At 49.1% G+C, this 62,927-nt stretch overlaps 1 protein-coding gene across 2 annotated transcripts; it reads right to left on the bottom strand.

The window, feature by feature from the left end:
- Positions 1 to 2,203: 2,203 nt before the first annotated feature.
- On the bottom strand, positions 2,204 to 50,537 carry CTNNBL1 (catenin beta like 1). 2 transcript variants are annotated; one of them, XM_017822765.1, is made up of 17 exons: positions 50,430 to 50,488; positions 42,741 to 42,929; positions 40,402 to 40,508; positions 39,406 to 39,545; positions 35,626 to 35,723; positions 33,440 to 33,533; positions 32,628 to 32,719; positions 29,964 to 30,036; positions 29,634 to 29,692; positions 28,812 to 28,960; positions 23,997 to 24,178; positions 15,661 to 15,758; positions 14,524 to 14,604; positions 8,257 to 8,394; positions 7,558 to 7,630; positions 2,388 to 2,491; positions 2,204 to 2,350 (listed from the first exon to the last, which is right to left on the bottom strand). In XM_017822765.1, exons 1-16 carry the CDS (start codon positions 50,457 to 50,459, stop codon positions 2,403 to 2,405), a joined length of 1,692 nt encoding a protein of 563 aa, XP_017678254.1. In that variant the 5' UTR covers positions 50,460 to 50,488; the 3' UTR covers positions 2,204 to 2,350; positions 2,388 to 2,402. The 2 variants fall into 2 exon arrangements, with proteins under 2 accessions (XP_017678254.1, XP_017678253.1); XM_017822764.1 differs by having other exon boundaries at positions 2,204 to 2,491; positions 50,430 to 50,537.
- Positions 50,538 to 62,927: the final 12,390 nt, after the last annotated feature.

Below are 62,927 nucleotides of genomic sequence, written 5' to 3'. Positions count from 1 at the left end.
CCTTTGTAGCAGTGGGGTTCCTCCCTCTGAATGAGTTTGGAAATTAGGAGAAGGGAATAATTCATCATCAGTCTTGTAAAAAACCCTGACTTGCAGGAACTGGCCCTGCACGAATTCCTTGGCAACATCTGGAGCATCGTCAACAGTGGCTGGGCAGGATGGGCATGCTGCCATTCCCTAATTCCATAATACCTCCTTTGGCTTGGGAAGACTAAAATAACTGAAAACACTCTGCACAAGGTGTTCCTGCTCCCCAGGTGCAGTACCACAGCCATGGGAGTCACAAGGGACAGTGCAGGGGTGGCACCACAGCCCCAGCCCCACAGAGGGAACATCAGCTCACAGGATGATGCTGAGCCCCATCAACTTCACTCCATCACCCACTGTCCCCATTCCAGGTGGGAAATTGTGACCCTTCCCCTGAGCCAGGACAGCACTGACTGCTGGCACCTGGAGCAGTGCTGGGACCCTTCCCTGCTCCCCTGGAAGTCTAGGAAACCCACATGCCACAGCACCACATTTTTGGTTCCTCCAGCCCCTGTCCCTTGCAGTGAGTGCTTCCAACAGAGTTCTCTGGCACAACCCATTGTGGCAGTGACTGAGATTTCACTCCCAGAAGATGCTGCTGGAGGATTTCCCCACCTGAGAGGAGCCAACTTGGAGCAGTGATCATGCACTGCACACCCACACCAGGGCACCAGACATGCAGGGAAACGATCACATGTACACACACACACACACGTGTGGCAAACACAGAGAATCAGGTTAAATATTTAGATTTATAAACTTACCTTGCCCTCAGGCAGTTTATTGCACTATTCTCAAGACCTTCCCTGCCCTTTTCTCCCACAGATACGTGGCCCCACTTCTCAGCCACAGCTGTTTCATGCTCACTAAGTCCCCTTCCTGCTCTGCCTCAAACCCTCCATCTCGCATCCCTCCCTTTCTCCTCAGCTCTTCCAACACAAGCACAGTGTAAGGGAACAGCCAGTCACCTTCCAGGGGGAACCAGAGACCAGCTCTGGCCATGGCGTGGAAAGGGAAGGATTCCCAGGCTCAAGTAAAAACCTAAACACATCTGAAAGCTAAAGGAAAAAACACCTTTAACAGAAGAAAGAAATGCAGAATTCAAACAAGTTCTGCACCAAAAACATACTTTTGCAGGTTTTTGTGGCTGCTGAAGCCACGACTTCCCGTGCTGATCCCCTCAACACCAGGTTCGATAGTGCCAGGCCAGCAGTGCCTGCACAGTCAGGATTGAAGGAAGACTTTAAGCTTCCCTGACAATGCATTTTTCTTGGAGATAAAAAATGAATGCTGCCAGCATGCAAATCTCTCTAAATTAGGCACAGCCCAGCTTGCGGGAGCCGCGATGGTTTGTGATGACAGTCATTAACTTTAGCAGCAGCAAAGAGGATGCAGGAAAATATTCTCAGCTACTTCCTATCCCAGCTGGGAGTCCCGGCTCAGGGAAGCGTCTGGGACAGTGACACCCAAAATCACAGTGTGGTGCAGAGGGTGACAGGAAAGAGCTGTGGCCCCTTCCCCTGGGGCAGGCAGGCAGCTGCTGATGCCCTCAGCCTCCCTGCAGCCCCACAGCTCTGGGTGAGCAGGGCTCTCCCTCTGCTCTCGGGGATTTGCTGCTGCTATAGGAGCCCTGCTCCCAGTGCAGGAACCAGAACTGACTGCGAAAGGAAGGTGATGGAACTTGGGCATGTCATTGCTTACCTCCCCTCCCTCCTAGCCTGGTTAAAACCCTGACAGACTCACTCCCATGTGCCCTTCAGGAGGGGACACAGTGACCCACCTGTGTCAGAACCTGCCTTTGATTCTGACCTGCCTGTGGGAAGATTTAACAGGAATGGCTGTGATTTGGCCAATCCCTGGATTCCCTGTGCCACTGAAGAAGAGCTGAACTGGACACACGCCATTGCCCCAGCTTCCCTGGTTCCTGTCAGAGCAGGGGTTGTACATTTTCATTAATGGATCAGGCTGGAATAACTGGCAGACAGTCTCTTGAGTCATCCAGGCTTCCTCTCTGCCCTCCTTCCAAAGCAAACACTCATATTGTTTCACACTGATCCCCGCAGACTGACTTAGGGGGAAAAAGGGACAAAAAAGGGAAACCTTGTGATGATCTGGTGGGAGACACACGGCTCCAGTTCTGCTCACAGCACACTGCTTAAATAACAAACCAGGAGCTAAAAAAAAAAGGAAACTATCTTTAATATCTCCCAAATCCCATTTAGAAGCAGTTTCACAGAAACATCACTTTCATCGTGCAATCAAGGCTGGAGGAGGGGCAGGAGGAGGGAGAACTGGCGCCGTGTCCTCCTGGGCAGACACAGAGGGAGAACCGGCATCGCATCCTCGTGGCTGACACAGAGTTCAGCTCCTGGTCCTCAGAAATTCTCCAACAGATCCAGGATTCGCTTCTGCTCACTCTCCCGAAACTCCTGGTTCTTCCCATCCCCGATGTTCTCTGCATACTCTGCAGGGAGAGAGCAGACGGACACGCTTTGAGTGCTACAGGAATGAAAGACGGGCAGCAGCTCCTGCAGACACCACGGCAGGAGCCCACATCCACATCCAGTGCAAACAGCCGAATGGGAATTAATGCAAGGAGCATTGATGGTTTTCCTGCCCGTCCCCAGGGTTAAAGCTTTGCATAACAAACACCCCCTGACCCTCATTAAAGCTTTTGTGGCTGACAGAGGGAAGAGAATGCCCCGCCTCAGGCAGACACCAGCACCCAGGAGCACCAATCATGGCATTATTCCCAAGAAATACAAACAGTGCCAGACATCACCAGCTTTCTGGGTCCCTTTGAACACCCAGTGTCACCAGAAAAGGTCAGCGACACAACTGTTAAACATTCCCAGTCCTGGGTTTAACCTGTCTGTTGTCCAAGCATCCTGAAGGGATTTTTGTCAAGGAGATCCCAATTCCCCAATCTTCAAGTGCTTTTAACCACACAGAAGAAAACCCACCAGTTCAGATTTAACTACAAACCAAACTCCTTGTTGTCAGGCAGAGGATCCCAGACCAAGATCTTGCCCATCCATGCACACAGCCAAACACCAAGGGAACCAAACATTCCCTCTGCAGCTCTCCTTCCTGACATTCATTTGGATCTTAGCAGCTCTCATCCCACACCAGCTCCCTCCTTCCTGCCACCAGAACCTGCATATTCAAAGATGGTTTAAAAAGAAAAAAATAAAAAGCAGGTTTTGAGCTGCGGAAGCAAGGAGCTGAACAAATCTGAGGAAATCAGGAGCAGGCTGCTGGTTAGACAGCGCTTCCCTGCCTCCGCCTGCTCGCATTCTTTCCCTTCTTCCAAACAAACAGAACAGCTTGTATTCAGCTCTGAATGGTAAGTTGCTGTAGAAACTTTGCTTTAATATTTATACGTTTAGCACTGCTACATGCTCTGAGCTCCATCAAAGCCTTTGTTATAAGAGCACTGAAAGCAGCGAGGACAGGGAGAAGTTAGATGATGTGGGAGTCTTCCCTCCTGCGTGCACTTTCTCTCACTCTCCACACACAAGCACAAGAGCTCTTTGCCAGGTCTCTGGGAGAAATCTTTTTAATATTTATAAACTGTTCCAGTACCTGTAACAAGAGCAGGTGGTAATGCTGAGGTTTGCTGCAGGTGAACCTCAAGTGCCCCCTGTCCTGGCGAAGGGACCAGCTCAGGGCTCCCTTCCCTCGGTGGAGGAGCCACTCTCCATCACTCTTAAGGGCAGCAGGAAGCTCCTACGAGGATGGATTCCTTGCAGGTCCCTGTGTATGGGCTGATTGCTGCGGGGCAGTGCAGCCCCAGCCCCGCTGTGCACACTTTGGCTGAGGGCTTTGCCGCTGCATCGGGGATCCAAACCTCAGGCAGGAGATGATCCCAGTGCACAGGGATGGGGTCCCCTTCCCAGCCAAGGCTGGCACTTAGCTCAGTCTCCCCTGTCCCCTCAGGCAGTACCAGAGCCTTCTGTCAGCAGCGTGCCTGGGGAGGAGTCAGCTCTGTCCCCAGCAGCCCTTTCCATGCTCCATTAGGGAAAGTGCCTCTGGAACAGCCACAGCAGCTGCAAATGCTGCTTATTGCAGCCCAAAGGCAGCACTTCCCACCTGCCACGGCCTCTCCATGCCCAGCTGAGAGAAGGCTGTGGTCTCCAACAGCTCTGCCCTTGGAGAATCCACCCAGTGGGCAGCGGGCTCGGAGCTGCTCCACTCCCAGCTTAAGGACAGAGTGCTCAGACTAAGGCTCAAGCAGAGAACTGCTGAGTGCCACTAATGACACTGCCCTTCCTTTGTCCCAGCCAGATCACCCAGACAAAAGCAAGACACAAATTCCTCTAATCTTGTCCAAAAGCTCAGCATTTCTCCTTCTAAACATTTAGGCTCTGTAAGAGACTAAAGCCCCAGTGACTGTTTACTGGGTTCTGACAGCTGCTAATGCTCATTTGAAGAGACCAGACATAACCCCCAGAACCAGGCTTAAAAAAATAAATCTCTGACCGAGAATTTACGCATTTGGTTTTTTATTTAAAATTCCAACACTTCCCTGAGACTGAAAAAAAACAAAATCAAATGTAAGCTGCGCCTGCCAACAGTTAACCAGAGCTTACACACTGCTGTAGCTACACAAAGGGAAAGGGCTCGAGATTGGTTTCTGCTTCATTAGACAAAATACAATGGTTACAGAACAGTAAAAATCAATTGGGAAATACTGAGGCTTGTAATGGATATTGGAAGCTCCAAAGCCTGCACAGACGGAGGAACCGCGAGCCAGCCTGAGCTCTGTCCTCACAGCACACTGACCCTTCCTTTGTGCTTACCTGTGCTAACAGGTTTGGGCTGGATTCCCCCTGCCCAGCTCCCAGGGTGCCTGCTCACCTGACACCACATACGTGACCAGGTGTTGTGGGGAGGGGCCTCAGCAGGGGCTGCCCGAGGGAGCCAGGACCAATGCCCAGTCCCTCTGGATCAGGGAGGAATAGGGAGCTTTGCCATTCCAGAGCCAAGTACCACTACTCAGAGAGGCCTCTGCCTCACTCCATTCCCAGTGAGAGACAGAGACCAGGCACTGCCCCAAGACACAGACACCATTCACTGTCCTGAATCCACCCTCCACCCCCAAAACATCCCCCCAGCCAGGGCACACACCATTCACTCGTTTTCTTCCAAAGCACAAACTAACTGTCCCATTACAAGAAATGTTTGATATTCAAGAAAAAGGAAGTGTGGGAGGACTGGTCAGCCTGCAGAAATGCATTAATGAGCCTCCTGTTATTTCCTGCCCACTCCTCCCCCTTGAAAGCCCTACCATAAGAAAACAGTCTTGCTTCCTTGCTTGCATCGTAAGTAATTCTGAGCCACCCCAAGGGATCCATCAGCTGTCAGGTTGCCAGAGAAACATGGAGAATATGTAGGCCATAAAAATCAAACTAAAAAACCAAGCACCTAATTAGTATGCAAAAATAGAAAATAAAAACTGAACAAGAGCAAAACACTGAATGAAAAGTAAAAATAAACCAGCCCTCATCTGTCCTGAGAGCAAGTTGGAAAGTGCCCTGGAAACATTCCAGCCAAGGCTCAAGCTCCTGATCTCTCAGTCACTTGCAGTTCTGACTCCAGTGAAGTTTCAGAAGAGCCTTGCTGGCGTCAGCCCCGTGGCAGCCCACTGCAGGGTCCACATCCAAACCTCTGCTCCAATGGGAAGTTGTGACCAACAGACTGACTCCCCCGGAGTGGCAGGTGCTTGCCCGTAGTGCCACTGCTTTTAAAAGCTGGGGAATGTAACTGCCCATGGATGTGGACACAGGTGAGTGTGACTACTGAAAAATTTGAATTTCAGAGCCCAGACAGCAGCTGAGCCCAGTGCTGCTCCTGCCTGTAGGGATCTGCTGGGCCCCACTGCGGGATTTCAAAGAGCCCATTAGGAAATTTATTGCTGAGGTCTTGACTACTGTGGTGGCAAAAGTCTCTAAAACTGGCAAGCATAAGAGCTGGGGAGAGCTGCAGTCAGAGCCCCAAACTCTGGATCCATCCCCTGTATTATTAATGAGCCAGGTGTGCCCCTTCAGGCAGGGAACACGGTGCTGCTGAGAGCACCCACCCTCAGCTCGCAGCACACGACACAACCGCAGAGGAAGTTTCACAATGCAAGTCACTGTCTGGGAAAGAAAGAATCGGATGAAATTTTAATGCAGCTGCCCTCCAATTCAGCTTGGTATGTAAATTAACAGCCAGAGCCGTGACCGTGAGGTGTGCGAATCCAGCAAGGTGTGCAGACAACCCCCTCGGGGACCCACGGCCCAGGGCAAGAGTGGGGATCTGAACGCGGAACGTGTGCCACGCTCTGCGTTGGGAACGGACAGTTTGGAGGCAGGAATTGTCAAGAATCATAATTAAAATCAGAAAAGACATCCTATCCAGCGCTCCTGCTCATCAGCAGGCATTAACTTGCACTTGGTGGCCAAGGACAAGAGCCAAAGAGATTGCCTGTAGCTGCAGGTAATCTCACACTGTCAGAAAATCACTCTTAATTTCGTCATATCAGCCACCCTTCTGATCCCTTTTTTCCTGCATATGAGAAGGGAGAAAACCAACAGGTTCTGTAAGAAAAAAAGCTGTCTGTACCTGCCAGTGTTGAAGTGGGGGAAGAAAAGGCCAGGAGAACATAATTGTTGCTCCCTAAGAAAGCAGAGACACCGAAACAACACATCCCACAGCCCAGTACCCCAGAGATGCTGCAGGCCTTCCTTTCCCTCCAGAAGAGAAACAGGCTCCTTGTCCCTCACTGAAAACAACACAGCCCCTCAGGAGAAGACACGTCCCACAAGGAGGCACCTTCCCTGGGCAGCAGGTTCCCAGCTGCTCCTGCCAAGCCTCACAGCACTGAGGGGCTGTGGGGAGAGCCCAAATCCTGCCCTCCTCTCCCCCAGTAGCACTGGCTGCTGCTGCTGCTGAAGGACAGGAGGCTGCAGAGGAGGGCCACAGATCAAATAGGCATTGCTCTAATTCAACATAAGCATTAAAAATAACAAGCAGCACTTTAAAACTGGGATTGCAAATCACAACAGCTACATTTTAAAGCTACGGAGGATACTTTAATGCTATAATCCATATTAATCTGACACTAAGAACAAGACAAATACACTGCGGGTACTAATATGGTGCAGATGGTAAAGTGCAGGGCCATGTTAATGAAAGATGAGGCTCCACTATTCTTCCCTCTAGCATTCGTGTACACTTCCCTTAAATATTTACTTCCACGTTAATGTCAGCAGCAAGTCCCAGCCAGGCTGGAGCTGATGGAAGCGTGAGGTGATGTGCCATTCCCTGACAGCAACTACAGCAAGTGCCCTAACTCGGGAGCAAAGCAAAGCATGCCACTAATCAGGGTGATTCCAGCCCTGCCAGGACCTCGGAACACTGCTCAGCTGCTGCCTGGAGATGTGCATGGAGTCAAGGAGAATTACATGTGAAGGCTCATCCTACAAAGCGATGACCAAGCTGCCCCTGGAAGCGATGAGACGCTTGCACAGGGATATCTCAACTCACCCTTCAGGATGTGTCGAACAATTTTAATGGAGCTGCCTCTCATGTTCAGGATCTGGTGGACTCTCTGACGAATCTGATGGGAGGGTAGGAAAGAGAAGAAAGTGATCTTCAGTACAACACAGCCACACAGCACTTCCATGCACAGCCCCACTTTTTCCCACTTTGAGGGATGAGCAGAGACCTGAGCACCACAAAACCCAACTCAGCCTTGCTAGTCCTCAGTCCCAGAGCACCTACTTGGGAACACCCAGGAAGGCACATGGCACAGGTACAAGTAGCCACAGACTGTATTCACAAACCCCTGTGTATTCACACCAGGAAAGATGCAGCATTTTGCACAGATCAAGAAAAGTCACCTGCTGTAGCTGTGCCTTTTGAGACCTCCTGAGAGCAGGTCCCCTTCCACTGCTCCCTCAGCAGTGGCATCAACAGGGCCTTTCCATTTCAAACCCTGACCTTGCTCTCACAGACTGTATGAACTGAGTGACAACAATCAGCTTCTGTCCTCTCTAATGCCCTCCTAGCTGCTGCAACTTAATGGAGGTGTACGGACATAAATGCAATAAGCAGGAGATTTCCTCCCATAAAGGGAATTCGAGAGACGATTATTCAACCTGGCAGCATTTCCAAGGATTTAGAGCCTTGTTTGCATCATGGATGGAAACACAGACGATCTGCCAACCTGGTACACAGCTTTACCTGGGGAATGTTGGCATTGCAGATCTCTGCCATGATGTAGCAGATGAGCTGCAGCACAAAGAGCCCGGCATCCAGGCGACGGAGATAGAATTCGTCTTCCATGTCGTCGTCTATGATCTCTCCCCGACGCACCATGTCCTGCAAAGCCACAAAAGGAAAGGTGTGAGGATTGTCTCCGAGCACTTCCCACTAGCAGTGGTAAAACGTTGGTGAAATTTGTGGTTTCTCCCAAAGCATTACCAGCCATATAGTTCTCGCCAAATAAGTACTTTTAATAGTTCATTTAAATTCAGGAAACATTTCATTCAGTTTTGAAGAAGGTTTTGCCTTTGCTGGTTGTGAAGTGTGTCCATCTGCAAGTTAAAATTTTAATTTAAACATACAAATTACATTTCTACATCAAGCGGCAAGAGAGTGTGACTATGGAACAAACGCACATATCCGTGATTTACAAGTTCTTTGTCAGAATGGAACAAAACCTGCTCTTTTACTGGCCATCTGAGGGTGCTGTTCAGCAGTGCAGAACATGACTCCAGCAGACTCACAGACTTATCAGGCTTTCAGCTTCATTATGAACTGATGGATGAGAAAACACTATGAAAATCCCCCACAAGGACAGCTTTTCCATGCCCAGCCAGGCTCTTCCGGCTGTGTTTGTGAGGGATGCTGCCAGGGCAGACCCGGGCCAGGGTTTGTTAGCCAAAGAGTGATGACTCCTCATGGGAATGCCAACTCATTGTCCATCCTTCCTCTGCCCATAAGGATTTCACCAGCGAGACCTGCCCAGAGGGAGGGCAGAGGAAGAATGCGAGAGGCGATTTGATTCCTCCATTGCATTCCATCCCTCGTGTCCAGACAGAGCATCTTCTTCAAAACACCATCAAGAGCTGCCCAGCAGTGACCTCAGAGCAGTCTCCCCCGAGTTGGGCTGGCCATGGCCATGGCATGAGCCCACCCTCCATCCTCACGGGGACCGACAGGCCCGAACAACCGCGTCACGTGTGACCTTCTGCATTTTTGGGGTTTGTTTTCTGGTTTCGTTCTCAAACAAAGGGAAGCAGCTTGCCGGGCCCCGCGAGCTCGCTGCAGCTCTGTGATTTATTCCACAGCCGTCTGGCAGGTGGGCACACACCGGCGGAGCAATATTTCCTCATTAGAGCCATCACCTGCGGGCGCTCCGTACCCGCAACGCTCCGCAGGACGCGCTTCCTCGGGCGCACGTGCTCCAGGCACACACACACACACACACACATATATGCAAGGTCACCAGCACCAAAGCTGGCTGAGCCTGCCAAATTTTGCTGTTTTGTCAAGCCAAGCCCTTGAATCTTATGGTAAGTTGAGAGATTTAGGCACAAGAAGGAAATGAACCCTGTGCACCTCTCCCTGGAGGGGTACAGTGGATGCTCCATGGACTGAAACCTGACAGAGTGACTTAGAAGGACAGCTGATTCCCACTGCCTCCAGGAAAGCTCAGGTAATGAAATACTTCTCCTTTCCTCCTAGAAATCTAGTTTCAGTGAAAGAACAAGTTAAGTTTAAAAGCAAATTCCCCGTTACTTGTGCCATGAAGTCAACTGCTTTGGCTACACTCACATGAGATGCTTTAGCATCAGATCCTGTACACTCCAGCACATGCACATCTGTCATTTACTCCAGGTTCTCAAAATCATGGGCACAGGCATGACTGGGCAAAGCCTGCATGCAAGCTCTTGCCAGTAAATAGAAAAATCCAATTTTGTGCAGCGAATGACTTCCCTCACCCTACTTCCATGCCAAATGGCAGGAATCTGATAAAATCTGGTTTCTAAAGCTAAACAATGATGAGTCTGGCTGGTGAGAGAGTGGAATACTGACTGAATTAACAAAAAACTCCATTCAAGAAAGACAAGGCACTCACTCCTGAACCACCACTCACCCTCTGCACTGCACACAGGCTCATTGGCTGCTCTGTTCAATAGTGCTAAATTCTTGAGCAGAAAAACATCCACAGGCCAGGACTCTGAATCTCCAGAGCAGGAAACAAAGGCTGGGTCTGCTCTGTATTCTGATCTGAGCACAGGGATCACAGGAGCTGGATCCAGGCAGCTGCAGTCTTGATTACACAGCGGCGGCAGCTCTAACAGCCCCTCTCAGCAGAGAAGATTATTTTGTGCCAGTAAATTAAGCAGATATGAATTAGAAGACAAGTACAGTTTTAAGGTGCCTTTTCACAGTCCTTTTTTTATTTTTTTTTTTTTAAACCACAGCCACCCTTTCAGTGCTAATCTGCCTCCAGTACAGTACCAAACAGCCCCCTTCCCACTTGGTCTCTCTTTCAAAGCTGTCAGTCGCTAACCTCCAAATGAGCGCTCAGGTGCCATTTCTAATCTGCCAGCAATATGTACTGAGATGCCCCTTGCTGATGGGAGAAGACAGCAATAAGATGGGCTTCTGTGAAGCTAAAATGAGCTTCTCTCACACTAATGAGGCAGGACTGACAGGCCTCAAGGTGTCAAGTAGAAACTCCAAACCTAAAGACGTGATGGATCTGGCAGTGCTGGTACCAAAGATCACACCCATCTCTGCTCCACTCAGGTACTGGAGTAGATTCTCTGCATCCTTCCTCACCTATCATCCACCTTCCAGCACACACAGCATAGCTGGGTAAAGCAAAAGAAATGGCACTGATCAAGAACAAACACCTCTGAGATCCTGGTTTTACATCCTCACTGGATGGGACAGCAAGGCCAGTCCAGGCTGTCAGAGACAGGAAGGCTCCTAATGGCTGTGCACAGGACAGGCAAGGGATGCAAGCTCTGCTCAGACCACAGGTTAAAAGTCAAACTCACAGCCATTGCTAAGCCCTGGGTCAAAAAGGATAAGCAGGAGACAGGCATTGACATTTGTACAGGAGAGGAGCGAGCAGAAGCCTTGGGTAAGGGTAACAGGAACTGTCCAGGACCACCCGCTCTCAGCTCACCACTATGACAGCGATGTCTCCAGAAGCCTCTTTCACTCACAGAGGCTGCAGACAACACAGTCCCTTCCACAGGCTGACCACCATGTCCCTTGAAACACGGGATGTCTGGAATGAACCTGGTCAGGCACGGGCTCCACTGCAGCCAGGAGAGCCAACAACATCCAGGTCACACCAAGGTGACCAAGAAGCTCTCAGAACCACAGAAGAAATGATCAGAGCCTTCTGCCATGGGAAAGACTTTGTTCATTTCTGCCTTACAAGCAGAAACACACTTGAATTTCTGCAAATTGAGCCTCCAGCCTGCAAGAGCCAAAAAGCTCATTGTGGCTGCTACAGAGCAGAGCAGAGAGCAAAGCAATGGCTCCTGTTCCAAGTTCAACGTCAGCAGCAAGAAATGGAGCCTGTGTCAGGGCAGTCATCTGAAAACACCCACCAGCCTCTGCAAGAACATTCAAGACTTACTTGGGCTTGCTGGCCACGTGCTGGGAAAGCTTGATAGTGCAAACCCAGCGGTGCCCTGGAACACCAGGGTGTTCCTGTCCCTTGCACACCGAGCCCCTGCCAGGATGCCCTGTCCTGCCCTCATCACAGCTCCAGGCAATCCAGTCTTTCTACACTGAACTGAAAGGACAGGTTGACACAAATCCCTACCTGTTATCCCCACCTGTGGACACCACACTCATGTTAGGAGTTCCACCTCTCCCTTTCAAGGATGGAGTGGCTGAACTGTAGCACAATTAGCATGTAATTTGTAAGTCATTATAGCGCAAAGTGTCTGGTGAGAATATTTTATCCAATAAACCTGCTGAGCATAATTTTCTGTAGAAATATAAAAATATTAAACCATCTCTTGTCGTTTCCTGCTGTCTTTAGAGATCGCCAAGGCTATTGCTGCCACCCATAATTACACCTCATTTTAGAGGGAAGTAAAAGCCACAGGATTTTGCACCATTTCCTACAGAAATAATTAAAGAATATGCGAGGAGAACAAGATATTTTCATTACCTTAAAACTCTAAGAAAAGTGCTAAGACAGGCATCAGGTGTTGGAAATAATGCTCTCATGGACTTTGCTCCTGGGTTTCACATGGCAATTAGGATAATCACCCAGTTATCACCTCTGATCCTTTCTGAACAGATTTTATCAAAGCAAATAAAGGGGTAACACTGAGAAAGGGTTCAGCGACCTCGTTCTGTTTTACAGTCCAGATTAAGGATGAAGTTTGACTACAAGTTTTCCTCCCCAAAACAGCTGGCTTCAGAAATCCCTCCCCTCCCTTCTACCCTCAACTATTCCCCCACCATCACTGCCATGGGCTGAAAAACAGGGCTATAAACCAGATCACTAAAATAAGCCAAGCTAAAAGAAATAAAAAGGAGGAGAACTGCAAGAGCAGGAGCTTCTTATGCCAGCTGCTCTACTAAAGATAAAGCACTCAGTCATTCCTTGTGTAATCAGCTTTTCACTCCTTGTAATGCAAGACTTACACCAGGATACTTTGTCCATCAGACTCGGATCTCACTCTTAATGGTACAGACTGAATCTGTAAAACCTCACCAGGTATCATTTTCCTGTAGGACAGAGAGAAAGGTGAGGATCTGTATACCAGGGTTTTGGGGTACCATGTCCTCTACTGCAAGGGGAAGGTCAAAAGCCCCCAAGTGACAGAGCGCAGTTTCTAAAGCGCTCATTGCATCCACCTCAATGATTCATGTGCCACAACTAGGAACATTAAAGTGCTCCATAAATCCTGTCACAGCCAGACACTGCCAGGATGTGACAGACAGAATGATGGCTTTTGCCTACTCCAGTGTGGGGAAAACACTTGAGCCACTTCAGGTCTCAGGAGACTGTGTCCCACTGACCATCTGAAAATGCTAAAAAATAAAGCAAACAATAATTCCAAGAGTGTTCCAAGCTAGGAATGAACTTCAACAGTGTATTTCATACATGTGCCCAATATATTGCACCCACGTTTCTGCCAAATCCTGTTATTAGTTCTAATAGGAGGTGAAGGATTGAGATCCGTTTATTCCAGATACAGGAGGAAAACCTGAGATTCCTTACTCTTCTCTTGTGCATTAGTAGACACGAATGGGTTAATATTACTCACTAAAGACCTTCTACACAAGCCTCTCCACACTCGAACTCACTCCACACCCCTGCTTTGTGCTGGCTGTTTGCTACAGATGTTAACATTTTCAGGTTGCTCCAGGATATTCCTGGATAAAGGACACATACCCTTGCTCTGCACACAGCATTTTAGTGCTCTGTACAGCCTCACCCAGAAAAATCCATTTTGGTTTTTGAATTTTAACCCCCCCCCTTCACCAATAGCAAAAAGTAAAGAATAAACAATTTCTTGCCCTGTTCTGAGGAGGACAGACAGAGCACGGAGGGAGAGCAGGAGAGGGTCAACGCCGTTTTTCTCCAGGTCACCGCTCACTGGTGATGCCACGTCCTTACGGAGCCTGAGCGCTGGCAGCAAAAGCAGCTCCATTCATCACTCACTCTCGTGCCTCTTTGAGCAGCAGCAGCGCTGCGCTGACCTCTGCAGTGCCTGGAGAAGCAGCCTTGGCAGCGGGCAGGCAGCTGTTTGTCGGGGCCTGGTGGGGGGCTGCTGCCCGTGGCACGCGGAGCGCGCGGAGCGCGGGACGGCAGCTGCAGCCATTGCTCTCCGTCAGCGCTAATCAATCTCACACCCTCCCCGGTGCTGATACAGATAATCTTGTGGGAAGCTGGCCAAGCTCGCTAACAGCTCCACAAGCTGCTTCCTGACTCCAGCCGCTCGTTCTCTTTCAAAAGGTCTGTTCCAGCTTCAGTTCCAAGGAAGCGCCGTACCAAGGCTCGTGTCACTCAAACACTCACTGCTGGTGTGCAGAGAGCACACAGCCCTTGGCTGCACCTCAGCTAACTCATCAACACAGACGCTTTCTTGCTGCTCATCAGAACTCTACAGAACAGGGTAGGACATTATCATGTAATTGTCTCTCTGCATTTCACCTACTCTCCATCTGCCAAACCAAGCAGGACTGCAGCCAGGTAAAAATGGAGGCAAACTGAAGCAGGGAATTGGGCCCTTCTAGTAAAACTCACTCTAAGAGACAGTCAGAAAGCACTTGCTGTAGAGAAGTTCTCAGCCTGTTTTATCTGAGGTTACCTGGAAGCTGGAGAGTGGGGCAACAGGAATTAGGAGGTAACAGCACAGGTATGAGGGCACAGCTGAGAAGAGTGACCTGGCTGAGCCAGGAGTCCTGTACAGAGGTGTTACAGACATGACCTGGCCAAACTTAAGCAATACATACGTGTTTCTCCCCATCAATCTTCTTATCAGCTGCCTGCATTGCATCCAGGTACTTAAAATACAGCTCCATCAGCCTATCAACCTGCAAGGGCAGGAGAGAGAGACATAAGCAAGAAAAAAGAACAATGCAATCATCTTTAATCCTTCATGCAATTTTGTTTTCCTCCTAGCTCCAGGCTTCACAAAGCAACAGAGAACTCTGTCCCTCCCAGGGAGGAACATGTTACAGAAGGAGGGTACAAGTGCTGGTTGGATGAGCACGTTGAGGCTGCAGGCGTTCGGATGTAACCCCATATGGGAACACAGTCCCATCAGCACCAGATAAACGGCAGCAAACAGATGTGTCCCCAGCTCACTCTCTCTGTGCTGAGGCTCTCCAGGCTCCTTGTTTCCCCAGCAGACCTCTCTCTCTGTGCTGGATGTTCCAGCTCTCCTGCTCTCCTATGAACTGTGTCAGGGCAACTGAAATACTATCTAGTAATTTTTAGCAATTGGTAGAACAGGTTATGAAAAACACTTTTAAAACACACTAATGAGGAACACTAAGGAACCAGTATTTTCCCAGTGGCAGAATTTACAAATCCCTTGGGATTCCCAGTCTGCAAAAGCTGCTATTTCTCTTCTGCAATGCTTTGATCTATCCCCCACCATGTAAATATTTTGGAAAGAATTTCTAAGAGCAAACACCACTAAAGTGAGACATTCTAGGAGAGGACTGGGGAATGTTAAATGTGCACCACAGTGATTCCTAAACTCTCTGCAAAAGAGACAAAATGGTACCTTTCCATGGTGTCCTGGTCTCAGAGCCAGCACAGTGTAATACCACATATTGTCCTCCATGGTGAGGCTTCAGTAGAGACACAACTCAGGACTGAGAATCACTACTACCATATGCAAGAGCACCAGAAAACAAGAGTACAGGTGATGTGGAGGACAAGCACTAAAGGCAGGTCCAGTTCTCCAGTTTGTAGATAAAATGTGACTGAGAGAACAAAGGTCTGTGACAGCACAACTCTCTGCAGGCAGGTATGATGATGGCTTTTCATGACTTAGCGAGTGCACACAGGCACCCTGCCCTGAGCGAGTGTCCTGAGCAAGCCTGGCAGCCCAGAGACAGAGACACATATTCAGCACTCACCTTCTCACTGTCATTCTCTGTGAATTTATTCAGTAACCGTGTCCTCTGCTGCCCTCTCAGGTTTCGCAGAAGGGAAGCCAGGATGGAACAGACATGTTCTAGAGATACAAAATGAGAATTGCATGTCAAGATCAGGAACAGGAGCTTATTTTCCTCTGTGTTATGCCATTAAATTTACTACTAGCACTCTGGCACGTAGCTATTGATAAGCAGAACCCTGGTTCCATGGTGAGAGGAGACAGAGCAGTGGTGAGAGCCACAAGCAGTGTTTGCAAGGAGCACAGAGAGCTCCTCACCTGCCTCATCCCCACCTGGCCAGTGAGGTTTCTTCCTCCTCTGCCTCGGGGAGCTGAAAAAGCACCTTACATAGAGCACAAGTTCCACTCTGGTTTCCTCCCCAGGCCACACGCTTTGGGACCCTCCACTACAGCCTAAAGGCACCACATGCTGCCTCCTCCTTTAGGCTTAAAGGAGCCCTGGCCAAAGCACTGTCATCTAAATGGCCCTCAGGTCACCAAAGCAGGAACAGTTACTGAAACAGGAGAGCTGGAGAAAGGAATACCTGTGCCAGTGTGCGGCTCCTGCAGAGACTGAACCGGTACGAGCTAAAGGAAAAATCCTCAAACCAACCACTTTCATTTACAGAAAATCCCATCAACGAGTATAAATGGGCCACAACAAACCAGAAATGACCAAATGAACATGTTTACAGTCTTCTCAATTGCACTTGGGGGTCATATTTTACAGCACAAACCTGGAGCCAAATGAGAAGTCAGTGCTGCAACGCCTGTATCAACACCCAACCACAGCACCACGCTCAGAGGTGCCTGAGCCACGTGCCTCGAGCCCAAGCACAATGGTGCAAAGCAAAGGAGCTGGGGCCCAGTTTCCCTCCCTTTCCAAATCATTTGGCACTCCTTCGTGCCTGCAGGTCTGCACTAAACACAAACCCAGTGGTTTAGATACCCCAGCTTCTCCAAGATGTCCTCACTATTATCTTGCTGATTAAGACTGATGAAAATTAATGGTCATAAACGCCTCCTTGCTCACAGTGGTGGAGAGTGAAGGAGCTTCAAGATTTGTTATTTTCAGAGAGGGAAACGCAGCGTGCAGAGGAGAGGGATCACCATCTCACTGCTGTCACCATTTTAACATGCACTTCCCCGGTGCTGCCCAGCCCAGAGCCACGAGCAGCCTCGATCGATCCCTCCAGCACACAAAGAACAAGTGACACCACCGTGTTTGCCAGGAGCTCCTTCTCCCACTGCCTGGGCCCTGGAAGGCGAAGGCACACAGGCTGCCTGTCCAGGGTGTCTGTGCTCCCTGCTGCACGGATTATCTGCATCCTGCACAAGGGCAGCAAGAGGAGAGGCTGCACAGGCGCACGCACCCCCACCCCATTTCATTAGCTACTTATAAATGGAGCTTCCTTTTCGAAACAGATTTCTGCCTGAGGTGGTGTCAATTTTTCATGTTCCAAGGAGATTGGGAGCGCTGCCGGCAGGAGGAGCAGGCAGATAACAGGTTTATCGGGTGGCCGCACCGTGTGGCTGCTCCGTCATTCCGACAGGCTCACGGGGGTGAAGGATGGCCCCGGGGGTGTCGGTGCACGCTCTCGCTGCACAGAAACTGTTATTCCGCAAAAAAGCAACACCGAATTAAGTGCTGACATTAAAAAGTATTGTAAAAGCCTCCAAGTCCTTGCAAGATCCTGTTTTCTTAAGGTGAAAGAAATACAACAAAATGAAGATTCCCCCTCCATTCCCCCCCATATATCCCAACATATGCTGTGCTGGTTTAGGAAGAATCCAGCCTTCTGTATTTCACACTTTTTTTTCCCCCAACCTTCTTTTTTTGGAAGTGTTGACACAGCATTTTAGTAGCAATATTCTCACCAATGATCTATCTTCATTGCTTTTTTCCAATATTCTCTTACTAGGAAATGTATTTTAGCCATCATTTTGCTTTCGCAGTCATATGCAGATATTTATCCATTTCATCAATAAAATCTTTAAAACTACTGACAAGTCTAAAGGAGCTGACACAGGAGTTTTGAGAACAAGGTTATTCTTTCAACATATCACTGCAGAAAATCCAGGAAATATTTAGTTGCCTGGTCAAAACATTCAAAGAAATATTTTACAGAAATATTTCTGAACTATCTAAACCTTTTTTTTTGGATCAGTTTCCTGAAAAAAACCCCAAAACACTAGTGTGTTTCATGCTGCCCTCCCCAAAATCAGGGTTATGCCATAACACAAGTCCTGGCCCAATAAACACCCCAATACCCACATGTAAGGACATCAGCCAAAATCAGGGAGAACGCTGATGGGACGAGTGCTGAACCCATGATTTGATGGGTTAAAGTCTTTGTTAAAGTGTTTGCACAAGCCACTGGAAGCAAGAGGCACCAACCTGGGGGCACAGGTTCCCATGGAAGGGGTGTCTCTTTCTTCCCATGGACTGCCCCATCTCACACATGCAACATTTTAAAAGCTGCAATCACAGTTATCTGCTCAGGGTCGGATCTCCTTTGGGGAACGATGAGTAGCTGGTGCTGTTGAGTCCCTGAGTGAAGAACCTGCAGCTGCCCTGCTTTGATCTCGGTGCAGACAGAGGCCGTGGGCTGTGCATCGCCCTGGGGCGAAGCCTTGGGCACCCTGCCTGCTACGGAATGTTCTGGGAACTTCTCCATAGCATGTAGCACTCAGCCAAAGTCCACAACACCTGCACAAAATGCATCACTTTCAGGGAGGGCACAGACAAGGCCAGAGGCAGAAGTTCCTGCCGAGCCCCATTTCAAAGGATGACTAAACGTGATTCCTTTGAGAAGCAAACACCAAACTGAGCCGTGCTCAGCACCCCAAAGGTGCCTTCACAGACATAACAGGTACCAGCTGGCACCTACTATGCATCAGGAACAACTTTTTTCATACAAAAATCCCCCAATCCCATAAATTCATGGATATGGGAAGACAGATTGCATTGCTGCTGCCCCATGGCCAGCTCACCTGCAGGCCCTGCCACTCCCCACGATCCCAACACTGCAGGGCACCACGCCAGCCACATCCCTGGCTCTGGGAGGTCACATCACACATGCTCCCCAGATGCACGAGGGTCCTGCTTAGCCCAGGATCACCTCAAGTTCTTGGGAGCCCTTCCCTCTGCAGACAGGCTCAGAGACTTCAGCATGCAAGCAGTGTTTAAAACACCCTAATTAGATCGATCTTGACTTCAGCTTGGCGTGTTGGAATACAGATTAATCTATTCCATGGCTGGCACTGGCAGCTGCAGCAGCAGGAGGTCCTGTCAAATCAAGCTGTAACATTACACTTCTCTGCCTTTATTATCCCCCCCCTTTTTTTTTTTTACATCTCATTATAATGGACATCTGCCTAGCAGGGGAGGAAGCTCAACAGTGATGAAGAGGAGGCAAGAGTCATTCTGCAGGAAGGGGATGCCAGGCAGCTCCGGGTGCCAGGGACAGCAGCCCTTTGGAGGCCGAGCAGGATGATCTGGCAAACCCAGCACATCTAAGAGCCTTCTGTCTTGTAAAGAACTTAAGATAAATTGTAGTTTCTCATTAGGAGCAGGAAAATACCAGAAAAAATACCAGGAAATAAGCAAGCCAGCTATTTGAGAGACCTCTATCCCTCCTATGCACACAACTCTGTCTTCATGGCTGTTTGCTGGGAAACCTGGATGAAGCCCCTGGATCGGTTCATGGCAGAATTACAGGTGGAATCAGGATGTGCCATTCCAACAGTGTAGCATCTGATAACCTTACCTGTTTTCACATGAACTAATAATCTGCATTTTAAAAGAGAAACCCACTCAAGTATCACCATATTTTGCCAAGAAAAATCCTACCTTAAAACACTGACAATAGCAAGAAACACCAATTTTACTGATGGGTGAAGTGGGGCCTGGAAGGGTTGGAAAAGCTCCATACAGAACAGCCCTGGTGAGCTGGATCCAGCCATCATGCTGAACTTAAAACAAAATTCCTTCTATTGACTGAGAAAGTTTATTTTTGTGATGTTCTTGCAACAGAGCACGCTCACTTTAATTGAGATAAATTTACCTCTGTTCTCGGCATCATGGCTCACTCAAATCACAGGTTCCTGTCGGAGGGTGATGGTGAAATAACAAATTGGCATAATAAAGTTCTGTTTAAACAGACTAATGCCTTCCCTGGGTGCTCACTCCTGAAGACCACCAAATGAAAAACACTTCCTGCTGGCTGGCAGAGGGTGCTCAGTTAATACCGATACCTCTTTCACCGGGCCACATTTCTGCTGCTGCCTTTTCACTTCCCCATGCCCAGGGAACCTGGTTTTGCAGCAGAGATCCATTCCAAGGGCTCTACTGCCTTTTGCGTATGTCACAAAGGAGTAAGAGAGTATTTACTAAGAAGTGGGGTTTGTTGTTGTTTTTAAAGGAAGGGTATGGCTGAGGATCTCCAAAAGAGGTTTTGTTATTGATAGAGGGCAAACAGGCAAAACACCCCAGCAATAGGAATTCTCCTTTGGAAATTGGCTGAACTAATTCTCAGGTTATCAAATTAAGCATTCCTAAGTAAAACTGACATCTAAGACAAGAGAAAGCATTTAAATGAAGACGAATTGGACAAACATCCTTTTATAGTTCATTAGACTCTCCAAGTGAGCAAAACTCGGCTGCAAATAACCATCCTGAGAAAGAGCAGGAGGATATACAGCCTGTCGAGCCAGCTATGATTGCTTCACTACAGACTCTCTAATTCAGGAGGAATTTGTGTTTTCTCCATTTTTAGCTCACTGAGACTGTTCAAGAATTTCAAGTCAGCATCCAACGCTGTGACTCGACTGTGTGCCAAGAGCTGTTGCACCGTCATGGACAGGGACAACACACTGACCCTCAGCTCTGCAACAGGAGGGTTTGGGGAACAGCTAATGCTGTTCAACCACCTCACAAAACAAATCCAGGACACAGCACCTCCCACACCACCTGGATGGTTCTCTTTGTGGCTGGACAACCCAAATGGGCACTCACACGAGTACTGTGACCCCACAGACACAGAAAAACTCTAAGCCATTTCCGTCCTCAACTGCAAAATATTTCTGTTTTGAGTTGCTTCACTGCCTCAGAAAAAGGGAAATTGCTTCGAATGAGATTTTTCTCCCAAACCTAATATCCTAATATAATGATCTGTACAAACGCAGGCAAAATTCAAGTGTAGATAATGTGTACTCAGTTAGACACCACAGGCCCAATCTTCAGGCTCAGATCATCCATAAAGATGGTTAAGAAATTTTCCCTTTCTTTTTTCCTAATTACATAGTGTACATAAAGCATAAATACGTGCAGCTTGGATTTAAATTGTTCACAGGCTCCCTAGAGTAAAATAATTTTTAAACACTGACAGTGTTTAAAATGTAGCTAACCAGCACTGACACCTTTAAGCTAGTGTTTAAAAAGGGAGAAATACATTACAGAGAAGTTACTTTTATCAAATTTAATTTGGATTATAAATTTCTGTAATAAATAAAAGCTCAGCAAGTCACACTGAGATTTTTTTTTTCACCAGGGTATTTATTATTTTGTCACATTCAGAACACTGCCTTAGAGACAATAAAACAAACATGGTTTTATAGACTATCTCTTATGTAAATAGCAACACTGCTACAAAATAAAGACAAGGGGATATTTTCCTACAACCATCAGATACACACAGAGGATTTGGTGCTCTAGAGATGGAGCATTGGATGCCCTGTGGGAGGTGAAGCACTTGGAGCCACAGTGGGTGCCAGTACCCCCAGCCTGGCAGCACTTTGCCCCCTGTGGACAAAGGGATGGTGGGACAGGCAGGGACTCAGTGGACAAACCCTTTGGCAGAGCTGTTTGGTACCTCACCAGTGCTGGAGCATTTTAGCAGGACTCCCCTTTAAGCAGCTGTAATTAGGCCCCAGGGCACAGAGTCCACTGAGGATTCTGCAGCACAGCCCAGGGTGTCCATCCTGACACTGTCCCAGCAGCAACACAGCAAGGGCAAGGACAGCACAGCTCCTCAGAGCTGCTTTTAACAAATACTGATGCCCCTGCTGCAAAGCCATTCCAGTGAATCCTTCAGAGGAATATCTTCCTCCATTTGGCATACACGTGAGTGGTCTCCTAACAGAAGATTGTTCTAATTAATTTTTTTTTAAAAAACAGATTGTACACAGGATAAAGTTTTTATGAGAAAAGATGACAAGAGCAGACTGAACACCAGTGTTCTTTCTGATCAATAAACAAAGAGAGAAGCAAAAAGCAGAGTGTTCCTAGGACCAGCACAGCACAGAGGGCACTGGCTCCACCATGCCAGACCTGCACCATTTCCCTTGAAGCCAGAGGCACCCAGAAGACTGTGCTGTGCTCCTGCCCAGGAGCAATTACTGCAGGGTTGGGGCAAACACTCAGCAAAGTCAAAGCACACACTGTGCTGCTGACACCCATGTCAGGACAACGGCATGACGGGCTCCAGGGAATGCTGTTAAACATCTCTATTAACTCCTGTTGTTAGGAATTCAGTAACTCACCTGCCCAGTGATGCAAAACAAAGAAAATTGGACTTACTACCACAGCCTTTTAGGGAGAGTTTATTTTAATAGACCTGATTTCTGGACTCATCTTAATATTCTCCATTTCTTCTGCATGTTAATGAGACGGAGGTGTGATACAAAGCCTGTTTGCATGGATCACTCCATTTTCCTGAGGGCAGATTGGCTTTTCACCCTACCACAGAAATAGTGAGGAATGGACCCTGTCAGGGCTTTCCAGACTAATCCTCACAGTAGCCAGGACTGCACACAGGTATCATCTGCAGTCTCCAGAAGAAGCAGATGAGACAGAGATTAGCTCACTTTCCCAAATTGAAAAATTAAGTCAATGCCACGAGCCACACACCCAGATCTCAGCACCTCCTATTCTAGCTGGAGCGTTCTCTCAGTAAGAAGAATTAAAAACCACCTCACTTCCATACTGCAAATGAAAATTTCAAAACATCCCCTAAATCCATCTAAGTGCAACTGCGTATTTTATTACATAAACCTGCAATTTTATTACATAACCTAGAGAAACCAAACCTATCTCTGCAATTCCATTACATAAACCCCAGACCACACGACACCATTTCCTCCTCACCATTACCTACCCAAGACAAGCAACACAGGGCAGATAAACTGTTCAGAACTGGCAGCAGGGGTGTGAGTTGCTCTGGGGCTGGTGCTGGGAGACAGGTGAGCCCCTGCTCTACAATGGTGTTGGGAAAGCAGCCACTGCCACTCATGTGCACAGCCCATGGCACTGCTCATTCCTTATCCTCAGGAGGGAGGACAAGCAGATGCCCAGGGAGCTGCCTCCAGCTCAGCAGCTCTGACAGGGAAAGGAGCTGCTCAGTCCTGGCTGGCACCTCAGCCAGTGCACAGAGAGCTCTGTGGGGACGGGATCTCCCTCCTGAGCCTGGGAGAACACCTGAGGCCCAACTGGCCATGAGGACAGCATCAAAGCAAGGGATTTGGGTTTAGAGCTTCAATTTTGTTGCTATTTCCTTCCATTTTCCCTTGGTTTGCTGCAGGAGTTCAGGATGGATACTAGGCAAGCCTGAGACCCACTCACACCTCTTCAGCCTTTGACAATATTCACCCCCTATGGACCTGAGCTGAGCAATGAACTGGCATAAAACCTCAAGCATCACTGGCAGTATTTAAAGTTTCTTCCAAGATACAGTCAGTGACCAACAAAATGGGAAAGGCAAGGTTAGCAGGAGCAGGAGGGACTGACCCCATACTCAGCTCAGCGTGAGGTCCCACAGTAACTGCAGTAATACTCCACAGCAGATCTCTGTTAAAACAGTTTTCCAGGGGAGAGAGGAAAAAAAATATAAAAAGAAAAAAAAAAAAGCAACTTCAAAAGCAATGCAGTTTATTTCTGCAATGCCTGATGTTCATCCAGTCACACTTGAGTGCTCAGAGCCATGAAAACACTGCTTTTGAGGTGACATTTGTAGTTGCCTCATTACTCTTTTCAAAAGAGTTTTGCATCAGAGTGAGAGCTTCAAACAACAGACCCTACAGGAGTAAAATAACTTATTAACAGCACGCGAAATGGAATTGCCAGGAGCTGCTGATACCAAAGCAAGCAGGACAAGTGTGCCCTCAACAGCCAGCTGTGACAGGGAGCAGCAGGATGAACACCCAGACCCAAAGGCTGCAGGAGGTGCTGCACCTCTCCCTCCTCACTGCAGGTACTTTTCAGACACCGGCCATTCATTCACCCCCTCCACGGCAATAAGGAGGATCTGGAAACACACTTACCTTCATGTTCTTTTTCAGTTGTTCCAACTTTCTTTATCTTTTTGGGTGATTTCATGAAGAGAGGGAAGATGGTTCTCAGCCCAAGGATGTCCACAAACTTGTGACAGTTGTCTGTGCCCTCTGGTCCAATCATGGCGTGGTCCAGCACCTTCAGGGCACTGCTGCGGGAAATCTTCTTCTCCCTGTGAAAAGAAAGGGGCAAGTTAAACTGTACAGGGCCATGCTACTTTAAAGAGACAAGGGAAAGAAACACAACAAGGTAAGGATGAAGAGTCTGAGCACCAGTTCTAAGGAAGATTTTTCTTCTAGAATCCAAAACATTATATCGACAAATACTCTTTTCAAAACTGCGGCTGAGAATATTGTCTTGGTTATTTCCTTTTTAATGTATTTTATTTATTTTCTATTTTATTTTTATTCCATTTTATGTATTTTACTATTATGATTTTATTTTCTTATTTCTTGGCTACCAAAGAAGCTATTTCTTAGAAACACTGGCATGAAACAGCAGGGAAGGCTGGGTTGGGTACACAAGGCAAATACTGTCACACCAAAAAAAAAATAAAAAAATCAGGATTTAGATCTAGCAATAGTTTGATTTAATAAAGGAGTAAGTTTGGTAAGCACAGCTGGGTCAACTATAATGAAAAATCAGAAATCACGTGTGGAAAGACACAGACAGACTCTGGGCTGTTCTGTTTTAATGCCTGTTCAGAATGCTGATGGTGGTAATTCAAACCAATAACACAGAGATGGTCTGAAAATTATCTCCAGGTGCCCTGTACCTCTCAAACCAAAATACAGGGATTTATAATTCATCCAGGGGAAAATTTAAAATATCTTGTAAAATGGGAACTGAAAAACCAGTCGCTAATACAGCCCATAAAACCACCAGGCCAGGGAACGTCAGCAGGAGCTAACATGAGCTGGAGAACAAGAGCTGCCAAAGGCCAGCCCAGAGGACATTCCCTCCAGGACAGGACAGTACCAAGCCCCTCCACTTTCCACTCCAAGCACAAGCCAATCTCCTCCAATTCTGCCCGTCTGCAGACTGAGCCACACGGTGCCCACCAGCAGGGGCTCCTCAAAGCCCCCAGAGCGCTGTGGAAAACAACTTCCCTGCAGAGACTGAACTTAATGAACCCCTAACAACATGCAACCAAAAAAACCCCATATATGAACACTCCAGCCTAAAAGAAAGTGGTGTTGCCCAGTGCAGCCACAGGGGCACAATGTGGTGCCGGAGGGCACCACAAGGAGCTGGGGTCTGAGTCCCCCCCAAAAACGAAGGGCTGTGCAGGAGGGTGGTTCAATACCCCCATCTGCCTGCCACTGAGAGCTAAAAATAAAGTACTCCTTAGGCCAGATGACACCAGAAATGTTTTCAGGGGAAATAATTGCATATTGATCAGCATTTAGGAAGGCTGTGCAGGGCTGAGCTCTGGAATATTCATTGGGTTTAAGTTCAGGCTTTTAGAGATCAATAGCTGCTTGACTGGACTGTCTGGAGTTGATTTTATTTGAAATATTTATTCTGCTGGAGGGCAAGCAGTTTATCTTAGTCTCATCTGTGCTTATCGAGGGAACTTTTAGCTGAACACTAATTTACAGACAAGCATATGTGAGGATCACCAAATGGGGAGGGATCTCAGTCTTCATGGGAACTCTGAATTACAGCTTTATTCAGTAACCATTGTTTTCCTCCTTTTAACACCTTTAGATCCAAGAGAACTCCTTTGGTACATCTATTATTTCAAAAAGAAGAGGTGCTGCCATTATTTGGACTTTCCACATTAGCAGAACACAGCCTCTCACTTTCCAAAATAGTAGCTAAACCAGAATACTTGATTTCCTGGGAAAGTGCTGCACAAAATGGTTCCGTTTAATTAACCAGAAGATTTAGTAAAGAGTTTCCACGGGGTCATTAGAAACAGCAGGACAAGAAAACATAAAACGATTTTAATAATCATAAAAAATATACCCTGAAATAGCTACAGTCAAGCTTCAGGGAGCTGCATGGACTTGACTGTTTTCACCTTGTTTTTCTGAACAGGAGTGAAAGTTTTACTGAGGGTCAAGAAAAGCCTTGGAATAGCTGCAGGACACATCGTGCTGCCCAAGTGACACAAGTCCCCGTGAGCTCCCTGGGTTGCCTTTGTCCCTGTGCAAACACATGCTCCTCAGTTAATAGTTGGAAAAGCCACACATCATTTTCATGGAGAATCTCCCTGACACGTCCCCCGGGAGCGGCGCGGCTGCGTCTCCTCAAACCCGGCACAGTTCTACAGCCAAAGCAATGAGCTGCCAGTCAGCATGCACCAGGAGCTGACAGGACAAGCATGTTTTCCTCTCTTTTGGCTTTGGAAGGTACACTGCAGTTGGGTTACCAAGGCAAGGCCGAGGGACTGAGCACTAAAAAGTGCTTTCTGACCTAAAAAGAAAATTTCATTTAACTCTATGGGATATTTCTAAACTTTTCACTGGCAGCTACCACCTTGGGAAACTATCTTATTTTTGATAAAGATGCTACATAAAATAGATGAGCCTCCCTTGATGCAGACATGTAAATCAAATAATTATATCTACCTGCACTCTCATCCTTCTTCTAAACTCCCTACTGCAGTTCTGCTGCCGCCGGTTCTGTCCCTCTCAACCTGCTCTTCTCCCAAACCTTCTGCTCACCTCCCGTGTACCTGCTCAGTGAAGCCCCATTCCTCAGGGCCAACTGCAATTCCCAGACCACAGCACGAGTCCAGGACCCAGCTGGCCATGGACATGCACATAAGGCACATCAGCCCCACCAGGCTCATTTTCAGGCACTACCACTTCCCCCCCATAAACCAGGAGAAGTTCACATAACACAACATCACCTTTCGCTGTTGGCCACGCATTTTAAGGCTCAGCACAGCAGAAATCATCCTGTTCTCATGACTATCTCTAGGAATATCAGGAGCACACTGAACACTTATCCAAAAGCTGCTGCACCTCTCTGCAGGTCTGCGGGCATGACCATCAATAAACGGAACGACTTGGCTGGACGGACTGGGCAGCACCAGACACAGAAGGCTGTGTTCCCTACGACAGTAATGGAGATGCAAGCCTGATATCTTTATTCTCACACAGCTTATCTATCTCACATCATGTCAATACACTTTCAACTTTGCCTATTTGTCCTTTCATCTGCACAGACTGTGGTACAGTGATTAACCACCTCCGAAGTAAAACCAAAACATAACAGATCTCTGCCCCTGGCCTTCAGAGGACACTGACAGGAGAGAAAAATACTCTGCCTTGCTTGTGGGCGAGGTGGTCAATCACAACTGAACGGCACACCTGTTCTCTGCTGTTTATCATGAAGGTATCAAGAAGATACAGATGTTCGATACACCCGGTGCAGCTCCAGATCACAACTATCCAGGCTCACTCCCTGTTTACAACATCAGACTGTGGTCACCTAAGCCACCCTGTCCAAGAAAAACTGAGCACTTGTGAGAGCTTCTAAGCATTAGAATTATATTAGAAGAGTTTAAAAAAAGTAAAATAATCAGCTGTCAGCATAGCCCATGCCTGTAGACACTAATGACAGAAGCTTCTAGAACACGTTCTATGAAATGTTATTTTTTTCCCCACTGTCACTTTACCAACCCGATGCAAATTGTAGGGTGGGTTTGGGTCCTAAGCATGCACAGCTTGAGGTCCTGGAAACTCTGTCCATCAGACAGAGCTGCTGCTGCAAATCAGTCACGCTCTGCCCCTCTCAAGCCATTTGCAACTACTGCAGGGGGCAAAATGCAGCCAGGGAGAAATTTTCCTGTTGTCATAATTTCCCAGCTGGGATCTCAGTACAGAGAGTGGTAAACACTAGAGTCCAAAAATGGGGAAAAAGCTGTTAAAAATCCAAACACTCAGTCCCACCCACATGGCATAAGAACTCCAAGTAATTAGTTCTGCAAGGCTGGCTTAGCAGCTTAGGACTCCAGGCAGAGGAAGGCCTCCCTCCCATTCTTAGTTTTGGAGCTTTTCCTTAATTAGCCTCAAGAAAACCCAGTGTTCCTATTTGAATAATCCATGTTGGGTTATTTATTCAGTTCCCTGCTGCCGCATATTCCCCAGCCCTGCGCTGCGGGAACTCAGCATTCCTGGCTGGTGTTTGCCAACCCGCCAGCACGCAGCCTGGCACTCCAGGCACAGCCAGACAGAGCCCACTGTGCCCTCCTGCAGGTCTGGGGAGCCAGACAGCCCAGCAGACACAACTTGGTGCCAGGCTAGCAAGTAAAATTGAAGAGGGAGTAGAGAAGCCCCAGAGATTCGGGGTGTGACAAACCATGGCACAAGAAATGCAAACTTATTCCCCACTCACTATAGCAATTCCTGTATCAGCATCCGCAAAAATCCAGCAGCTCAGAGCCTATACAACACAGTGGAGCCTGAACTGGGGAACAAAAGGAAAAATGTTTTCCCTAGAGACATCCAAAGGTTCTCTCCTGCCCTCTTAGGGGTCTTTTAAATCCTTAGAGGATTAGTGGCCTGACCTACAGCATTCTCTGTGGTAGACATCCAGATGAAAGGTGTGCACTGCTACTTTCCAGCAGCCACTGTGGCACCCCCAGTTCTTAGGAAACAAAGCTAAAGACAAAAAGTGGAGATTCCATGTCTGAGAAGGTCTAGTTTACTTGCTGGGGGGGGGGGGGGAAAAGAGAAGATAGACAAATATTCTAACACAGAAATTTTACAAACAGAAAACCACAAATATCTAACCAGAACGTGTGTTGGTACATCAAAAGCAGGAAGAAAATCACAACATTATTAGGGTACCTGAGCATCAGGTTCATCAGCTGCAGACCTTCACCCTTCAGGAAGCGATCACGGTTGGAGCTGAGCATTAGGCAGGAGCACAGGGAGTCAAACAGGTTCTCCATCATTTCCTGTTCCTCTGCTGTACTTGGGTTGTGTCGTTTGAACACCTGCATGACAAAGAAAGCAAAGTTACCCCCAAATGTTGGGCTGCGCTGTTGCAGAACACACAATGTTTGCACTACAAGCCTGGCAGGTGTCAGCCAGCAATCACACAGGTCGTGGCTGCATCCCCTCTGTAACTCTGCTGCCTTTTGCTGCCCTGACTGTGCACCCACAAACCTGCAGTAGCCTGGTGGAGGATTTAAAGGACTCTACACGGGGCCTCCAAGGGGAAGAGCAAATTCACACGCAAGTATGTGGATAAGTTCATTACCAGAGAACTCCTGGGCACAACTCACACCTGAGGGTGCTGCAGGCAGCACTGCCTGAAGAAATACAGGTGAGCTATGGACACGTATCTTCAGCTCGCTCAAACAGGGGCACAGGGCAACCCCATGCTTGGAGTGAGGAATGCTGGAGATGGCCAAATTCCAACTCTGCCTATCTCCAACTTGCCATGAAACCATAACACAAAAATTTAACTTCTGTGTACCTCAATGTTAACATCTTTCAAACAGGGATTAACTGCACTGACCGTGGATGATACACTGCGTGGAAGGTGTTCAGGGACTGTGCCACACTACATATGCCAGGACAGCACTGCACCCTGGATCCCTTCCATCCTTCCCACCCAGCCCACCAGTCTCCCTGTGGCAGAGAGGGTGTGTGGGAATTACTCACAGATAACTGCTGAAGCAGCACATCGATCCCATCAAGCTCCCCAAGCAATTCTCTGTTGTCTAGACGAAGGTGGGGGGAAGGGGGAAAAGAGAGAGAAAAATGAAGCTAACTGTCAGATTTTACAGCCATCTAACACTGATACATCAGCAAACAAAATCAATACGGCTTGACAGAGCACAAAAGCTGCAGAAAAAGAGAGGGTGGAGGCGAGGGAGCACATAGGGGAGAAAGAGCCAGAAGAGGAGAGCTGGAGGCAGAAAAGGGCTGCTGTGATCTGGGAGAAGCCTGGATCCTGCCCTCACAGACAGCAAAACCGCAGGCATGGCTCACCATCATTATTCTGGAGCAGAATTGCCAGCACCTCACTGCAGTACAGCTTGTTGGCGTCAAAAGGCATCTTAGCCTGTGGAGGAAGGAACAAGAGACCCATCAGGGCAGAGCTCTCCTTGTCTCACTGATTTGAAGAACACATTAATCAAATCACCGAACATATGAGCAACACTTAAAGCAAAACACAACAGCAGTAACTCTGCATTTTGCCTCAGTGACAAAAGAGTAATAATTCTCTCTGATTCAAGGGTGATGGGGGGCAGGTGTGAGCTCGTGTACACGTGTAGAAACTCCACTGTGACCCTTCCTGCTTCCCTACAGCAGTAGGTTTGGCCAACTTGGCTCAAAACCACTGAGAACAGTCTGCAGTTGTTTGTAACACATGATATATTTTCCACAATGTTACATGGGTGCATGAGGCTCATCCCCGTTCTGAAAGTCTGCACCTGTCAGCAAAACCGGAATTTCAGAACATACATCACAGTAACACTAAACAGAAACTGCCAGGGTTTCGTTCGAGGATCAGTGTCGCAGTCAGAACATGAGATGGGTTTCGCCTGCACAGTCACATAACTTCCCTTTCAGACATTCCCTCCATACTCAAATATGCTAAAAAAAAAAATCATAATGAAATCAAAATGCTGAATTTGAACAAAAAAGAAAAAAAATCCCTGAAGTGGGTTCTGAACTGGATCCCATGTTTTTGCATGCTGCCAAAGCTGTTTCATCTACAGAAACAGACTGAACATTAACCGATGGGATAATAACCCAAACTTGTTTACTGAGGGGATTCATAAAATAAAACGAGTTAAAAAATCATCAGTTAACAGCTATTTCTATTCCACTGTTCAGGAGGGGGAAAAGCAGAAACACTAGGCTTAAAACATTTAATTTGTCACCCATTTTTTTCCCCAAACACACAACTCCCTGCAGCACGATGGACAGTCCTGCCTGTGCAGGACTGCAGGGACAATCATCCCACCCTGCTGCCACAGAACAGGGCACAGTGCACAAGACACAGAAACATGGAAAGCAGGAAGACTCCAAATGCCACAAAGTACTGACTTTTAATAAAGCTTTTCATTCTAAATTACTCCAAACTGCTCTGCAGAGGACAGTATTTACAGCAACCAGGTGGCACCTCCAAGCAGCCCGTGGAGGAGAGGGGAAGGTGCTCAGTGCTGTACAGCTCTGCCAGTTTCTGTCATGGAGTGACCAACTGCTGCCCTACAAGTGCTGGGAAACAACATTCTGATCTCCCAAGTCTGCATCCAACATCACCAAATCCCACTTGTGTTTGGAGAAGCGAGCTATGAGCTCTCCACCTGAGCTTTCCGAGGCACCTCTGACTGTCACAATACAATTATGTGACCTGAAATGTTGTCAGAAAACAGCAATTCATGCTCTGTGCTGTGTGCCAGATGTCCTCACTGCCATCCAGACAGAACCCCGATCTTAAAAATCATCCCACAGACATTCCACAATGCTCTGCCCAGCTGCCAAGATCCTGGGTTAATCCCAATCACATCTGTCAGGGCAAGAGATCCGAGACCAAGCACTGCCAAGAGCAAAGTGCCTGGAGAGGGGTTCATTAGCTCCCCACAACAGCATGCAGGCAAGAGAAAGCCCTGCCTGATCCCACATCCCAAACCCAGGGATAACACAGCCAGGGCAAAGGACAGACACACCCTGCACAAGCTTGGAATGCTCTTGAGCGTTCATGTTCTGTGGCACCAAGCCGGGGAATCCTAGTTGGGATTATTTTGCTTGCCCAAGTTTCTCAGTCTTTCAGCTGTCAGAGTAATTCCAAGGCAGGCAGCAGTACCTATCTGCCTGGACTAAAATTAACTACAATTTTTTTTTTTTTAAAAGGAAAAGAACATAATTACATTGCTACCTGTAGTGCAAAATTACAGGTTACTTCTGCTAACAAGGATGTGAGGTGCACAGAAGGGTACCTGCACTTACACAGCTGATGGAGCATTTCTGGGATTCAGAGGCTTTCTAGTCATGCAGACATTTAAGCATGGAAGTGCTAATGCCTTACTGACAGAGTTAGGGAACAGCCACAATCTGTTTGTTAAATTTCCCTCACTAGCTCTGTGAGAGAGCCAAACTATCTATTCCTTTCCTACAGCATTTCCCAGGGAGTGTTTAGGCATCTTTTCACACAGGACAGAGTTAAATTGTGTAACTCATTGCTACAGGATGCAGAGTATGAAAAGTAGGTTTTAATTCAAAAGGCAATTAGACGAGTTCAAAGCAGAAGCTGCCCCCAGCAGCAGTTAAACACAGCAGCACTTAAAACTCAGATAAGGGTGAGAAACATGGGAAGCAAAGGCCATTAAATGGTTAATATTAGTGTCCCTGCTCACTGGTCAGCTTTTATATTTCCTACAGGTCTCAGCCATGGACTGGAAATCCACCATACAGGAATCATATGAAAACAGAAAAGAAACAACTTCCACTGCAAGATGTTTAAAAAGACAAGACAGAAGTGTGTCTGTTTAAACTAAAACTGCTGAGGACACAAACCCTGAAATATAACTTTTTGTCCTTAAGTTGTTTTTTACAACACATATGCAAGCAAAACTGGTTTATTTTAAGTGATGATTTCAGTTTGTGCTAACTGGTCTGCAGAAGGAAGGTGGGAAACCAGCTCACCTTCAGCCTCTTGAGCAGCCACTGCATGAGGCCCTGCTGTGCAGCCTCCGTGCACATCTCCGGCCGGAACTCTGCCATGTTCTCCACAATTCCTGAGAAGAATAACACAGAAAAAAGACATTTTTCCCCACCAAAAATTCCAAACCTCATGTTTCTAGTCCCTCTCATTCTTCCAGTCTGGGGAGATTAGAATCCTGAATGAGTGCAAGGAGTGGATGATGGTCTGACTGCCAACAACACCCTGCAAACAAAGGTTCTGTGCTGTGCAAAGATCAGGGAGCAGGGAGGCAATGATGTCCTTCCATGAAATGCAAATGTTTTACTACCTGAAAGTTAAATATATTGCTAAGACAGAAACAAAGTATAGCTCACAGATATGTACACAGTAAACACAGGGGCAGCAGAACGCCTTCCTGGAGGGATTTAAAAGCTGTGTGATGTGGCACTTGGGGACGTGGCTTAGTGGTGGCCTTGGCAGTGCTGGGGTAACAGCTGAGCTCTGTGATCCTAGAGGGCTTTTCCAACCTAAACAGTTCTGTGATTCCTGGTGCAGTGCTGTTTCATCTGTGTATCTGCACTTCCCAACAAAACTGGATTGGGAAGAGGCACCTTTCATGCAGCCAAGGGACAAACTCTGGCTCCAGGGACCAGTGAGTCCAAGCCGGCCTTGAACAAAAGCTGCACCAGGTCCTGTACTGCAACACTGGCAGTCCAAGGGGAAAGGAGGAGGGGAGAAAGAAACAGGAGGGATAACCTACCCCTTTTATTACAAACCACAGAAAGAAGTGAGGGGCTGTGCAGCAGCCACTTACCCAGGGTGTTGTGGACACCATCAGCTTCCTCTTTCACACTTTCATCCAGGCGCTCTAAATTCTGGACCAACAAGGCCACGACCTGGCCCTCCACCTAAATCCCCAGGGTCACAGGAAACACAAAAAGAAACGAGGATGAAAAAAGGAAGATGAAGGAGTCAGAACAGTGGGAAGGGTTAATAAATAATAAAAATCAGAAAGCCCTACTGAAACACCCTGCCAGACATGATCAGAAGACGTGAACAACCCTGCTGGAAAATCTCAGAGGAAGCAAGGGAATCATCAAGTAAATCTGTCACTACGTTTGTCCTAATTAATTAAACACCTTCTGTGTTTCAGATTTAACAGAAAAACACCTTGTCACAGTCTTATCTCCTGAACCAGCCCGATTGATTTATAATCCCTCAGAATTCTCAAGCACGAGGTGCACAAACCACCGCTGACGGGAGAACTGTCAGCTCTGTGAGCAGCTCCACTCTCAGCTGGTCACTGCTGTCTGCCTACATTGCTCTTGTACCTTCCACCCTAACAGGTACAAAAAGCTGACAGAACAATGCTCACACCCTCAGATCCAAACCAAAAGCTGAATAATCACCAGCTGAAGTCCTGCATTTAAATCCCCTCGAGATGAATGCACCAAGTGGACTTCAGCAAGCTAAGGAAAGCCAGACAGCCCCCAGGGCAACGGGGAGTCCCCAGATCACAGAGCCACAAATACACCTTTAAAGCTTCAATTGGACAGAGTCCAGCTTGAATCATGAACTTTCTGTTGTGGATATGGGCTTGGAAGTCAAAACAGAATAACATTTCCAATTCAAACATTGTTAACCAGCTTTGGGCCCTGTGAACATGAGGCAAAAAACAAGTATGGGCTGCTGTGGAATACAGTGCAACAATCTTCACTGATACCCTACAACCTTACACCCACTTGCTTTGAAAAAAAAAAAATTAATCTAAAAAGCAGATATCTAAACACTTCTCCCAAGATAGTCCTGACCTGTTTCTTTCAAAGAGGACAATGAAAAGTCTAAAACTTGGCTATTATCGGTGGGCTGGTGACAAGGAAAACACAGAAAGAACTTCACTTGATTTACTACCTCTCTGCACATTTTATTGAAAATGTCTTCTCTAGCAGCTCCTCTCTCCCATTTCATTCACCCAGCAATCTCCCCACCAAGGCAGAGTAATTAACAACAGCCCAGAGGCCAGCTGGAGGAACCAGGCTCCGGGCACTGTCATTAACCTTGGAAGGTAACATTATAGTGACTGGACAAGAAGGATTGTAGGAGAAAACAGAGTAGCCAAACAAAGCAAACAAAACCTGTAATTCCCTGTCTTCCAATTTCAACACAATAGTTACAGAACCAGACACAGCCACAGTGACCCACAAACACAGCGATTCATCAGCAGAAGCTGCCCCAAGGTAAGACAGAACTGTAAATCTCAGGTTTGGCTGGGCATCACTTGTCTGGAGGGCTTCTGCCTGGTTCTGAGTCCACCTCCCACAGCTGGGGAGCAGGAGACATCCAGCACAAACACCAGAAAGAGGAGAAATCCACCCCTGTAGAGGCCAAGAGGCACTCGGTAAGTTAACAGTGCAGGGAGGACTCAGTATCAACCAACGCATCTCCTACTGCACATGGGTAATTTTCCAGGGTGGTTCAACTTCCACACCAAAAAGTATGCTTCTGTCTAAAACCTCCTGCACCCTTGAAGTACATTAGCTCTGCTACATGAAAAGTTTTAAGCTTTTACTTCTTGTTCAGAAAAATCCCATCCGCGCTGTAACAACAGATGTTCCACTTCAAGCACAGAGTTTTGGGTTTGAATCAAGAGTTACTGGGTAGAAAAAAACCAGTCTCCTGTGCAAGAGGTTAGACTGAAAGATCACAGTGGCATCACTGTCCTTCAGGTAACAGTCCCTGCCACAAACTTCAGTTTTCCATGGGTGAACACAGGTCACCCTTTTCCGCAAGAGGGAAGGAAAATGCAAACAAAGCTCCTATTTTCAACAGGACACTGCCCAAGTCACAAATATTATCACAAATATTATCCTGGGTACCTCCATCGTGATGTTGGTAGCATGGACACCCACAGATGCAGAATGCAGGGTGGGTCAGTGCTCACTGCTGGGCTGTGAGAGGCAGACTTTGAGGCACTGAAATAATCTGAAGTTTCCTACTTACGAGAGCATCTATGAGGACTTCAGCTCCTTCTTCACTCTCATGGAGAGTATCTATATCAGTCAGCTCTTGCAGCAAGTCCACCACAGCTATGGAAACATGTGCTGGGTGTTAAGGACAACCAACAGGGAGGCAGACACATTTAATATCAAAAGCAGATGGCTCTTAGGCGTGTGTTCATGACAAGACCCAAAACAACTGGCAAAACATTAGTAGTGAGGCAATACAATGCATTACAATCCTACAGCAGTAGGGCACAGGGTATCAGACACAAAAGCACAGAGACTACTGCAGCAGACCCTCCCCATAAGCACCAAAATTACGGAATCCTAACAATTAGGAATTATGAAAACAAATGTGATTCTGTGCTTACTGTATCAGGCAATTTCACTGTTTCTTCGTGGTAGTTATTTTTTTCCTCTCTCAAATCAAACATGCTGGAGTTGGTATAACGAGGCACCATCTTGCATTGTCAAGATTGAACACAAGCAAAGAGAAATGAGTTATAATAATGTGATTTGGGTATTCTGCTCTCAGTGATAGCCCTGCTAACCTGATACACACACACACCTAACGAGGGCACCGCCGGCAGCAGGAGCCATCACCCCCCTCTGCCCGGCCCAATTAGGGCAGCGCGCTCCTCGAACCGCAGCCCTCGCAGGAACAGCAGAGCTTCTGCCAGCCCAATTTTCACTCATTAACTCCAGGCTGCACAACACACAGCCCCCCTGCCTGCACACAGCTCCCGTGTACGACCAGACGTATTCCAGCTCATTAGACCCACTTCCTTATTCTCTCAGACGTGCTGATCAATCCTGCCCACGTCCCAGGGGCAGAACAGGAGATGTGGTTTTCTGCATGTCCTAAATAACCACTCTGTGATGGATCTCTCTCAAGTGCCCAGGCTGACAAGCCAGCTCCCAAGTCTCCTATTTGTGCATTTGCTCAGACACACAAGCAGCAACAGGAAAAGTATTTTCATCTGTCTCTTCTCAGTGAGGTTCAGTGGGGCTGGTGGAGAGGTGAACTCTGCAGGAGAGAGCCTGGACCTTCTGCTGGACAAGCTGCAGGCGAGTCACCACTGTGTCACCCCAGCAGCATCACCTCAGCCATGTGACACTGCAGTGACGAAGGCTAATCACAGACTGCACTGCAGCAGCAAGAGCCAAACCAGCAGGTCAACAGAAGGAATTCTTGCCAGCTCCTTGGCACTCAAGGGGCAACTTGCAGAATATTTTGTTCAGTTTTGGGCTTTCCCAATAAAAGAGAGACCTTGATACACTGGACTCGGGAGAGAGGAGGACCGCCAAGGTGGTCAGAGGGGCCCAGTACACAATGGATGAGGACAGATTGAGGGACCAGGGTTTGATCGACTCATGGAAGAGAAGGCTCAGGGAAGAAGCAGCTGAAGATTTCTGCTGCCTCCTGGGGGCTACAAAGACAGCAGTACCAGGTTCTTCTGCCAATGCACAGCAAAGAATTTCAGCAGCAGGGTTTATCTTGCAGGGCATTCCTGTCTGGGGAGCTTCTGTTGAGGCTTGCAGGGAGAGTATCAGCTGCCCTATAAAATTTAGGAGACAGAAAAGCAAAGCCTCACTTGAAGCTTTCCCGTCTTCCATTAATAAAATCTTGTTGGTGATCATCTTTCATTCACATGTTTTGTGCAAAACTGCATGAATCATTCACCAGATTATTTGCTCCCCCTGGACATTGCTTTTGTCTCCTTGCATTAGTCCCTCAAGACACCACATTTAAATGGCATCTGAAGGGCCATTTGTTTAGCTCTCTCCTTGAAGAACTCCTTTCAAAAATATTTTCCCACTTGTTTTAACAAAACATCATTAGAAAACTTGAGCTGTATCCATTCAGTTTTATATCTAGATGCTTCACTTTAATAGTGCTTCTACTCTGTACATAAGCAGCAGAAGCACAATTACAGCCTCTGACCTGCTTCCAATGGATCTCCAAACACTTCAGCAATTTTATAACAAGAAATACACTTTTCCCAAAATTGCAATTCTCGGGCCAAATTCCTACCCGTAAGCTCACTGACAGGAAAGTTGCAAACCAAATAAAAACAAGTTCACAGTGGAAACCCTGACAAGTCTTTGACAGCAGCAGTGACCCCAGGACACAGCTTTTCATGGCTGACAGGACAAAGCAAGCTGTACTGCTGTGCACTTCAGCAGGAAAAGAGCTCTGCTATCCCAGTCAATATTCCCACAGTTCATTTTCTCCACGTGACTGAGAAATTCAGTATTTCAGTATAGTAGTGCATAGCACACAATAAGTCTGTGGTGTCTGGTAAAAAACAAGTAATGAAACTACAGTAGTCATGAAACTGGTTTTGCATGGGAGGAGCTTCCCCCAGTAAAACATCAATTGTTAACAATTACTGGAGAGCCATTTCCTTGCAGATCCTGGATAAGGGAAGCTGTGGGGTTTGCTGCTTTACAGGGACCAACACTCACCACATCAAGGTTCCAACAAATGCACGTCAAAACATCCAAACACATAAGCAGTGCTCTCTAATATAAACTGGCAAGCGATAAAATATTTATGTTTTGGTTTTAGCTTCTGATCACTGCACCCACTTAGAAAGAGTGAATTATGAATTCTCAACAGATAGTGTTGTAAGGAAAAATGCTAAAAAAGAAAAACAAGATCTGTGCATCAGACCACAACATTCAGCACTAACAGGCCTTTTCACATAGTATATTCCAAAACACCTCAGGAAAGCTGGTGTTATCTTCTGCTTTACACATAAAGAAGTAAAGAATAAATTACTTTCCTAAGGCCATGGATCAATAAAAAGGGAAAAAGAAAAGCCCGACGGAGACCCAAGTCAACATCCAATGCCCTTTCCACGGGCCTTCACTGCTCCCTCCAGTCACTAATGTTTGTCAGGACATAGACACGTGATCTCCCAAGTCATGCTACAATTTTTCACCTTAATCTGCTGTAGAATATTTTACCAGCAACGCGGGCTGAGCTCTGCTTTTACAGACTGCACAGTGGTGAGCCAGGCATAGTTCTAGTTATCAGCTGACAGTTAAGGATCAAGGCACCAGGATACTCAAAAAATGACATTGTTTTTGATTAAAACTACCAATATCTTCAACAGTACAGACAGGAAACTGTCTCTGAGGTGTCCTCAGATCTTCAGAGGTACAAGAACCAGGTGCACATAGGGATCAGGTTCAGTGACACCAGAACTCACTGATCATGGAAATGTCTCTGGACATGTACTTAACCAGAGGGGCCACCTGCAGCCTCGAGCTCTGTGCACAACAAACTAAAGGTATGGGCCTGTGAAGAGTCTATTACATTTACAAACTGAGGTGCAGCATGTGTTGAGCTAGTCCATGACAAACAGTTGCCAGCCTGACAGCTCTGCTCTCATCAGAAAGGGCTAAATGGGTTTCATTTTCACTGGGGCTATTCCAGACAAGGTTTGCACAGTCTGAGGTTATCACTGCTAAGCCCAGGCCTTCACTTCTCCTCTGCTGCTCATCTGTTCACACTCTCACACAGCCACTCAAAACTAGATGAAAGGGTCATAAAACAAGAAAGGAGAATAACAACACTGAAAAAATTCCAAATCAATATTACTTGAACAAAGAAGACTTTCACTAGGAAAAAAAAAACCCAAACACCTAAATTCAGTGTGGTGGGAAGAAAAAAAAAACCCCTACAGGAGCCTGGGAAAGTGGATATGAGAGATTACAGAAAAGTCTGTGGAAAGCCTCTCCCACGAGAGCTGCCTTAAGAGCTGAAGGATATCTGTGTTGTCGTGTCCCAGCAGCCCGAGCAGAGACTGCACAGCGTTCAGCTCCACCAGCAGGTGATACAGGCCGGGCATCGTCGCGATCACGTGCATTTCCTGAATGATGTCATTTAAATCCAGTTCCGACTCCATGAACCTGAGGCAAGATAAAAATGGTCAGCAAAAAGGTGAGAAGAGACCACTACCCTCCAGGAGACACCAGGTAGGACTTGCCACCCCAGGTGCACATGGCTCTGGCATATCTGATCCTCCCTGTCCTACACCAGCCCCCTGAAGTTTAATCCCACAGCAGGATAAGCCTTTCTACTACATCATTTACATAGAGTAAATAAGCAGATTTGTTCCAATTCTGTAAATCAGTTGTAGAATTTTAATAAAAAATTAAAATCGAGATGCTGGAGCTACACATGGAAAAACCTTGCATATAAAATAAATTCTGCAGAGCACTGCACCTTCCCTAGCTACCACCCATTAGTATGTGGGTTGGATGAGTCTGAAGTCCATAAAAATAATTTGGGTAAGGGGAAAGAACAGCGAACTGGACAAAATAAAATGGCACTCAAGTGTAGGAAGAAAGCCCTCTAACCTGAGTAACAGAACACCCTGAAGGGAGGAAGAGGCTCGCTAGGACACACACACATCTGGCTCTCCATGCCCATCCGACCATTCTGTTCCTCACAGCACTCTGTGTAAAATGAAATGATTTCCTCCCCACATAGACCTCTGGCTCATATGCAAGCACAACACCTTCACACCAAACGATGGGATGAAACCTTTAATTATTGCCAGTCATCCTCTTCGTGCTGGTGGCCATATACACACACTAGAGTCTCGATAATGCCATTTTTAATTAACAAAGTCAATTTAGGAGAACTACATGACAATACCTGCTGTTACATAAGCCTTATGTAACTGCAAATGTCTGTATATTCCAGAAATGGAGGTAGGGCTGAAACCTAGAGTCAAAGGAAAAAAGCTGAGCATAATCTTACTTCTCTGGATTGTCAGGAAACTTGATCCGCAGCTCCTGGTTTTTGTAAGATCTCTTCTCAAAGGTGAGAATCATCTTCTTCACTGAACTTTCATCCAAAGGTTCCTCCTGACCAAATGAGAAAAAGCAGAAAAGTGAACTTTGGATGGCTGGAGCAATTTACAGGGACGTGGTGGGATTGCAGCCGGGCCCAGAGCCCTCGGAACAAGCGGCCACCCCTGGGAGTCTCATTGCAGGGAGCTGCCAAACATGTCAAACACCATCACTACCCACTGACTTACTCCAGCTCTGACCTCGAGCTGCTCTTTTACACCTGTTATTACCTGGCACCACCAGAACACATTGAGGTTTTTTGTTTCTGAACAAAAAACAGAACAAACTTGAGGTCGCAGCCTGTACCCACAGAGTTTCTCTGCAGGAGTCCCTTGTGCTATTGCTTTTTCTAAGTCTACATTTAACTGCCCTGAGTTTATGTTCTTTCACATTTTCCTCACTTGGATAAGCTTTCACTGCTATTTTAAAGCCTTTTTCTAAAGAAAAAAAGAAATCAATCAATATTTTACTCTAGTACTTTCTCTTTATCTTGTAAATGTTCCTAAGGTGTTTCTCAGTTGCCACTGGATATTTACTGTACAGCAGTAATGTAATCTCAGCTGCCTCCCTGACATCTAAAAACATCATTCCTCTATTTTCCTTGTTTTATGATTTTAATGCACTTCTTTTATTAAAAAATTGATGATATAGATTTTCTTGTGTAACCTCTTCCCTCTCTTCTGTTTGACTGTGTTACAACCACTATTTAAGAGAAGTTCTTAAAAGAAAAGCCAAATCAGACCCCCTCACACCTTAAGCCAGGTTTAGTGTCCACCTCCTGCTCAGGATTAAATCAAGAATTGCTCCTGGCTTTGAAGATTCTTTAGCCAGCGACTCTAAGCAGCAACCTGCTATGAGAGAGAAAACCTCCATTTCTTCCCCAAACCCCATTACAATAACAACTCCAGTCCAAGCCTTCTGCTATTATTGGATTTCCTTCATTCCTTTGCCCAACCTGTCTCATTGCCATCCCACTCATGTCACCACCTCCTTCAGGTAATCAATACTACAGTGCCCAAAGCACATTCTTCCTGCAATGGGATTTCAACCCACACATGCTGACACTGCTTCCCTCTATTCTCTTTGATTTTTTGCTTCCTCTAACATGTATCACTACAATATCTCCATCAGGATCAGCTTTGTATCTTGTATTTCATTTGCATTCAGTCTTGCAGTGTCCTACAGATTAGCTTCTTCCCATCAAATTTACTGGGACAAAGCACATTTTAATGGCACTTATATTAACTGCAGTCCAAGGTAATAAACGAAAGATTTGAGCTCTAAAGAAACCTTGGACTTCCAGTCTTTAACATGTCTGGCTGGAAGGACTCCACTTGACAAAGACAAGGGACTGGCACGCTGCAGGAATCCACAAGACTCCAGCCAGTCAGGAGGACTCTTGGTTCTGTCCATCCATCCTCCCTGGAGCTCAAACACTACAGAAATGCTGCATTACCTTTCCCTGCTATCAGCAACAACTGTCGTGGCAATAGCTCAACATCAAAAAAACGAGGGGGATTCTCAGAGATGGATGCTGGCAATGCTGCATACAGAGGACAATGATATTTTACAAAGCTACATGATTCTGCAGTGGTGAATATCACTTGTTTTTTTATCAAACAGGACACGGGCAGCAGGAAGCAAATATCTCCTAGATTTATACCAATCCATGTGTCACATTTATAAAGTGATCTTTTCCTTGGCCCTTGGCAGAAAGGCCAATGCAGCATTGGATTTCTGTCTCTGAGGCTTGAAATCATTTACCCTTGACAGCTGCTACCCCCCTCCTCTGACCCAAGACCTTCCTTGTACAGAAGAATGTTTGTTTATTTGCTGCTGTTGCACAGCTACAAAGAGGGGGAGAAGCTGCATGGTTGGGGATACTGATGAGAACAATAGTCAGGAAACTGGTTAGAACACAGAAACTATTTCCTAAAAATATATTTTAAAGGTGATTTGGGTATTCCCAGACTAAAACAGGGATCAGGCTTGAAAGCCCCCTCCCTTTTGCCCCCATTTTAAACCTTCAGCTGATATATTTGAGAAATTTGAAATTAATTAATACACTGCAGGGCAGGAAAGCAAAACCACTACCTTAAGCTGTGTGAGGCACAGGAAAATCAAATTAGTCTCATAATCTACATGGTAAGCAATGGAAATCACAGAGAAGTGGTTTAGTGTTTAGTTTTTCTCTCATGGTTTAGAGTTTGGTTATTCTCACTGCCTCTCCTTTCCCACAGGACTTACCTCCTCGTCTTCCTCTTCTCCATCCCTTTCAATTATCTGAAGGAGTTTCTTCTTCTCGTCATCAGTTTCTTCCAGTGCAGCAGACTCCTCTTCCCTGTGACGACTGTGCTCTCGAGCACTGGCTTGTTTCCGACGTGCTTTGATTTCCTCTTCCTCTTCATCGCGGGGTCTTTTGGTCCCTCTGTTGGGCTGAAGTCAGAGAAATGGATGAACACGAGTCTTTTGTGACCCCTTGCAAACCAGAATACCAATATCACAAGCCATACTGAGGAAATCCTTACAAGTTGTTTAAAACATTTGCTTACACGACGCTTAACAACTTTGAAAACTGGAAAGGAGATTAATTTAGTGAAGTGGAACATCACACGAGTAGATGAATGTCTCTGCCAAGGGCTGTGTCAACATCCTACCTTGTTTGATCTATGAACATGATTCACGGGAAAACATCTTCATAGGCAGCAAGGACAAGGAGTGCACAGACAAGGAGCGCACAGACAAGGAGTGGCCGAACGGCCCCGCTCAGTGGGGTCATCAAGATCCCCAAATCTGCTGACTCAGCTGACACAACCCCACATTTCACAGCCAGCAGACCAACGTGCTCAGCGGACAGCAGGGGAAGATAATTTTTCACCCGTGACGTATATGAGGTTAATTCCTGTGTGCATCCCATTTCACCCCCATCCTTCTGCCTGAAGTTTGCTGCCAGTGAAAGCAGAATCAGCCCAACTCAGCGTAGGCAGGACAGGAGCATTGCTGCTGGCTGCAGTTCTGCAGGGGCTTGGCACCGGATTAAACAGTGCCCAAACTGCCTTGGTTTGCTTGGAACAACCTATTATTTTATTCCACTATTTTTATGTGATTGACAAAATTAAAGGTAATTTGCCAGGGACAAGAAAAAGTCCATTAACTCTAATCCCATGTTCTAATTCAGGCAGAAAGGAATGAAAGCATTTGCAGTAGAAGGTAAAACTCTCCCTTCAAAAACTACAAGTACATTAAGTTTGGTCTCCCTTTTTTTTTTTTGAAGGACATCCAAGCTGGAACAGGGGTATTCCATGCTCTATGACTACAGCAAAACAAAGCTTAATTCTTGACTATTTAAAAGGAGGATGTGTATTAAGAACAATGAAAACAGTAAGAAAAATATTTTTACTTCCCATCACTGCTCAAGTTCCCTGGTAGATGATTTTGCAATTCCATCAGGTCTAACATGTGTCCAGCCTAATTCATAAACCACCACCTGTCAGGCAGCCCCTGCTCTTCTGCTTTGTGGGACCCTTTGTCTAAAATGGCAAAAGTCACACCAGGCTTCCACCAACACAGGTCCTGCTTTTAACTGGGATCCTACTCGGGTTTGATCCAAGGAAAGATGCACAGGGAATAGGTGACAGTGCCGTTGTCCTGCCAGGTCCAGCACAAGTGTGGAAATTTCCATCAAGATGGGAATTTCCAGTGCCTTGGCAGGTTGGGAACTTTTGGGCTGCTGAGGGCAACAAACCTTCCAGGTTCCTAAGGGAATCCTGCTGCGGTTCCAGCAGCACAGCCCAGGGAGCATTCATCCAGGGATTTACTGCAATACAAAGGACAAGCTGGCAAAGAAAGCTCTGCTCCCAAGAAAACACTCCTTCAGATGTTAAAAAAAAAAAAATACAAATACCCCCTAAAACCCTTGAGGAGTTAATTATAATTAAGAAGCAAATGGACAGCAGCCCAGCCAAGATCACCTTGTTTTCAGGGTTACCACGTTGTCATCACCTTAAGGAAGATGCAGAATCAAGTTTCCCAGACAACAGATTAGCACAAATCAAAGCTGTAGCTGCTTGCTCCCAGGCAGACCTGTTAAAGCCCTGTTATCTGTCTCCTTTCTCCCTATATCTTCTCTGCCATTTCCATTACAGATGGTACATTCCTGGCTTAAAACTCTTCTTAAGTGCCTCCATGCACTTTTAAAGCAGTTACTCAGCTCATAATTCAATAGCCATGATGTGAAAGCATACCCGGAGATTCTTTGAAATGAAAAATTTATTTGCTTGGAGGGTTTTGTGGATTGGGGTTTTTTTTTTTAAAGCATAGTCCTATTACTTATCTTCTAGGTACATTAAAATATAATTTCACGTGGATCCATTTGGAAACAAATGTGCCATTGACAACAACCAATAATTCAAACGCGTCTGAGCAACCAGCAACCCAATAAAGAAAAGAACCACGAAAAAGGTGCTCTTCTAAACGATATAATCAAAGGAACAAACTTCAGAAATCCATATTCCTTCCTCGGTGCCCTTGGTGGCCCACTGATCCCTGTCCTTATGTCCTTCCACTCACTCCTCAATAACGCCCAACTCATCGTAAACCACCTTCGACAGATCAATGTCACAAACACAGATTCAGCAATTAGTGACATTAAGTCCTGAAATTTACAGCAAAATCCCAACACGATTTGCCTTGGATGTTCCCAATCTGGGGAGTCGGAATCTCATTCCTCACTCTGATTTCTAAACATCAAAAAGGACCAAAGCCCGGGTGAGCCTGAGGTGTCAGGAGAGGCCGAGGGAGCTGGGGGTCTGTGAGACACAAAGTCCTGCCACGGGAAGGGACAAAACCCCAATTAAAATTCCATGACGAAACCCACCCCCATTTCCTCCGAGTAGGTAACCCTCAGTATCAGAATTTACACCCTGCTTCCACCTCAATTATTGCACCCCTTTTTCTGTATTTATGCATTGCTGGGGGAGGCGTCTCCAAGCACAACAGAGTCATTATGATCAATCACCGTGTGCGATCATTAGCGCTGCCAGCAGCCTGGCAATAGGCAGTAATTGAATTCCGGGCAAACGCTATTAAGCAGCATTAAGGCTTTGCCTCTCCTTATTGATGTTATGCAAAACCTCACTAAGAATATTCCCCTTCCCAACCAGCGCCATTAAAGCCGCGAAACCCGAGGCCCGAGCGGAACACCTGGGTCCTGCTCATTCCACCAGAGATGCACAGCCATGAACAACTGATTTAAGGCAGGCATTAGTTCCTGTTCATCGATTGTCATCTCGGGTTTGCATTTGTGTTTTCCAGCCAGCAAGAATTAAGCCCCTGCGTTGCTGCACCGAGCCTGGTGCATTTCGCTCAGCAAACACATATATTTGTGTCCAAACACATTTGTTTAACCAATTCCACAGCTTCACACATATCTACACAAGTTTTTTTGCCTTTCTGGTAGAAAAGAGAAAGTTAATCATTTGATAAAGAAAATGTGGGGGTTTGTACTCAGTTGTGCTAAGGTGAACCTGGCAAGAAGATGGAATTCATTAAAAAATGCACAAGAAAAGCATTTTTAAATTGTTTTGTTAGCTAAGCTTAATTCTGTTCCTGTTGAATGCAGGGCATTCACAGTGATTTATTCAGAAGCCATTTTCATTTAAATCTAACACTGATATCACCACACAAAAACCAATGAATACAAAAGGGTTTAAAAAAAAGCTGCCGTTTATAAAATATGATAAAGTAAACAAAAGCTGGTGATCAGGAAAGGGAGAATTATCTTTCCCCTTCTCTTCTAGCCCCCACTGTAGTGGCTCTGTCTGTTACTCGACATACCCTGAGCTGTCACTGCCTGGGGCCGAGCCTTTGGGCACAGACTTTCTCCAGAAACACACCTGACACGGGTCCTGGTCTGTGCACGGCCAGGTAAGGCAGAGCCTCGAGGGACAGGAAAACAACGTCCTAAATCAAAGCACAACGATCTGCCAGGGCCCCTGGGCTCCCTCCAAGCAGTGACTGCACATTAATATCAGGTTAAGTACCCCACAGAACCTGAACACACGTTGTTCAGGCCCCTGATTGCTTCAGCCTCCGCCAAACATCAGGAATGGTTTAGAGAAGTCTCGGTAGTTTCATATTACTAAGGTATCTCCTGAGTAATATGAAACTTCTGAGTATCTGTTTTGTAAGTAACCTCGTTACTGTGAAGCTCAGAAATTATTTGTTAATGAAATCTGAAATAAATCTTCATAAATGATGCAGCTTCTTCTGTGCCCACGTCCCAGCCCGCTCCGAAAGTGACGCACCAGCTGTCAGTCTGGAATCCTAAAAACAACCCCAAATCTCCAGAGGCATCTTCAATAACTTCCTAATTTTGTTTCCAATGTTTGTGATAAACCGGGCTACCATCAATCTCAATTTCCCTTGTTTTCCCTTCCTAAAGCACAACAGTTCTCAGTGGTGCAGGATCTGAGTGCTAAAAACTGGAAGAACTGGTACCAGGAAAATCCAGAAATCTCAGGGAGACCCGAGAGCTCCAAAATCACACAAACAGAGGCAAATGCAATGACAGGTGCACGCTGTACCCACATGGATATAGGCTATTAATTTCAGAGAACCCCTGTGTCCTCCAGCCTCACTCATGAGGCTCCAAACCACCCGAGGAGCCCATCAGGAAGGCACAGGACAGGGGTCTTCCCTGACACTCCAGTTCAGTGGCCAAAGACAACACATCAGGAAGTAAACTGAAGATTCACTTGTAACCCCGTGAGAGCACCAAGACAAGTCTGGCAGCGTGGGGCTGTACTCCCAGGAGCAGAGCTGAGCTGGTGTCAGCTCCTTGTTTTAACCTGCCAGCAGGAGAGGAGTCATTGGGGTCATAACGCTGTAAGTAGTCAGCGACCTGCTCAGCTGAGCTGCTCCTGCCATCAAATGCATCCATTACTCTGCAAACTGACAGTAAATTATCTGTACCAGCAGCAGAAATGACGATGTGCCTCCATGGATACACAGAGATCCACACACTGCACTCAACCCACTCAGACAGCAGGGAGATGACCCAGCCTGGCAAAGTCAGACCTCACCCCATTAGTTACTGCTTCTCCTGCTATTTGATTTGACTAATATTCCATTTAAAAAAAATTAGCAATTTGTAATGATCGCTCACAGTGATGAAATCTGCCTTTAATGAAAACTCAAATAATCTCCCTTATCCCCTCCCAAGACAACCAAAAGAGGACTCTGAATAGCCCCAGAGTTGGCTTTGTCCCCTTAATTACCCTTCAGAATCGGAGACCTAACACCGAGGATCTGGGAAAACAGCAGCAATATTTAATCATCACTTTAGACCATCTGCAACTGTTTTGCTGCAACACGTAAAGTTTATGCGCTCCTGAGCTTTGTATAAACTGCCAGGTGCTGTTTAATTGTATTTTTTGTTGCAAGAGGTTCCTTTTCCCATTCTGGCAGGCACTTGGTGCTGAATTGGTGGCACAGTGCCTGCAGTCTTCCACGCCAAGTTTGGCACCGAGGGAGAACATCTTCTTGCTGAAGCAAGGGCACAGATTACACATTTAGAGGAGAAAATTCAAAACAGCGTAAGAGAAAAGCAATTATTTTGGGTTGTGCTGAGGGAGGCTGAGAAGCCCAATTCATTTGCAGCAAGAGATTAAAATCAAGAGAGCTGAGGAGCCCACACCGCCCCCCCGAACAGCCGGTGCTACCCCTGCAGTGAGGACAAACAAGGAGACCTTGAGCAGCCCACACCTCAGCCCAGAGCAGGGAAGCTCCCAGATCCAGGGCTGGAGTGGGCCAGAAGCTGCTGGAAGAGCTGCCAAGCCACCCTCCTCTGGCCACCATCCCCTGGCCATCTTCCTCATGCCACCGTCCCCAAAGGCAGACATCCGACCCCCAGGATGGGACGCAGCAATATCTGCCGTTTCCAACTATTTTTTCTCTATCTCTCAGCCAGAAATGTCCTCACAGGAGGGGACCTCATTTTCTCAGAACCAGAGCTAATTTACCTGCCTCCTGCTCCCCCACTCCTTTCACCTGTGCTCACCATTTTACCCAGTCCTGGAGGTCTGAATTCAGCGACACCCAAATCAAACACTCGCTCTGAAGCACCGTCTCACCTGCTGACACAAGAACCACCCGCCTCCAGGTGAGAGCCCAGAAGAGCCCAGAGCCAGGGCAAACCCTTCAGGAACCCTTTCAGCAGCTGCTTGAAAGCTGTGGAATATTTTTCTCCATGGCTAAGAATGATTTCAGCAGCAAGGAATGAAATTAAAACTTAGACACGCGGCAGCCAAGCAGCATTTCTTTACCTCCACAGAACACAGCCCCTGCTCTCACAATCACCCCCTTGCCATATTGAAGGCTCATCCAAGGGGAAGCTGTGCAACATCCAAGTGAGCAAAGTAAAGTGGAGGGACACTCCCCTCCAGAGTGGGAGTCATATATTATATTATCATTTATTTTCCAGATGAAGACCACCTACATTAAAAGTGCACATTTGCTTAGCTAAACCACGTGTTCTATGGTATCTTCTTGTAACAACAACGATTTCATCAAGTATTTTCTCCGGTAGTACGATTTCCTACATTTATGTCAGATTCTCTCACATATATAAAAAATAACCCATCATACATAAATTGAAAAATAACTCAGAGAAGCCTTTAAAAAATAGAGGTGTCTGATTTGCATGTGCACTCACACATTTGCAGACTTTCACCTTCTCAGAGCGAGAGAAAAACCAAACATGTAAAACCCCAAACCAGAACCTGGTTAAAAGAATTTCAGACTTCAGGTTTACCTCCCTGTGCCTTAACCTGCATCCCAGACATTGCTACCCTTCGGAGAAGGCCAAAGAATTAAGGGAATGTGAGGGATGATAATTCTAATTAGATATCGAGAAATCACATTAAAAAAAAAGATAAGAGAGATACAGAAGTGGAGCAGATCTCAGACCAGCAGGGGAAGGATGCTCCAGACAGAGCAACCCACAGACATGTCCTGGAGATTATCAAGGAGGAATCTAGAGGAGCTCCAGAGCACTTTGAGACCACTGGGAAAAAGGATGAGGAACTTCTCAAACTCAACTGCAACTTTTCCTCTTTCCCTTGAGCATCTCAAAACATCACATCCTCAAAACAGGGACTGCTCCTTTCACCCCTGTGTCCCGCAGGCACACCAGGATGGCTGGGAGCAAGGAACTCCATAAAGGAATCCCGTGCTCCCAGCTCAGAGGTAGAGCTGCCCACGGAACTCCCATACTCAGGAAGCAGATCCAGGGGTGTTTTCCCTCACCCAGCAAACCCCACGGCTGCAGTTGGGCTGAGAACTCAAGCACAACCAACGCTATCACAGCAAAACCACCAAAACGGCATTGCAACCCTCGCCCTCCTTACTGATCCACGGGGAACCCCCCAGACGTTCCCCCGGGGCAATAAATCACCGCACCTGATGCGAACCAACCTGCACACAAAGAACAACCAAAGGCCACGCAGCAAGAGAAGGAAAACGCTCCGAGTAAAGGGGAACTTTTATAAGGAAAACTTTTCAAAAAAGGTTTCGGTAAAAATGAAATTAAGTGAGGTTTGTCGTGAAACGGGGAGAAAAAGACGTGGAACGAGCTCAGGCTTCACTCCGGCGACCGGCGGGAACCCTCCAGCCCGTCCGTGTCAGAAGCGGCACCGGCAGAGCCGCGGCCCCGGGGAGCCCCCGGTAACCGGGTCCGAAGGGCGGGGAGAGCCCCCCAGAGACTTGGCGACACCGTAACGGGACCCCGTGCGAGCGCACCGAGCGCGGCCGAGCAGGCCCCGCACGGCGGCGGGGCTGGAGCGGTACCGGGCCGGGGGCCGCCGCCGCAGCGAGGGCACCTCTGTGCTGGGCACGGCGACCTCCCCCGGCCGGGCCGGTCCTCGCCCCCGCTCTCACCTGGTAGCTGAGCAGCTCCCCCACATCCATCGCTCCCGCCGGGCCCGCACCCCCAACCTGCCGCCGAGCCCCAGGGGCGCGCGACACTGCCGTAAAGCAGCGAGAGCAGCCGGGGGTGGGCGGGGAGGAGCTGCCACACTGCCGTAAAGCGAGGCGGGCCGGCCCTGCCGCAAAGCGCCAGGCAGGAGGGGGTGCCACACTGCCGTAGAGCAGCGCGGGGCTGTCGCAAAAGGGGGGCAGAGGCCGGGGGGCGACCCCCGGTCCGGGACCACCCGGGGGACCCTCGGGGGGCCCAGGGCACGGCCCTGCCCCTGGGCCGCCCCAGGACATCCCGCGTGTCCCCTGGTGCCACTTGGTGGCACCAAGGAGGAGGGTGGGATCCCCCCTGTGATGACCCCGACCCCTGGGAGACCCTTCCTGCCCCACGGGCACAGCGGGGACCGAGGGGCCCATCCCGATACCAGCGATGCCCCCCTGCTGCAAAGTGTGGAATATGGAAAAATTTTTCTTAAGAAAGGCTGTTCTTTGAATTTTCCTAAGAGAGGTTGTTCTTTCATACTCAGTCTATTTTAGCTTTCCAGCCTAATCGACAAGAAACAGCGGCCAACAGGCTCCAAGTGATGTCCAGGTGTTAGGAAAAAAACCAAATTACTTGTTGTTAGAGTTGCCTTGTAAAGGTTTAGGGCTGCACGTGCTCCAGCTGTCTCAGAGCTAGGGGGAGGTTAGCAAAGCTTGGGGAAGAAGGATCTACCTCTGACAGTGGTCACAAAGAATGCGGAATTTATGGGACATCTTGGCAGAGCTCCCAAGGAAGAAACTAACAAACCCAAACTCAGCAACTGTCCTGAAATCAGCCCCAGATGGGTAAAAGGTAATCCTGGCAGGGGGAGATTGTGACCACCCACTCACAGACCATGACCCAAGAAACCCCCTGACCCCAAAAGAACAGCAAGGCTGGGCATGGGGACTGATTAGCAGGAGAAGCGAGAGAATCATTAACCAACCAACAGAACACTAATTAACACGAGAACTATGTAACTTGTAGCCAATGAACACCAATTCCTTTGTTTGCTAAAATGTGTATATAGTAAAAGAAGTTTAGATAGTCGGTGTGCTTGATTTGTGTAATTCCATGGGGCAACCAGGCTTGTGCAGCTCTGGGATAAATAATCAATATCTCCCTCGAGTGTTTAATTATTGGCTTGTTGCATACCGGGTAAAGAACCCGATTTTTGTGGACAACATCCTGAGCCAGGCACTGTTGGGGTTGGGGCTGCTGTCCCTGTGACATCCAGCAAAGCCCCCCTGGAGCTGCCCCATGGGGACACCCAAAATCAGCTTTTTCTCGTGACACATTTTTCCATAACCTTCTAAAAAATGCTTCCCCGGGGCTGAGCCAGGCTCGGGAATGCAGGAGGCTGTTTGCCAGCGTTTATTGACAACACACTTCTATTTATACCCAACGTCATTAACCGCTGTCACCTTGAAAACAGGCCAATAACTGAGCTCTGAGTGCGGCAGGAGGGACGTGTCGGCCCCTCTGTTTGCTGAGGTCATGACGAACCGTCCTGTAACTCCAGACAAGATGCAGAACCCCAGGCAGAGAAAGGCATTTCTCAATTTAACAAATATGAATAATTAGGAGAGAGTGCCAAAAATCCCACTGAATTTATTTCAGCTGCACTTTAAAAAAACCAGTTTCGAGCTAAAAGAATTTTTCATAACGATCGCAGCTATTACGCAGTTATCTCAGCAGGAGAACTGGTTTGAGAACACTCAGGAAATTAAAAATATATATAATGTTTTCGAAAGAGTCCTTGCATCCCCTGTTGTTTCAAGAAAATATAGGAGATCAGTCATGGCAAAATTAACTCAACAAATCTGCATGTTAAAGATGAGATAAATAGAAGATAATTATGGGCTCATCTGGCTTTGGGGTGTTGAGTGTTCAGATAATTCCCCAGCTGTGAAACCACCAAATTTGCAGACCCTCGAGGAGTACTGGCATATACTGGGAACAGGATTCAGCTACTGGGAAGTCTGACACCCTCCCTCCTCCAGTGATAACCACAACAATATTCAGCTAAGAGAAAAGCCCCAACCTGAGCATGGCCAGCAAGGCCAGCACCTCACACCTCAAGCTTCTTGTCAGACAAAGGGGCAGAAAACGTTCAGTTCACCTCCCTGGCAGGACTCAAGGCCAGAGGGGCACATTCAAAAAAACAAAATCAGGAATTTTAGGAACTGAGGGCCCGCGTTGCTACCCAGGAAACCCAGTTCTCACCCAGTCCTGCAGGGCAGGATTCAATAACGGGCTTTTTATCCAATAAGGGGAGCTGGAGCACAGGGACAATATATTGAACTGAGAAGTGAAACCAGGAGCAAAATTAAAGTAATAAAAAAGCTCTCAAGAGAATAAACGAAGGATGGGGATGAGTGACCACCCTGGATGGTGGGTGCTATGTGGGGCTGGTACCAGCCTTTCCCAGGTGGAGCAAGCAGCAAAGTCGGGCCAGGGGCTGGAGCAAACCCTGGGACTTGCCTTGGTCAGGAGAGCGAGGAGCCCATAAATCCTGGCTCCATGTCCCCGGGCACCCACCTTCCACAGGGTCTGTGGGTTCATCCCTGGTGCTGCCCATGTTCCTGGACCTTTCCTGACCCTTCTCCCTGGGGATGGGCACAGAGGAGCCGCCAGTGATGGGGAGAAGCCCCAGCCACTGCGACAGTCCCGGTATGGAAACAGCATTCCCTCCTCCCGGCACAGCGGGGCTGCAGGGGATGCTCAGAACCATGGCTGGGAGCGGCAGCGGGAGGAAGAGGCGAGGAGGAGAATCCTGGCTTAATTTTATTCCGAGTTCAGGTTTCAACCGAGATGCCTCGAGATCTAATTCCGAATAAATAATTGTACTGAGTAACCCAGGTCCCCCGGTGATTAACTAAACACACTGAGGCTCGCCGAAATTGAATTAGTGGTGTGCACTCAGCCGTTATTACCCTCCCCACGTCATGAATATTAATGAGGGGTTATTAAGAAATGTAAATGATGCCTCAGGGGGTTGGGAGCACAGGGGGTGCAGGGCCGTGCGGGCTGATATGACAAACCATTAGGAAAACAGCCTGATTGAAGCCACTTTTTAATTATGTCAGATCCCGCTCTTTGGCGGGTGCAGCCGCGTTTCCGGATGCTTTCGTCTTTATTAAAATGAGAAAAAGGGAACAAGGCAAAGCTGGAATGGGAAATGAGCCTTCGCAGGGGGGAAGATGCAGCAGCCTGGCACGTGGGGACAACCGGGCCCTGCACCCCACAGGGTCCCCACCTGGCTCAGCTCCCAGATGGGACACCCCTGTGCTGCCAGCACGGAGAGAGGGACACCAGCACCCCCAGGGCACCTGCACCCCGGCCTCAGACCCCCACAGCCCCCAGCTCCCCTACTGTGGCCCCTCTGCCTGCAGCCCTTTCCCTCAGTTCAGCCTCACTGGGCAGCGGAGCGACTGCCACAGGCTCATGCATTTTAACAGGCTCTCACAGGGCTCCCCGCGCCGGAATGGGAGCTGACAGGGCCAGCTGAGTTAATCAGAGTGGATAATGGAGGGAAAGAGAGAAATCTCAACCCAAATTGCTGCAGAAATCATGAGCTGGGACTCAAAACCGTTGAATTAAACTGGGCTGAAGCTTGAAGGGGAAGGCAGTGGTTCTCCCAGCCTGGTGTCCCACCAAAGAGGGAAGGGAGAACAGCCACAGAGCCCCTGTTCTCCCGCAGGAGGGGATCCTGGAGGGATGCTGGTGCCAGGACAGGCGTCTCAGTCTGACCAGCGCTGCAGCATCAGTGATTCATTTGTAAAACAAAGCAGGCCAGAGGCTGTTCTTCAGAGAGGAACATCAGATCAGATACTTTGTTGTGGTGACAAGTACAGCACCAGCCCGGTCCTGGTCCTGCTGTGGCTGCCATCCTGCCCTGCCAACACGTGGTCCCCCTCCACAGCATCTCTGCACATCCACCACAAGCACCAAACCCAGCACCCGGCTGCCAGGACAGGGCTGAGCCACAGGCAGGGGAAAAACAGGCATCTGATAGAGTCCAGGCCCATCCCTGCAGCCCACCAACATCACCATGGTGTCACTGCAGGCAGATGGAACAGTCTGGGATGGGCACGCACACGGAGTTCGTTGGGATTCAGGTCTCTCCACCCTGATAGCTTCATAATGCCAGGCTGCTGCTTAATTGCACCCATAAGTGTGGAATTACTGAAGGGTAAAATGCAAATGGTGTAACCTTTCCTGAGCTTACCCAGCACTGCTGTGCCAGCTCTGTGCCAAAGGGAGCTGCCTGCATCCCTTCTCTCTTCCTAATTGCTCACAGAGCTGCTGGGAGGTACCCTCGTCAGGCCCCAAGAGGGAGAGGACAGGCCCCTTGCTGGGGTCACATGCTAGTTCCCACCCTGAAAGCCTGCCACAGTTCCTGCCCAGGGTCCCTGCATGCTTGTTCCCCGGGTGACAAGGCAGAGCACTGGCTGAGCCTGCAGCATGGCAGGGGCCGGAGGGAGCTGGTGCTGGCAGGAGAAACCAGCTGTGGCATTATGGTTAATGAGATTTTCATAAACCTGCGGATCATTTGGTGGGTGGGGTGGGGACTGACACGGGTAATTAAAGGTTGCTGACCTGTGAAATCAAGCTGTAGAGAGGCTGGGCACAGAGCAGAGGGTGGGCAGAAGGAGAGGGTGGCTGTGGTCAGGCTCTCCCTGCTCCCCACCCATGCCAGTGCCACTCGCTGTCCCCCAAGTACAGCTGAAGCCTGGGTGCTGGAGGAGCACCTTATTTATGGCTCTGCTTCGCCGAGTTAAACTCCACAACGTGTGACAATCAAAATTAAAGATTTCTCCAGAAAGGCAGCCTGGGGGAAATCACGGCTGTGGCCGGCAGAGATTTCCCAATGGTGACTTTTAAATTAAAGGGGAAAAAAATTTCTTTAATTTGGCGGCATGCATGGGATGCAGCTCACTGGGCACGTTATTATCCAGCTCAGCAAATGCTTCCAGAATTCTCTTGCGCTCCAAATTACCAATCTCTCTGCCAGGCTGCACATCCCCACCTGTGCTGGCATCAACCGGCACTGGGGTCCTGCGTCACAGCCAGAAGCAGGCTGTGCCCCACTGCCCCAGAGCTGAGCCCTGGCAGGTGCCCCCTCCCCACACAGCCGGGTTTTTCTGCCCAACCCAGAGCAGTTGTTGCACGTCTCCAGCGTAAGAGCTGCCCGAGGCCTTGGGGACTGGTGTCACGGGGGGTGCAGGCAGCCCTAGCCCTGCCTGCCCTGGCACAGCTCTTCCCCTCCCTCTCCCCCCCGCCCCTTCACGATGAAGCAATGAAATTATTTTTCTACTTGAGTAGTTTTCAATTTAGATTAAGAAAAATCTGCGCTCCGTTAGCGCCGCCGCAGTAAATCACGCGCGGGCGGCGCGGCCGCAGCCCCATCGCTTATCGCCTGCAAACCTTTTTTCACATTGACAGGCCCCGAGTGTGACATTGAGCGGGGCAGCAGCAGCCTGGCGGGGACACCACACAGGGAGGGGGACCCGTGCCTGGGAGCACCCTTAGGGCATTGCAGGCAGTGCCCAGGGCAGGTGGGCATCTTGGGAAGGATCAGGCTTGCTGCCATGCCACCCGATCCCTGCCAGTCCCAGCATGGCTTGACAACCACACCAAGTGCCTGCTGCCAGCACCTCTCGGTGCTCCAGCATTCAACTAAGCTCTTGCTCCTGCCTCTCACCACTGGTGACAGGGTGGCACCCAACACAGCTGGATGGTGCCCATTGCCACCTGCCCTGCGGTCATGCCAGGAGCGAATCCCCATCCTCACACTCATCTTGGCACTGCCACCTTCCTTGTGCCAGCACCATCAAAAGGAACATTTGACAGAAAACAAACCTTTTTTTTTTTTTTCCCCCTCTGGTTCTTGCAGCTCGTTTATCGCTGGCGCGGGGCAGGCGGAGCTGTCAGCGCCTGAACCTCACTCATCCGTTTAACCTTGGGGGAAGAAACACATTTGTGCCGGATAACGTGCATCAGATGGTGGCACCAGGAGCGCCTGTAGCTGCTGTGCCTGATGGATGGGCTACAGGGGCCTCGCCTGACCTGTGCTTGTATGTTATCTGCATTGCTGCGGGAGGCTTTTCATCACACCGACAGCTCCAGCGGCACCAGCCTGGCAGGAGAGTCTCATCTCACCAGGAATGGCTGTGGGCACCGCAGCCAGAGGGGTCCGGCCCTGTGGCTCTGCTGGCACCGTGGCACCAGAGGCAGCAAGGAGGAGGAGACATCCAGGGAGGGGTGTCAGGTTGTGCCAGTACCTGGCTGCAGTGGGGCTGAAAGGAGAGAGAGAGCAGAGCTGGTGCCAGCCGTGCCGAGGGGACAGAGGATGCCCACATTGCTGGCACTGCCAACCAGACTGGCTGAAGGAAGAGGACAAGCTGCTGTACTTGTCCTTTGGGTGACATTTTGCCAACGAGGGGTCCTGTGACAGTGACGGAGAGGGCACGGCGCTGGGCAGCCCAGAGCCCCGGTGACGGATGAGCGCTGCCAAGTGCCGACACAAAAGCCATTTGGTGTAGGGAAATGATAGATGCTAACACTAATTTTAAGCACAGGCAGCCGAATTCCTCCAGACAGTCTCGGCACTCAGGATTTAGGGCACAGCTGCTGGGTTCAGATAAGGTGTGAAATCAGCCCAGTGTGCAGGGTGTTACTTGGTAATGAACGGCCGGTGATGGATGGGGGTGGCTCAGCGCTATAACCTCCGCATTTGGAGCCTTTCAAATCTCTTGCCATCAATCCCAGAACCTGCCAGGCACCAGGAGGAGGAGGTGGGAGCTGGCAGTGGGTGCATGCTGTGCCAGGAGGGCACCACAGCTTGGGCTCCCCCCACACCACCAGCCCCATCACAGGCTGGCAGGAGTACCGGAGGCGTCTGGGGACAGACCCTGCCCGAGCTGGGGCAGTTACAGGTGGTTCCTCTGGTGCCACCAGCAGTGTAACCCCACACATCACCTCTCCTCCCTCTCACTATGGAACATCACTGGCTGCTCCCGTGTGCCAGCAGCAATCTGGTGAGGAAGTGGATGGTGAGGCATCCTGCCCTCCACGGGGTGCTCACCCAGCACTGCCACAGCGAGCAGGCTCAGACCCACGTGGGCAGCACAGGGATGTGGCACCAGCCCAAAATATTTATGGTGAAAGCGATGCTGGAAATGGCAAGTGCTGTGCTTGTCTGTAGCATTTAATCTTTCCTCTGACCTTATAAAAAAAAATCTATTTGTGTTGAGATTTTAAATTCACTTCTTAAATCACCCACTACAGGCTTCACACTGTATTAATTCCCCCTCAAGCAAATGAGTTTGTTGTTTGTTCTTTTCCAGTACCGCCAAAGCCAGAGCACCAGAAGGATGGACACTGTGCCCCCCGTAGATGTGCCACTCCAGCCCGTGCTCCATCCCCTGCACACCCCCATGTGCAATGTCACCCTGTGCACACACTCACCCCTCACATACAGCACCTTTGAAGGGATCCCATCTCCTCTGGCTCAGGATCCTCAGCCAGATCTGAGCAGGATCCTCAGTGCTGCCACCTCCCTGGAGAAGGAAAAGGAAGAATCAGAGGTGGGGATGAAGGCCAGAGGCTCCCGGGCGGCAACAGTGGGCTCACCTGGGCTCATGCACATGCCGGCCTCCGGCTGCCCCCACCCAGCACTCCTGCAGCCCTCAGGCCCGGTCCCTCCTGCTTTGTGGGTCAGGGGTTGCTCAGTGCCAGGAAACATGTGGCACTGCTGAAGCTGGAGCAGAGCTTCCAGAGGAGCTTGCCAGCACAAGGACATCAATCCAGAGGCACTGGCTGCCAGGGTGAGGCACGGGCAGCCCTAGTACTGAGCAAATCAGTGGGAATGTAAACCAGGCACACCTGGGAAAATACATTAAAGAATTACTGCTGATGAGGGTCAGAGAGCGTTTCCTGCTCATGCACTGTGCCTGGGTCCCTCTCCTCCTTGGATCTAAGGGGAGGGGTTATGGGGTTTATCAGTCCCTGGTGATCCGTGCAATGGGCGTGAGCAGGGTGAGCAGCCAACCCACCGCTGATTTATTGCCCTGGAAACGCTTAATTATGGCAATGTATTTAAAGGAACTAATTAGAATTTTATTAATATTTATGGGCCGTATGGAGAAGCTGATAGCTGCTATTGGAGGATATTAGCTGTTATCTTACACTGGGCAGGACCTTGGCATTTGGAGGCAACTTTAATTGTGGTGAGAGCAGCCAAGGTCTCACCAGCAGCCGGCGACAGAAGCCCGCCCGTCACTGCAAGGCCAAACAGTGCTGGAATGCATAACCCTGCCCACATGGGCTCCCTCCTCCCCGAGCAGCAAAGCATCCCTCCAGGCATCCCTCCTACAGGGATGGGAACCCCTGCTCTCCCAACCCTCTGGAGCATGGAGCAGAGCATGGTCTCCATGCTGGACACAACGCTCCCAGCCCTGCTACTGCCAGTGCTCCCATCCCTCTGGCCTGGAGCAGGGGACCCTGGCAGTCCCTGGCTCATCCATAACCAGCTCCCTGCCTGCGCCCGACCTCTCACTATAGCAAAGTTCACATCAATTTTCCTTTCCCTCATTTGTCTGTAAACCATGAAGAAAAATCACCGCCGTCTGCCCGCATCAGGCCGCCGCCGTGATATATGGCTGTAATAAAAACCCCATTTTGGGAGGCCGCCTTGCCGCGCCGCCAGCCAGGCGCCGTGCGTGGCCGTGCCACCAGCCGGGCACCGGGCGTGACACAGAGCTGTGAGCAGCCAGCACCATCCCAGCCCGGGCCCCTGCGCTTCGTCTTGGCCTCACCATGGTGGTCACAACCCTACCAGCTCTGGGGACGAGGTGCTGGGGAAGGGGTGCCACACCCTACCTACCCCACACGGATGTGTGTTGTGGAATGCAAGGGCAGGGACACCTTCCAGTACAGCCATCAAGTTGCTCCAAGCCCCATTCAACCTGGCCTTGAACACTTCCAGGGATGGGGCAGCCACAGCTTCTCTGGACAGCCTGTCCCAGTTCCTCACTGCCCTCGAAGGGCAGAATTCCTTCCTAATCTCTAATCTAACCCAGCCCTATCTTAGTTTGAAGCCATTCCCTCCTTGTCCTGGCCCCCTAGGCCCTTGTCTGAAGTCCCTCTCCAGCTCTCTTGGAGCCCCTTTAGGCACTGGAAGGGGCTCTAAGGTCTCCCCGGAGCCTCCTCTTCCCCAGGCTGAACACGTCCAGCTCTCCCAGCCTGATTCTAGAGCAGAAGTGCTCGAGCCCTCGGAGCATCTCCGTGGCCTCCTCTGGATCCGCTCCAAAAACTCCACATCCTTCTTACGCTAGGTCTCTGCTGGGGTCCCGGCCCGGCCGGTGCCTTATCCGGGGAAGGGAATGGGGCCCTGCTGCCGGAGCCCGGCCCCGCTCCCGGCCCTGCTCCCGGTCCGCTCCGGCGGAGCAACAGCCTCCTCTGCCGGCCGCCGCCCGGGATCGGCCCCCGGAGCGGAGACACGGCGGGAGGGGACGGGATGTGTGGCCACCGGCACCGGCGGGGACGGGCTGCGGGAGGGAGGGGGCTACGAGTGGGGAGGGGGCTGCTCGGGCCAGGGGGTCCATTCCTCACATCCCCGTGGCAGAAGGGCACACCAGGCTCACACTGCCATGTGCCGCAGGACTGGCACACACCATCGTTGATGCCACTCCACACCGTGACACACATCAGTCACACAGCAGCCGGACGAGGAAGAGCACGAGACCGAAACCCTACAGATACCAGAGTCGCCAGCACCAGCTGAAGGGCCAGGGCTGCTCGGGAGAAGCTGGTGACCCTCACATCGTCACCACGGCACTGCAGCACACGTCACATCGGGGCAAAGGTGTCACCGAAAGAAACCCCATGCACGTGATCAAGCTGCTCTCAAAGCCCCTAATTCCTGCTCATGGTTCCCTTTGCTTCAGACCCAGAGTTCTGGCAGCAACAAGTGCATTCGGCTGGGATGACGCACACAGGAATTTCCAAGGGGGGAAATATGGTCGTTGAGCTGTAAAACCCTGGATGAGGCCACAGAGGTCACGTTGGCCTCAGCACAGATGCCTGTGTCCAGGCTGGCCTTGTCACAACCCCCCAGGCAGGGAGTGTCCCTGGTGCCCCTTAGCATACCAGGACCCCGACCGAGGCTGTTCTCCAACTCCAGCTCCAGCACAGGACGAGTCTCTTCACCAGCCCTCAAAAACCCTGGTCCTTCCCCTCTCCACCCACATGAGCCCCGGCTGCCCACTGTGCCTTGCTGCAGCCCCACCAGTCCCCTGCTGTGCCCCCTAAGCCAAGCTGCCTCTGCCCAACCTGCCAGCAGCACCTGCAGGTGCCCTTTGCTGTTTGGCAAGGCACAGAAAGATGTGCCAGCGTGGCCACAGTTCAACAGTGAGAGGAGTATGGAGCAGCCCCTGGGCTGTGCCACTGCCTGCATGGGATGGGGTGCAGGAAGCAAAGGTCATGCTTGGCAGGGTCTCAGGGCACAGCAGTGGCATCACCATGGGGTCCCTGTGAGCAGGGAGTGCACCTCACCCTCGACACGGTCACCCTTCACACTCTCAGCTGTGATGGGCTCCCTGTGGCCTCCCTGCACCACTGACCTTGGGCATCCCAGGGTCGCCTCCCACCAGTCCTGGGGCAAAGTGAGGTGAGAGACAGCCCCAGTGCTGACCCCTCCACAGCACCCGTCTGCTGGGACACATCTGCAGCCAGCGACGTGCCGGCACCCAGCCACCGGCCTGTCCCCACGGAGGAATGGTGCTCGGTGAAGGGCAATGGGTGTGCCCAGCACATTGTGGAGGCTTCCCACGCTCTGCTACCCCTGAGGCCATGCTCGCCCGCGGGGACCCAGCCAGCTGTCCCCTGCGGCTCCACAGGCAGACATGGCAGGATGCGGGCACCAGGCTGGGACTGGGGCAGGCAAGCACCAGGTCCCCAGGATGGGCACAGCCATGGACAGGCCCCCAGGTGCTCTGTGCCAGAACGCCCCCCTGGCACACTGCCAGACAGCAGCCTCCAGAGAACATCCTCCTGACCAGTCCTCCCCCATGGGTTCCCATCCCACAAACCCATCTAATCGCTAGTCACACCTGGGCAGTTCTGGGCTCCCTGTGGCTATGGGGTGACCCCAGCCCACGGCCACATCTCCCTCTCCCCATGGAGGTGCTGAGGGTGCCATCCTCCCACCGGCTGTAGCCTGGTTGCCAGGGCTGGACAGGGCCAGGTAAATCATTTCTCAGGCAGGAACGTTGCATGGCCGTCACCGCCTCGGGCACAGCTGTGACACGCAGCGTCAGAGAGTTTCGGCACACGCAGGTTGTGCGTGGCCCCTCCCCAGCCCCATGCGAATATAAACCCCCACCAACCTGTGCTGCCCATCCGTACCTGTGGCACTGCCATGAAGACCGTGGTCGTTTTGCTCGTGGGCATCCTGGCCCTGTGTGCCCATCTCCAGGCGGCTCCTGCTGGGGGCGAAGGTGAGTGCTGGGGGTGGCCGCTCCCACTGGCTCTGGGAGCGCTGCAGGGCTGGCTGGGGCCAGGGTGCCAGTGAAATGAGCAGGCAGGAGCACTCCCATCAGCACAGAGCCAGGCACTTCCCCAGCTCCAGAGCACCCACGCACCACTGAGGCTGCGGCCATGCCTCGGAGCAGGGTCGCCGAGGTCTGCGCCGTGTGGGCAGCATGGGCAGTGGGGGGCTCAGTGGTGGTAGGATGTGCCAGTGTGGTGGGAGCCCTCGGCTGCTGGCAGATGCACAGCTGGACCCGAGGGGCCAGATCCCCCATGCGCCAGCCCATGCCCGTGGTGTGGGGACCCTGCACTGCTAGCTGAGGGGCCCAGCGTCTCCAGAGGATGGCATGTCCCTCTCTATCCCTGTACTTGCTGCCCCTGCTCTGTGCCAGCAGCAGGAAGCTGGGTCCCTGCTCAGGTGCCCCTTTTAATCATTGACTGCATTCCCTCAGCAGTCAGGAGACGTGACTCCGGCACCTTCCCTGCTGCCATGCAGGAGTCACAGTCACCCGCGAGGCTTGGGCGCAGCCAGCATGACCAGGGTTAGCAGTAGTGGGCACAGCTCCCCAGGGATGTGGTAGGGAAGAGCCTCTGGGGTCATGCTCAGGTCTGCTGAGACCATGTTCTCAGCCAGGATCCTCCCCTCGCCATGGGGACAGTAGCCCACAGCCATGCTGGCAGACCCCTGCGTTCCCAAAGCTGCCCTCAGCCTGTTCTGAGGAAGCACCTGGCAGAGCCAGGGTGGGGACGGCAATATACCGAATGCCACACACTGGGGACAGGAGCCAAAGCATTCCTGTCTCCCGGAAGGTGATGCTGACTGCGTGGGCTGGAGCCACTGGCCCTCTCACCAGCATGCTCACTCCAGCTGCTCTGGCTGGCTGGGGGCAGCCCCAGCTGGATCA

This window comes from Lepidothrix coronata, unplaced genomic scaffold (genome assembly GCF_001604755.1).
Source record: "Lepidothrix coronata isolate B3197 unplaced genomic scaffold, Lepidothrix_coronata-1.0 Scaffold99, whole genome shotgun sequence".
NCBI lineage: Eukaryota > Metazoa > Chordata > Aves > Passeriformes > Pipridae > Lepidothrix > Lepidothrix coronata.
The sequence above is the reverse complement of the archived record's forward strand: the minus strand, read 5'-3'. Positions and strand labels throughout refer to the sequence as shown.

Bases quoted from the DNA above. Each gene is read 5' to 3' on its own strand.
- CTNNBL1 (XM_017822764.1), bottom strand. From the start codon at position 50,459: ATGGATGTGGGGGAGCTGCTCAGCTACCAG. The intron at 33,534-35,625 runs GTAAGTAGGAAA...CTGGGGATTTAG, and splicing joins AAGTCCTCATAGATGCTCTC to GTGGAGGGCCAGGTCGTGGC. The intron at 15,759-23,996 runs GTAAGTGTGTTT...TTGTATCTCTAG, and splicing joins AACTGAAAAAGAACATGAAG to AACATGTCTGTTCCATCCTG.